Here is a 55,991-nt window from a genome sequence, read left to right as displayed (position 1 = left end):
GCTTGTTGTTCTTTTATAATTGTTCTGATTCAATTTTCAACTCAATTGATCGACACAAGCTTGTACCGAAAGCCACCAACTGTTCTATACAGCTTATAAGTTAATAGCTGTTTTTGGTTCAAATTGATCTGTCTTGAGTGAACCGAAAAAGCTTTCAAAGAAATCTTCCTTTCTTGTGGCATTCTAGAAAAACAAAGCTTTTAACTTCTCATGTAAGATTCTTTCTTAAAACAAAGCAATCCATGCACACTTAAAAGAGTAAATTCGCTAATTGTTAGAATTTATCTTTGTTTTTGAATGATACTTTCTGTGTCCAAATCTCTCGCTTACTGATAAAATTTCCTCGCATCTGTAAATTCCTTCTTTATTAAGAGACACTTTTAAAGATAGAATGTGTTAAAAATCAGTACCTTTGCTTGTAAACTGCCTACTATCTTATGTTATTCAGAATTGTGCAATCAGCCTCTTAAAATTTTAATGAGAAGGAAAGAAAATTGAATTAGGTCGGGTAGCCCTTATCTCGATTGCTCGTAATTTTGTTTAGAATTTTCAACAAAGAATACGCGACAGTTCACGATAGAATTGAGTAAAAACAGACGTAGTCGATTCAATAAGTATCTATAAGACAGAGAACTTCATCTTCTCCGCTAGTCTTTTACATACTTTCAAACACATACACCGGTTGACCGCAAAAGTTACAATTATATCTCATAGAATCAGTTGTAGTAAATTTTATGTTAACTCGTTGCATGTTTACGGATAGTCGATTATGAATCAATGTTTGCCACGAATTCACTTGTATGTACAACAGTAAAAAAGGGTTAGTTTGTGTATTTTGGCAGGTTTCAAAAGAAAGAGTGAAAATCGGTATTGACACAAATCGCGGTAAATTTTGTATTAAAAATTTGCCCTCTGCATCAAAATCGCTCTTTCAACTCCAAGCGCTTATCGACTCTACAATTATTTCAGACGTAGATTAACAACTCAATGATATCGCAGATGCTCACATATTCATTCTCTAAGAAAACAAGCTAACAGTGAACTTGAAACTCAGCTCCTTTTGTCGGTGGCTTCTTTGCTTTTGGTGACATTGGTTAAAGCTGAAATTAACACTGGACGCCAAGCATACAAAATGAGTTTCCCGTGGGGAATTTAATTGCCGTGATGTGATAACCTTTTAGTACCTCCCATAACAATTTTGGGAAGTTCCAATTATTGTAATGTATTCAACACAATCACTGGCGCTTAATAATACAACACAAGCCCTTGGCGGGTGGCATTTTGACTACAATGAGCAGGGAAGCTCTAAAGCACGCGCGGGTCCTTTTATCTATCAATTCACCCCTCACAGAGACCAATTTTTGTCGCGTGGAGACCCTAATAAACTCTGAACAGTTAATCAAGTGTAGTACACTTCAAACAATAGAGAACGGACAGGATTTTCAAAGCAAGTTTCCGGTACTTCACTCATTCAATTACTCCGCAACACGAAATTCACCTGCCAGCGCTTATTCAACGGAATGAAACAAAGGAAGAACTGGAATTATTTCAGCGACGTTTAGCTGTATCAAATCTTTGGAAGAAGTGATAGTTAAACACGAGATGTTAATTACAAAAAGGATTTAACCAGCTAAAGAAAAGAAGATAGATGTACATTAATTCTGAGGCATAAAAACGTAGGCGACAAAAGATAATTTCTGACATGTGTTTATTTATTTGACTTCAATGTACATGTTATGCCATTACTGATAATGTTAACAAAATTAGGTGTGAAAACATTGTTAAAAATTTCACTTATATTGCCTGGTTATAGCTACTACCCTTCGTATGAGTAGATATTATTTCTTCACGCGAAATCTTCGCTTTCGTCGCTATTAAAATTGTGCTTAAGTAATATAAAAAGGACAACAAAGGAAAAAATTTGGACGAAGTTTGAGCAATTGGTTTGAATTTCTATACAAGCGAATCTTTTGCAATTCAAGTCAACATTGACAGGGTTGGTAAACTCAGTTTTAGCCTGTCGCTCTCTAAGTTTCAATAATTACTGCTGATCTTGTTAAGATGAAGTGCAAATATTTAATTTTTTTACAAATTGCTACACACATGCTCCCTCGCGCGAGTTAAAATTACGAAGCAATCACCTAAAAAACCTTAAAGATTTTAAGCTTTCGCGGAATCGCGTTTAATAAAGTCTGGATAAGTTCATATGTTTCCTCTCCTTAATGTTCTTAGTGAGCTTCTTCAACGTGCTCTTTTAAATCAATCTTTTTTGAAAATCGCTTTCTACAGGTTCGACAGTGGTAAGGCAAGTTGTCAGAATGGGTATGCATATGAAACTTTAGATTAGACATCTTGTTGAAAGCGCGATTACACTGGTTGCATCGAAATGGCTTCTCTCCCGTGTGAATCATAATATGGTTTCGCAAATTTCCCTTTTGATGAAATCCTTTCCCGCAAATGTCGCAGATGAAGGCTTTCTTGTCGCTGTGTGTTCGGAGATGAGTCTTAAGTGTGGAAGAGCGGTTAAAACTCTTTCCACACTCATCGCATTTATGCGGTTTTTTCTCTGTGTGAATGATCTTGTGCCTGCACAAGGTGCTGGACAGACGGAAACCTTTTCCGCAAACGTTGCAAACAAATGGCCGACTCTGAGTATGATCTGGCATTTTTAAGTGAATGGACAAGGTGTATTTGGTCTTAAAAATTTTGCCACACTGATTGCATTTATGGATGGCCTTGTCTGAGCGACTCTTAGCGCCTGTATCATTTAGTTCATTTGCTTTATTCACATGGGAACTTTTTTTGAGCGCTGAACCCGACACCCGCTTGGCTTCGTCCGAGGACGAGTCAATGTTCTTGTTGAAGTCTTTGGCGAATGCGTTGGTTTTCTCCTCCAGTGCTTCATTTTCCCGAAGAATTCCTTGCCCGGCATAACAAGAGATTTCCTGAAGATTGCTTTTTTGAGCATTTTGGCCCGACATTTTCTTTCCATTATTAATGAAACCATTTGCAAACCTTAGAATCTTTCCAATATCATTCACTCGCCCATCAATTCGGACATCGGCTGGGTAAGATGATTTCTTTTTCTTTTGAAACGTACCGAAAAATTCAACTTCCTTTTCCTTCTTTATTTTTGCCGGTCTCTTGCTTCGCCTGACATCTGAATAATCCTCACTAGCGGCTTTCTCCTCCTCTGTGAATTAAAAATACAACATAAATGATACTTCAGTTAAAATCTTAAAATGAACACACGGCTACAACACGAAAGTGGCTGTCTGACGTGTTTACATAGAGACGCTTTTATTTTGAGACATTTCGAATTAAGGCACTCTAGCAAATACTTATAAAAGATTTTGATTCAAAAGGAAACAAAAAACTAACCGTACTGAACGGAAGAAAGTTTTCTCTCGCCGAAATAATTGCCGTCATCGAAATTTCTCTTTAGCAGAAAGGCTCTTGGCATCGTAGCAAGAATTTGTAGTGTGGATATTATCTGTCAAAGTTACGACACTACCAAACACGATTTTCCTAAGCAAGAAAATTTCCCGCGATTTAAGCGCCGATCCACAGCCAAGCTGCACTGTGTATAACTGAATGAGTTGCTTTTGTATTCTTTCATTTTATAGCAACTTTGTGAGCGCGTAATCTTTTAACAACTCTATGTCATGGGGACTGAAGATAGATCTGGCATTGTTTTGAGTTCGGATGATGCGGTTTCCAACCAATCAAAAACCGTCAGGTCTGGAAACCTGCAAACATATTGAATAATTTATAAACTGCACATATGAAAATAACTCTGCAACACCTGCCACTTGTGGGCTTTAATTTTTAGGCTCTTATCGGTAAATCCGCAAACAAATTCTCCTTGCGCATAATGGATCGTATTTTCACGCGCCAAAACCGCTAAAAGAAAAATTCCGATTGCCCACATTTTTCATGGGAAGAAGCAGTCGGTCTTAACTAGTTTCGGAAAAGACGATCACAGCAACCTATTGAGTCGCAATAAAAATGCAAATACTAAAGCATTTTCTCTTGGAAATATTTATTTCCCCCTCGCTAGGGTGTAATAAGTGCTGTTAAAAGCATTGGGCCCGCCTATTGGACGGACTAGCATAATAGGTCTAGCTAACTTTATTACAGTTCGCTGTTAGTGGCCTTTTGTGTGGAAATCTTTTCTTGTCATTTCAATGGCATTTACGAGCCGCCTTCGCGTCAGAAAATTCATCCCACCTTTTTCCATCGTAGAAGATGATATTTCTAAACGTCTTCTATCTATCTTCGACCCATTTTCCACGTTAATGTCGCTGCTTGGGAGAGTGGCTCTCGTATACATAGAAAGAGATATTTAGAGGAGCACGTCCACACTCCTTTTAATGAACACCACACACGACCCATGATATCGATTGAACATTTGTTTATTTTTCGCATAATGGTCGGTCGCCAGTTTGTCTCCAAATACTCAATAACCCTTCCACCATTGTTTTCGTTTCTGCATGCTTCTAAGACAAAAGAGATTTATGCGGTGTAAATCTAACATTGTTAGCGGTGAAATTCCTGCTGTGTCATTATTCCTTCTAACTAACTTGAAACTGCGAGTGGTAATAATACAGAATAACCTTATTTTCAGATTTTAAAGGTAACTTTCTCTATTCGATTAGGTTGGCTTGAATTTCTCTCCTATTTCTATTTTTCCGAAGCAAAACTGTGAACTTAAGTTAAAGTTAATTTTATGCAGTGTAATTAAACCTTGCAGTTCATTTTGAGTTTGAATCAAATTGAATATCGAAAGCTGCGGATGGTTGAAATAGGAAAATTGTTGACTTCAAAATTCTGTCTCAAATTATCTAGAGAACACAAGATTTCGATATTCAGTTTAAAAGTATCGTATTAGTACTTTGGGAAGAAACATTTATTGGCAGTAAAAGAGAAATATCAGATTTCAAAACGAAAAGGATATGTCAGATCCATATCGATAAGAAAATGCATTTCAAAACTAGACAAAAAGTATAAATTAGAATTTTCATTCCATAATCGAGAGGACCTACTTACGTGTTAATATAATTTCCGCGGTTTAAAACTGGAAATCTAACGCCTTGTGAATGCAAACTCTTTTATAAGGATTAATTAAATTTTAAAATTTGTCTTGAATCTTAAGGAGTTAAAATTCTCTGGGCTTACTACATATGTAATCACCCACAATATTTAAGGTTCTCGTCGCTCTCGTCTGCTCGAGTTTTTTTCTTTTGAAACAAAAACCGTGAATTCAATTCAGCAAAGACAAAAAAGCTGCCTTCTTGAGGCGTGTTTGACAAAGTTGAGTTAATTCAAACAATATTTCGTATTCCGTTTAGCTTCCAGTTAAATTCAATATCCCCGCTGAAGCTAGTCCGTAATAAAAACGTTTAAGAATGAGCCAGTAATTGAAAGACAACGCACCTAATAATGATTAACATTACCACTTCTCAAACCTTTATCATTTTCGCGCTTGACTGTGAATCATGTACGCCGTAAAATGTTTGAATAGAAAATCATTTCAAAGGCTTGTTAATTAGGACGTGTTAAGTATTCAGATGTCTGTCACCATTTCTCTTTCAGTCAGATATCACTTGATATTCATAGTTATCTTCTGAAACTCTATCTGTTGGTGCACGATAGGAAAACATTGCATAGACAAAAAAAATACGCTTATCTTGTAGTCTCGGTATATTTCCACCGTGTTTTTGAAAATTATTCTGACAAAAAACCAAACATGACAAGTTTAAAATTTTATCTGAAAAACACAGTTTCCGTTTGTCTAAGCTATAACTTGAGCATAAAACAGGTGTCTTTGACATCTCAGCATATATTACCGACAACAAAAATAAGCAAATTTTTAACTGATGGTCTTTTAACCGTGACTTTCGCCGAGCTCTCTCATGTTTAAGAAACATTTTGTGCGAGATTTCTGGAGAAATTCAAGGACTTAATGATTATAAGCTTAAAAATTTCATCAACAATTTCGGAAAAATGCTTTACGGAAAATGTTCTCCGGTAAACAAGCCTTGGCCTGTGCCGACCAAACTTGCATTTCCTTGGAACATGTAATTTTCCGGTTTGTAAGCAAACTTGTCATGACTCTTGCTCATTTTCGAGGACATAGTGCGCTTCTTCATCAAATGGTTAACATGTGTAGAGGCAAAACTGAGGACGTGAGAGTTTTTGTAAGAGATATTTTAATTTTTATGATGGGAAAAGCATTTAATGTAATAATACCTGTGACAGATGATTTGAAAACAGCCATTTTAAGGATATCCGATATATCTATTTATTTTATGATGAAAAGCCTCAGAATTACATTCAGATTTCGCGTAAAAAAGCGAATGAAACCCGACAAACGAGGCCGTAAATCACCATACACGTTTAAAGAAAAAAGTTCGCTTTGCATCTATCCAGCGTGAGATCCTTCTTGAAGACACATGGTGCGGATCCATAGAGTTGGCTGAAAATAATTCAAACGCTCACAGCACGTGTTTTCAAAGTCCTTTGTTTGAAGTTTCCTCTACTCTTTGACAGTTTTTTTTAAACTTAGAAAGTGCTTTTTAAAGACAAAGGCATGCTACTTGTTCCTCTAGTCTCACAACTTCTCATAATTGCCGTCGTGGAAACTAATTTTAGGAACCAGTTTTGCATTGCGTAAATTGTTTGAATAATGAATTATTCCTGTTCAAGGCACAGTTAACAATAAGTCAATCGAGTTCAGAGCTTTCAGTGATGCGAATCTTATTTAAATAATCAGGAGAAAAAAATTCGTTATATAGTTTCATCGAGGCCGGAGAGCCTTTTAATTTTACTACAAAATTAGTTAAAATGATGCTTGGGGCTGGTCTGTTCCTCTGTCAATGATTAATTTATTTCATGATACCCTGAGCACATGGAGATTTGCAAATGAGATTCTAAAATAAAAATTCATTCATTAATGTGCATCAATTTTCCTTTTTTTTTCTTATAAGTGTAGGTGGACATTCCTGATTGCTATAACTGTGGTCTTTGCTTTGCTCATGAAACTCGGAACTTTTGCCAACTTCACCCAAAACCTAAATTAAAGAAAAAATCGATTTCTAGTATCATAGAACTGTCGTGTTATCTGATAACGTGTGAGTAAACGATTGGAGACGCAATGCTTGGGCTAGTGTTCAAATAGACGTCCCATGTAAACAGAATGGTTTAGCAGTATGACAAAAGCCTTAAGGTTCTCACATTCTCTGCGGTTATTTTTATCTGAAGCACAAGCTCGTTAACGACAGCCAGACTTTCCTGTTTTATATCCCAACGAAACAGAACACACGATTAATGAGGCAATTCTAATGGGCTGATATAAACCTTAGGGCAGCAATTGCCAACCCACTTATAAAACAAACATGACTGATGATAATAATTATAACCACTCTGATGATAATGACCACGAGTGAAGTCGAATTAGGATTCTAATGCTTCGAAATGTAAAATTTTTGAGTGAAATTAAACGACTGTGAAATGGATGGCGAATTTTCAAGTTTTACTGTCACGAAATAAAAGCGATAGACGTCTACTCCAACATGACCACCTCGAGAAAAAAGTTTGGCAAGGCAAGCTTAATAAGTTTTGTAATTTCAATTATGCATTTATTTCGTTGCGCGGTTTCATTAAAGTGTTCGGTATCGAGAAAATGAAAAAAAGACCATCTCCCCCCAAGGATTTTTGATAAATGATGAAAATGAAAAGATGGAATTTCAGCCAATGCGCGCTTTTCATTTTCGATCGGTCTCCAGTCCTCCAACTACTGAAAAATGACGTGTTGTAGCCTAGACTCCAATTCTTCGAAGAATATGATCCATCATGGCGGTTGTCCACTTCCTTGGGAGAGACAATTTTTCATCTCGCGTCCAGGACAAGTTGTGGGAGATTTGAAGGGGAAATGAAATGGAAGGGAGTAAGTCAGATAAAGTAAGAACACCAGAAAAGAGTGCCTTTACCAAACTTCAATCTCCAGAAGGGAATAAGTCGGTAGGTTTGTAGTTATTTTTGTTTGAATTTTACGTCACTCAGAATTGAAGCTGAACGTAAATACGATATCCGTGGTTCTCTCGTGTAGAAAAGGGAAATTGCCAATTTGCAACGCAGATTTAAAATTATCGTTTCTGGTCTTCCATTATAGTCCTAAGTAAACTTATATACCGCTATTTTAAAAAACATTGGCCTTGTTTGCAGTAGCTATAATGCGCTAGTAATTCCTTCTAAATAGCTAGTATTTAAGAGGATTTTAAATATAAAAGCTAACTCTTGAATTTGAGAATTAAATATCGTAGTTGCATTTGGTTTTTCGTGTATGTTGTATCACAGTCACGGCTACTTTGTTCAGAAGGGTTGTCCTTTCCTCTAGCTGTTCACCAGGAACTTAAGTTCAAAAAAATCTTTCAATATTTATATTTAGCTTGTCGTTTCACCATGGTATTTTTGCTGTCAAAGTTATTGATATGGAGCTAAGAAATGACTTAATGATGTATGACATGCTCAAGTTTATCAAAAAATTTTGACAATCAAGTATTTGACTATTTTGCCACCAACTCAGAGGAATCTGCAAAAGAGTTGCTTGCTAATAACAGGAATCACATGTTACATTCCTTTGGACAGTTATTTTATTTTCCCACAATTAAACAGCAAGAGAGACACTGCTGTATATTGAAAATCAGAAAACATCCTTAGAAATTCAATCAGAAATGAAAACTGTGGAAAGCTATATGGAAAAGAAATTTCATCAAAAGGATTGGACCATCTGAAATTGGATTTGACAATAAACTTACAGAGGTCTTTAACCCTTTCAGTAATTCCCATATGTGACTGAGACAGAATTTCCCTATAGAATAGACATCACAAAATCAAGTAAACAAATGATGTAAAGAGTAAAGGATATTATCATGTAGGGAATTATTAGTTAATCCAATACCAAGTTCTCAGGACTAATATGTTCATGTACTGATACTGTAATTTCTGAACATGAAAAGTTTTGAGCTAATTAAAAATGCAAGGGACTGTGTAGAAAGGACAGGAATAAAACAATTTCAGTTAACAGTTTTGATTTTTTTTTGTTTATTAATTTTTATGTTTAGAAATCAGCAATAGCAGAGGTCAGCTCAACTGCAATTGTGAAGTACTCCGCCCAGGAAGTCTTACCTTACTATAACAAATTGCAGCAGGTAAAAAAAATAGTCTTTAGAATCATTACTTTAATGAATAGTGTCTAACAAACAGCCTACTCTTGTCACTCCACCAAAAAGTGCCTTTGTGGCAAATATTTACAGGAGCACCTTTAAAGTTATGAAATTTTTTGTTGTTGTTAATTGATTTTTAATAAACCGTATTCACAACTCATAGTTGTGAGAATTTGGTGTTAAGTCCAGATAACAACTTCTACCTGATAAGTTGGAGTATTCTCATTACCTGTATGGTTGTATAGGGAGAAGTTACATGTTAATCACTTCTGGGGTTAAAGGGTTAACTCTGATAATGATTTCTTTAGAGGTCGTCAAATATTATTCAAATTTGAACAGTAGTCCTATTTAAGAAAAGCCTCACCCAGACAAATGCTATAGATAACAGTTTCAGATTGCTGTTAGTCATCACACTTGATGGGAATGGAGAGTGTGAATTTGTAATTATATGTCTGAAGAAACTTCCACTGGCTGTAACTGATTGCAGAATTTTTACTGTTAGGATACAAACCTCAATGTTGCCCCTTCAAATTGGCTGCGAGATGGAAGGTTTTCTGATCTCAGTTTTCTCAAAAGGGACCCTGTTGAGTTTACAAGGTAATCAATCTTTTTCCAAAAGAAACTTATTTTATATATGAATTAATTTTACAATTAGGGACTTCTGTTGTTATTGCATTTTAATGAATGGTAATATCCACTAAAAGTACATATTTAAGTTTTAACTTTTCAATGTGCTTGTGCATGACTTTTTTTGATACTGTGAGAGATTTTTGAAAGTTTCTTTGAAAAATTAGGGTGACAAATGCAACTGTAAACCTTTTGACATGTTGAAACAAAATAGCTCTCAAGGTGAGGAGTGTTATGAGGTACCAGCATGTTGGCATGCAAAGTCACATAGATGATAATAGAATTTCCAGAATTGATGCTATGGGCCAGCATCTTATTTTTTAATAGAAGCACTGCTTAAAAATCTTTTTGTCATACAATGTTGTAGACAGAAAAAGCCCTTGATATTAGCTTGGTACTGATCCCCATCACAGATTCTCAAAAAGTATGGATTGTTTTTTTTTAAGAACTTACTAACAACTGTATAAAAATTTCTTTTGGAGCTTGCATCATGGCCAAGAATGTTTCCTTCAGTTTCATTTCAGACTTTCTTTATCCTCTGTCCTAACATTTGATTTTACTTTTGCATTTTGATCATATTTTATTTTTACAGTGCAACTGTGAAATACATTATCAAACATTGTCTAAAGAATGTGGGTGGTTTAGCTGGAAATGTATTTTAAAAGTAATAAATAACCAATGTGAAATTAGAATTTGTTCAATTAAAAATTAATATACTGGATATTTTGAATCACAGTTTTGGAATGGCACACAGCTTTGTAGATACTATTGGAGATGTTGATGTGATATCTGATGCTGAGGTAAAATTTTCTTTTCTTGAGACATTTGAAACTCGTCAGCTTTGTGACAATTCTCTCAGGTTGCAGGGTCAAGCAGGGTTAAGCAGGGTCAAACCCTAACCTTAACCTCAAGAGCAGGATGTTTTTATGATTTTGAATTGTTCTGCTGATACCATGTCCTTCATTTGCCTTTCCTCTGGGTCCCTTCTTTTCCACACATTTACCTTCTAATGGCGAAATGAATAATAACTTATGTATTCCTTTTGACATCACCATTCCATTATGGTTGACAACATTTTGAGCAATTTTCAATGGAGTATTGAAAGAAATCCAGGATTGCTTTGTTTCAGCTTTACTGCTCTCTGTGACTGTTCCCAAAAAACTTGTGCCACTCTCTTGACCAATTATATGCCAAACTAAAACCAATCAGATTTATTTCTCATATTTTCCTGCGCTTGTAACAGTTTGGTTGGTTTTACTTTGAGTTCTCATTGGCTCTTAAAGGTATTTTCCTTTCTTCAGATTGGCTGTTGTGATTACATTGGTTTTAGCTTTAAGACACTTAATCAATGAATGCTCTGACCAATATATACACAAACTGTCCAAATAAAATGAACTATTCATACCCAGTGAATCAAATGAGAAAGAAAACTCTGAAAACATGCTTTAACTTTGCCTTAGTGGGTGCATATCTTTAATTTCTCTTTAAATTTTTTTCTTTTGCTTTTATGAATATAGAACATCAAGAAATTACTTAAAATACCATACAGGTATGTGAATCATGATTTTCTTGGTATGATGTACCCCATCTTAATGACTCTTGATTTGGCTTTGAGAAATTACTGTTTAATCAGTCTGGTTAATCACATGCATTTTGTAATGTTTATTAATTTATTCAGTTGATACCAGCTGGATTCAGCCAAACACGAAAGGTCAATTTTTCATTCCATTCATTTGGGTGATTCTAAGAATAAGTCAAGTTCTATTTTGACTTCCAAAACAAGAGGAATGAGTTGAGTGTAGGTAGAGAGGTAACTGGATAATAAGTTAACAGTCTTAAACAAGAACGAAAACCATTCCCAATCAACACCTTTGTAATTTGATTGTCTTGGCTTTGGTTGCTGTTACATGTACCGGCCTACTATGTAAATGATCCTGCCAGATTTGGAACAGAAGGTTTTACCCGCATTCATGACTTCTGTTTACTAAGGTTTTTTTTTAAAAAATACATTTTGTCATTTAATTTTGTTGTTCATTTAGTGCCAAAGCTGAAGTAAGCTTAGCAGTCCATAGAGTGGGGCCAACTCTGCTGTTGGATTATCTTGATGTACCATCACTGATTTCATTTGCTTCTGAGGTTTGTTTATATTTAATTCTAAGTAGCTTCAGTCTGCATCAGCTAAAATCTTTAATGACACTTAACCCTTTCACTCCCAAGATCTCATTGGTATTTCTCCTTACTCTGCTATATAACTCCTATGATGTTAGTTCGGAGAATTTGGTATTGGATAAACATTCTTGATTCTCATCTCTTGTCTGCTTGATATTGCATTCATATTGTAAGGAGAGATTCTGTCTTGGTCATTGGTGGGAGTTAAAGGGTTAACAAGAATGTATCTGAATATATGTGACTATCTGCAATACCATCTTCTAATATCCTATATCTAAAGATAATTAAAATTTTGATCTAAGTCTTCTCTGTTAGGGATTGACGTAAGACTATTTTCAGGAACACTTTACAAATTAAATGAATTCATGAACCATTGAAATATTTATAACTCATTCGGATGTGAGCTGGGAATTGAAATTTTTATGCTAAGTTACTGTTACTTAATGCTTAATTTTGTCAAAGATCTCATACATTTCTTAATATTCCAATTTTCTAATCATGCTCCTCTACTTAGTTCTTTTGATTCAGTGCAAACTCTTGAGTTATTCTTAGATCTCTGCCACTTTATTTACCTATTTTCTTTTCCAATAAAATTTGATAGGGATGGTTCTTTTCATTTTTAACCCTTTAACTCCCATGAGTGACCAAGACAGAATTTCTCCTTACTATATCTATACAATATCACGCAGACAAGTGACGAGAATAAAGAAAAATATCAATTGTGGGATTACTAACTGATCTGATACCAAATTCTCCAAACTTAAACATAATGAGAGTCATTTGGCAGACAGTAAGGAGAATTACTTGTGAGATCTTGGTCTCCCAGAACCAGTCCTAGTTCCCTAGTTCACTCCTACATTTCATGACTTTTACAATAATAAAAGAGTGGTAAATTAGCCAGAGTTTTCAATGTAAGCCATTTACTGGTGATCTTCTGCTGTATTCAAGAGCTCTTACCACCATCTACCCCTTTTCCTGGCAGTCAACCCATCAATTACACCGTCTGCAACCATGAAAAAAGTTATTGAAACCCCTAATTGATATTTCTCTGTATTCCCATCACTTGTCTGCTTGATATTGTGTGGATATTGTGAGGAGAAATTCTGTCTTAGTCACTCATGGGAGTTAAAGGGCTATGCAATGATTAGAAGCACCCTGGGAATACCATAGCTAACTGAGTATGAAATTATACATTATCAATCCATTAATTTTGTTTGCTTACTTTTCTTGCAGGGACACAGTGACACTATTTTTCGTAGGTGGCTTTATGATTTCTACTGTGAACAAACTGGAATTCCAAAGGTACATGTATGTGTATGTTGTCAGAGTAAATAAGGCATGTGTCAAGAGCGTACATTGAGAAAAACAACAGTGTTAGGTATACATGACTGAAAAATGTTCAATATACAACTGATTTCCGTTAATGAGATTGCAAAAAAGTTTGAACATACTTCTTAGTGCAGCAATTTTGTGATAAATAGTATGTTTTGCAGTGCATCAGCTTCATTCGATCCTTTTTGTTGGTATTTGTCAGTTCAATTAGGGCATGATTATCTTTGTAGGTAAAGAAATTTGCTCTGTCTAGAAATATGTTCATGTGTGTTTGCATAAAAGCTGGCTGGTTTTTAAGAATATCAACATTTTATCAATTTTAACCTTATGCCAGGTTTATGGATCAATGGGATTTTGATATCTGTATGTTAGTATACTGTTTTTACATATAGTAAGTTAAACATACAACACCATAACATAATGCATTTATAGGATGCTAGCTTTGAACGCAAGAAGAAGAAAAAAGATCAGGCAAAACTCAGACACATATTTTCAAAGTTCCTTCATTACAGGTACAGTCTGTGTAACACAAGGCATTTCCCTTCGAATATAAAGTGTATGGGAAGATTATCTGAAAACCAACTTGACAATTAAGGGTTTTGTGTCATAAGAGCAACTGCTATCTGTATGTAGAGAAATGTGGGAGAATGCTCCCTTGGAGAATTTTGTAATTGAAGATTAGTTTAAATTGGATTTCCTTGATTGGTGGCAAAAAATTCCAGTGTTGGTATAAACATGTGATACTTTTGATTCATTCAGTTTAAAAATTTACTTTTATCAGTTGAAACATAAACAAATTGGAGCAGTGCTTACATTTTATAAAATTAAGGCTAAGGACATCTTCACCTAATGCAGAAGACTTTTTTGAAAGGAAAATTTTACGGTTAATGTTTCTAGAATTATTCAACAAACAGCAAAGAAGAAGTTTATTGTTTTTTATTTATCTATCTATCAGTTGAAAATTAGAGTTTTTCTGTCACATGATAACTCTTGAAATGAGACTGGACTGTTTGTGTTTCTTCACCTGTGGGAAAGTATGAGGTATTGAGTGATGAGACCCCAAGCAAACCTCTCCAAAAGTCCTCTCAAATCTTCCCACTGGCAGAGAAACATGGGTCCTGCAGTGTTGATAATGAGGGCCTGCTAGCAGGCTAGTGGAAATACTGTTTGCTTTTGAATTGATTTGTCAGGTGATCAGCAAATGTTAGATATTTGTTGACTCCTGGTCAGGACAGTTGGTACTTATAAGTGATTTTCCAAACTAAACAGGTTCAAACTGAAACAAGTTTTTTTTCTGGGACTGTTTGTTCGTGTGTGAATAAGGGCAATTAAAAGGACACATGCTATATGTTGTTAGCCCTTTAATTCCTAACATCTGATAATTACTGCTCCCCTCTAGGTGTTAGATCAAGGTGCATGTAACAACTTCTGCCTCAGCTGATAAATTTGAGTGGTCTCATTACTTGTTTTCTGGATAGTGTTTGGGTATTGTAGGAAGAGGTTACTTGTTAATCACTTTTGGAAGTGAAAGGGTTAATTGTCTCAGGATCAAACAAAAAAAAAAAAAGGAAAAAGGAGAAGGAAAGAGAGGAATGCTTATTTGGGCCAGGGTGTGTACTTATTTGGGCCGGGGTGTCTACTTTGAATTTTGAATGTAAGTTGTGGAGGAGATTTCAAAAAGAGTCCTTAAGAGTCACTACAGAGCAAACCCACTGCTCAAAAGCTTTGAAGTTGGATTATGATAGGCTGATACCCAGAGATCATTGCTATGTCAGTCGTGGTCACAAATTGTAGGGTCAGTGACTTGACACAGACTGATCTTTAAGGGGAGTGGAGGTTCTTTTAGAAGTCCTGATATTTATGGGTTCAAGAGTGTTCTTAGAAAAATCTCCAGAACATCCCAACCAAACATTATTGATTTTTTGGGGAGGGGAGTATCTTTTGCAGTTCCCTAATGATGGTTATTTGCGGTTGTTTAAACCATCTTCAAGGCAATGGTTTCTAAAGAAACTAAGATAAAAATGGTTTTTTTGTAAAAAATGGTGAAAAATGCTACCTAAATTATGTTATGGTAATATATTCTGGGTTAATCTGTGACCCTTTGTTACTAATTTCCTTCATTTTTACTGAAAAATAGACTGCAGATATGTTTAACAAAAGACAATTGAGAAAGACTCATTTCCCAGTTGAGGTTGGTAAAGATGTTGAAATTCTATTTGCCAACCAGTTTCCAATCTGCTACATTTACTGCCATCATGCTTGACTTCATCTGCTGTTGTACCAGCCTTGTACCAGTACTTGTACCAGTACTTGTACCAGTACTTGTACCAGTACTTGTACCAGTACTTGTACCAGTACTTGTACCAGTACTTGTACCAGTACTTGTACCAGTACTTGTACCAGTACTTGTACCAGTACTTGTTCTCCTTAGTCCTGTAAATGTTTGTTATTCACAGTAGCCTTCCAAGCCTTTCTTTTACCAGTCTGGCAAAAGCCACTTGTGATGTCATATCCCGTAAGAGCATGGAGCTCTTGTCTAGAAAAGCTCTTGTTCAAGCTCTTCTACGGGACAATGTATTAGAAGATAGCAGAGCATGTCATTTGCCCGATTGCGGAACCATATCCAGTCACATCTCAAATGATGATATGTAGAGTTACTATATCAGTGTCAGGTGACTGAACTACGATGCAACCATGATCAAACTTCTTGCGATCGGGAGTACTTGTCGGAGCTCATTGACTCCCCAAGCGACCAACAAACCTCTTGCGATTGGGGGCTCTTTTCAGGGCTAATTAACTCCCTAATCAACAAACACACTTCTTGAGATCAGGAGCTCTTATCAGGGCTCACTGACTCCCCTATCAACCAACAAACGTCTTGCAATCTGGAGGTCTTATCAGAGCACGTTGACTCCCTAACCGAACAAGTGACTTCTTGCGATCGGGAGCTCTTATCAAACCTCAATGACTCCCCAATCAACCAACAAACGTCTTGCAATTTGGAGCTCATATCAGAGCTGGTTGACTCCCTAATTGAAAATGTGACTTCTTGCGATCAGGAGCTCTTATCAGGGCTTGTTCACTCCTCGATCAACCAACAAACTTCTTGTGATCGAGAGCCTTTATTAGAGCTCGTTGACAACCCGATCAATCAAGAAACTTCTACCAATCAGGAGCTCTTATTAGAGCTCGTTGACTCCCCGATCAACCAACAAACTTCTTGCGATTGAGAGCTCTTATCAGAGCTCGTTGACTATCCAATCAACCAAGAAATTTCTATCAATCGGGAGCTCTTTTCAGAGCTCGTTGACTCCCCGATCATCCAATAAACATCTTGCGATCGAGAGCTCTTTTCAGAGCTTGTTGACTCCCCGATCAACCAAGAAACGTCTTGCGATCGGGAGCTCTTATCAGAGCTCGTTAACTCCCCGATCAACCAAGAAACTTCTTTTCCATGCATAGAATGCTATGCACTGCAACCTCTGCAAAGCTTCTATCAAAAATTACTCTAACTCCGTGGTTGAATGAATTTCTTTCAAGTGGTGTGAATGTTGAATTACAGCCATAAAGACCACCTTCTGTGAATATATCCTCCACACCACTTTCTTGAAATTTCTTGGATTTCTATCAATCGGGAGCTCTTTTCAGAGCTCGTTGACTCCCCGATCATCCAATAAACATCTTTTGATCGGGAGCTCTTTTCAGAGCTCGTTAACTCCCGGATCAACCAAGAAACTTCTATCAATCGGGAGCTCTTTTTCGAGCTCGTTGACTACCCGATCAAACAAGAAACGTCTTGTGATCGGGCGCTCCTATCAGAGCTCGTTGACTACCCGATCAACCAAGAAATTTCTTGCGATCGGGAGCTCTTATCAGAGCTCGTTGACTCCCCGATCAACCTAGAAACATCTTGTGATCGGGAGCTCTTATCAGAGCTCGTTGACTACCCGATCAACCAAGACACCTCTTGCGATTGGGAGCTTTGTTCAGAGCTTGTTATATCTCCGATGAATCAACTACCAACTTGACATCGGAAGCTCTTATCAGAGTGCATTGACTCCCCTATCAACCAACAAACGTCTTGCGATCGGGAGCTCTTATCAGAACTCGTTCACTCCCCGACCACCCACCAAACTTCTTGTGATCGGGAGCACTTATTAGAGCTAGTTGACTCCCCGATAAATTAACAAAATTCTTGCGATCGGGAGCTTTTATCAAAGCTCGTTGAGTCTCCGATAACCGACCAAACTTCTTGCGATCGGGAGCTCTTTTCAGAGCTCACTGACTCCCCGATCAAACAAGAAACATCTCGCGACCGGGAGCTCTTATCAGAGCTCGTTGACTACCCGATCAACCAAGAAACTTCTTGCAATCGTGAGCTCTTATCAGAGCTCATTGACTCTCCGATCGCCCTCCAAACGTCTTGCGATCGGGAGCTTTTATCAGAGCTCGTTGACTACCCGATCAACCAAAAAACATCTTGCGATCGGGAGCTCCCATTAGAGCTCGTTGACTACCCGACCAACCAAGAAACTTCTCGCGATCGGGAGCCCTTATTTGAGCTCGTTGACTCCCCGATCAACCTAGAAATATCTTGTGATCGGGAGCTCTTATCAGAGCTCGTTGACTACCCGATCAACCAAGACACCTCTTGCGATTGGGAGCTCTGTTCAGAGCTCGTTGTATCTCCGATGAATCAACTACCAACTTGACATCGGAAGCTCTTATCAGAGTGCATTGACTCCCTTATCAACCAACAAACGTCTTGCGATCGGGAGCTCTTATTAGAGCTAGTTGACTCCCCGATAAATTAACAAAGTTCTTGCGATCGGGAGTTTGTGCAAATTATAACGGTCTAAAACTCATCAGGGTATCTCCATTGAAATTCTTTTGCCTTTGTACATAAAGCAAGGTCAATGATGAGGTATTTTTCCATTGAACAATATCCGCCATTTATTCTTTTCACCATTTTTTTATTATTTCTCGTTTTTTTCTTGGTTTCCTCTGCAACCATTGCCATGGTAATCAACCGAAATTATCCCGCATTTAACTAACTGCCAAATCTACCTCACCCCTTCATTTTTATTTCATATATACATAAATATTGTTATTTCCTAAAGCGCCTCACTGCCCCTAATAGTTAGTCACTGACGCCAGAATTTTTTACCACGACTAACATAGCGATAATCGCAGGGTATCAGGCTATCATAATCTGATGTCTAACCTTTTGTGTAATGGGGTGCTATGAGGGTGGCTTTCTCTGGCTTCTCCTCCTCGACTCATATGATAAGTGTTTAATCAAAGGGCGAGCACATTTGACGAAAGGCAGTAAATTGAGGATTTTATGGTATAGTCATCATGATATCTTGACCTTTTCACTACCTGCAAAGTTGCATAGTTTGGTTTAGATTGTCTTATTATAATTTTATCTCTTCATTTAGCATTCAGAATGACAATCAAGATGCTTCAACAGATACCACCTTTAAAACATACCCTGATCCCAGCTCGTCGCCTCTTGGAGACTCCTGTGACGAAGGGGAAGGTGAGCCTTTCAGAGATCCAGTCTCAGGACCAACTGTTTTTGCAGAAAAGGGATCAGATCTGTTTGCACCAATAATTGTTGAGGCTGATTCACCAGAAGAACCTGTTCTACCCCAGGTAAAGGCAATTACATTTCCGATTGCAGTGTTATTGATATTCTGACTCCAAATTTTCAATCTTGAAAAAAATAAATTGTGTTTTTTGTAAGCCTTTTAAAAGTGTTTGTCCTTCAGCAAAGGGTTTGGGAGGGTTAGACTTATTACATCAAGCCTTTTAAGTTTGTGATAATTTCCTATTTTCTCATGAGCCTAATGGTTGATTCAGCTGTGATATTATAGTGAGAAATTAGAAGCTAATCACCCTCAGGGGTTAAAGGGTTAAGAGCTCTTACTCAAAAGTAGCCTGCTCCTTTCAGTCAGTTTGTGAGAGGGAGGGGGGCCAGTAAATATGTAAGGGGGCAAGTAAATATACAGGGGGGCAAGTAATATGCAGGGGAAGCAAGAACAAGCAGGCAAAGGGGGACCGACCTTCTCCCCCCCGATTTTCTCCATTCTGCCCCTCTGGCTGCGCAGAGTGCTAAGGATATCCAAAAAAACTAACTGATCGAAATGTTGAGCTTACTTTCTTTGGCGATAGGAGAGAACCTAGGCCACTTCTGTGGCCAGCGGTATAACGTGAATCACTGTGCACTGCTCTTGTGAGGCGATCCCTCAAAGGCAAACATCTAATTATAATTCAATTTTGCTAACTGAGTTGATAATGTAAATTTGGCCCCCGTAAAGTTTCAAAAGCCTACGTTTCGAACGTTAGCCCTTCGTTAGAGCAAATAGGCGAAGGGCTAACACTCGTAACGTCAGCTTTAAAAATTCTTTTCTATGGCTAACTTACGTTTTCAACTCAGTCAATAAAACTAAATTATCTTGTGATCCCCCCCTGCCACCGACCACCGACCACCCACGCAGCACTGCTGTGTATTTAAAAACTTGCCCTCTTTATCTCATTAATAGTTTTTGTGCAGGTATGAATTTCACTTGTCTTGCCATTAATGCATTGATATGAAAAAGGTTAAAAACGAAACCTTTGTTGTTCAGCTCCAACAGGACTCTTCATTCCAACACAATGTTCTGTGGCAATTTGAAGATATCCAGATGCTTGTAGGATCCAACTTGCCCATATTTGGAGGTGGTAAATACCCTGCAGTCAGCCTAAGACTTAGGTAAATGGAAAAATCGCTACTGTAAGTTTAAAACTAGAAAGTCATCAGATTTGAATGTGGTATTTCAGATGAGTAACTTTAAAGTCACTCAAATACAAAATTTATCGATATTCCTTACTGCTAAAAGCATCAAAGACTAATCGAGGCGGTGGCGAAGGGATTTTTGTTTAAAGGGAGGAAAGAAATTTACTAAGAGTAAAGATTTCCGAAACGATACACTCAGGGAACAACCATATGCGTTTACTACGAAAGAAAACTGAAAACAGCAGAAACTAAATTATGCCTAATAAACAATAACCAATAAGTTATTTGTTTAATCAAATAAGAAATTTTGATATAGTTATTCCTTATCCTTAGGGTATCGAGGAGTATTTGCTTAGTTTTTTACGGAATTTGGATTTACTAAGCGTTCTATTACAGCAATGAACAGCATTCCAGATCAATACGCCAATCTGTGGAAATTATATTTTTTTCATTTACGCACTTCTGGTAGCGTAAACGTTGAAGGATTCATTAGATGTGGTACAATTTTAGTTACCAGATGTTTTTCATGATGTGATAATCAGTTTTTTGGTCTTTGTATTATCAAAGCTGATTGTCAAGTTTTTTTTCTGATATTCAGAGAGTGTGGCAACCCCATCAACGTTCTAACAGGGTTGGATTACTGGCTGGATAACCTGATGTGTAATGTTCCAGAGGTAGCCATGTGTTACCATTTAGATGGCATTGTTCAAGTAAGTTATTTGAAGAACAGTGTTGTATAATGGGCCATATTTAGTCATAGCATGTCGGTGAAGGTGGAGAAATGATCGTATAGTGTTAATCGTACGTGCCTCTTACTTCTGGAACCTAAGTTCGGCTCCCTGGGGCTGGCCTTTGTGGCGAACGGGCTTTTATCAACGTCGTGTCACGAGCCGCGAAATCCGCGGGTTCCGTGGCAGTGAGAGGTCTGGGAAGGGTCTAGCACGTGCCATAACCCTCGCACAACACAGTGGGGTCAAGTGCCTACGTATGTGCGAACATTGAAACGATTGAGTATCAAAAAGTAGCGCGTCACGGTGGTGTAAACTCTCATACCTCTCTTGATAAAACTCGAAACGAAAATGATAAATCAATAGAACACTCTTTATAAGATAAACTTCGTGTTCGAAAATTCTCCAGTTTCCTTCTTTGGTCCCCCTCGCACACACGCAACTTGGCTCGCTGGCGCGAATCAGGCGGGCTTCGCCTCTCTTGCCGCAGCGATAATGACAGTCTGCTCGCAGGGTTGAGTTGGTTGTCAATTCTGAGCCACGCTCCAAGGATTTTTCTCAAAGGTTTTTTTCTGGACTCCTCTGGCTCTTATCCCTTCCCAAAAACCAACACTCAACCAGGGAGGAGTGAATGAAGAGTCACCGCTAAGAAGTGCTGTGGTTGAAATCCAATATTATTTTCATGATACTGCGTGAAGAATGCCCCTAAAATAGTATTTTGATGAGTATAAAACGTCCAGTTTTATTATTGCCATTGGATCTTTATGCACCAAAAACTCTAATGGAAATAATGTTGCCAAATTTTAGCATCATCAACAAAACAGTATTTTATTGGTTTCACTCTGCAGTACTACGATCTTTATAAAACAGAGGAGTTACCAGACTTGGAAGGGAGTAATTTTTCTCCAAAGGTAATGTCATCCAGTTCGCTCTCTTTACTCTCAACTCCTTTATATGTGCTACTACCAGAGAATCTGAACAGTGTCTTGAGGTATAGAGGTTGTTCAATACAGGAAGTATTCATTTCATCTCGGTCCTACAACATAATTGCGTCAATAACAAAATGCTCTAAGATGATTGGTTCTTGAGCTCTCAGTTGCCTAATGATAGGTGCGCTGGTTTCCGGGTCGAGAGATTTGGGGTCGAAACCTGGCTGGGTTAAGGTGTTGTGTACTGGGGAAAAGCACTATATTCAGACGGTACCTCTCTCCAGTCAGGAGTATGAATGGGTACTAGCAAATTGCGAGGGACGCCTAAAGTAATGCTGGGGGGTGACCTTGGACTAGCATCCCATCCAGGGGGGAGGGGTAATACTACTAGTTGCTTTATGCTTAGGAAACGGGATAAGTTCTGGCTGGGGGGGCCAATAGGCTTGAGTGTAGACTTAACCTGGCTGTTTCAAGTCCAATCTTTCTGATTCCATCAGTCCGATTACACACACTTGTAAGCGGACAGGCCAATTCGGACAGTTAAGCAGCCAATGAAAATTAAGTTCTTTAAGCCGTCGGGCAATAAAACTCAGCTCCCCAGCCGATGGTCACAAAAGCCGGTTCCTAATTTAGAGTTCGCATCTGTTTGATAGAGCTGTCCCCTGAATGAAGATATGTGTGGATGAAATATGGGAAGACTTAGGTTGGTGTCCGCTTGATTCAGCATTCATCAAGTTGCTTGAGCTTCGTGGAATTTTTTTTTTGGCGTGACAAGTCTTCTCTTCAGATCTTAAACAGCCACCCAACCTACCGAGTTCTTCTAAAGAGCACTCCACGGAATGTTTAGTTACACTCCCAGACACATTTGCTGGGATACTTACTGCATCCCCTCTCCCTCTCAATGTTAAAATTGAATGGAAGTGAGGCGGAGAAGAACACCAATGACGTTGTTCTGGAGAAGTGCCCCAAATAATTATGTCTGGGAGTGTAGCCGCTTTTGTTATATTTTTCAGTTGATTATGTCTTTGAAATCTTCTGTATCATAATCCTGTCTTCTCTCTATCCTTAGGTCGTGAAAGATGTAGCACAAAATATCCTTTCTTTCATGAAGGCAAACTGCACCCGTGAAGGACACACCTATTGGCTTTTTAAGGGTATAGTGGGTTTTAACTTTGCTTCAGTTAATCCTTTACACCAAATTACACATTTCGGAGAAAATGGACAAGTTCTACTTTTAGCCTATCTATTTTTAAATATGAGAAGACTCCGTTGTAATGAATCCATGGATCAAGAAGTTCGTGATCGTTTTTCTCACAGTGTAGTCACTTCCCATGCGGATCTACATCGGAAGTAACTCCATCTTGAAACAAACTATCAAAAGTTTGTGGTTAATTGTTTTTGTTTCGTCAATTCATACACATATCAATCGTTTCATACAAGTTCACAACCTTTTTTTTTGTATTTTTTACTGTATCCATTGCTTTATAGCGACTGGCAGTGACGTCATTAAGTTGTATGACTTGACATCAATTTGTCAGCAGGTATGGAATTTGTAAGGATTATTACCCTGTTATGACGAACATAGAAACAAACTATATCTTTATTTAGAGTTAGAAAACCAGTCAACCACAAAGGCTTATACTAAAGTCGACAGGATTGTTGCTCTGGATTATTGGTGTACCCCCTTTTCTCTCGTATACTTGAAACTCGTTTTCCTTCTCTTTGATTTTACATGCGTTTCATTCTATACTCTGTGGAGCCAAAGGTCGCTTTTTCTACAAACCTTTTGTTAGATTGTGTCACCCAGTGCATTGAGGAGGTATTGAAGTATTTGTTAGTTTTGCAAGCAATGATGTTTGAACACTTCTTAACTTCTCAACTATTTAATAAACTAATACATGTTTTATGGTGTTCTGACATGAACATGACTGTGTTTTTTCCTCCTTCCTCTGACTACACAGCGAACGGACGACAAGACAGAGAACTTGTTTACTGTGCCAGTGGCTATGCTGTTCTACCGGTCAGTATTACCTAATCATTTTCTTAGCGCCAAAACAGGGTTCTTGCGACAAGCACTATTCTGCTGGAAGGCGCGATTGTCAAATTTTACAGATTAGGCTTTTACATGGTTCGCGATCTAAAGGATTATGCCTGCGCAGAACTCTCTAGCTACCATCAACTATCAGAAGTTTTAATGTATAGCTACTACCGCCTATCATATTGGAATTTTCTCAAATATTGCAAAATTCAAGTTGTCGGTTTAATGATGAACAAGTATGTTCAAAGGTAGTTCAATATTCGGAGAGCGCAGTCAATTGCTCTCCTTTACACGGGGAACAGAGAACTTTAATGTGACTGTATTACCGGTTTATTTAACCGAACAACTGCCGCGCAACTCGATCTTGTTCATTGTCTAATAATACATACGGCTCGCGACCGCGAGACGAAAACTGCGAACGGTGGGCTTTTTTAGCTTTAGTAGCTACTAGCAATAGTTGTTCCTGGCTCTTCTTTCACTCTCGGCACGTCGCGCCTCGCACGGAACGCTTCGCTTTCTGACCTTACCTTATACGAAAATGTTCGTCAAGAGACGCGTAGAGCTCCCAATATCCTGTACAGACGTTTTTCAGTCCTGTCACGCAATGCATAATGGTAGAATGCGAGCAGGCCCTAATGGTTAACTGAAGGACGAGCGTTTCTCCAACCGCAGGAAGATTGGAAACGAGTCGGGGAGGGGTCCGTTGGGCGTCTAGGTCGCGTTTCTCAAGGCCTCACTCTATCCTGCGGGCTAACAAACGCTCGTGCTGAAGTGCCAGTAATAGGGCGTGCTCGAATGCTACGTTGTGGTGGATGGGGAGCTGGTAAGGGGGTGCGAAAGAACGCCTTGCGTGACAAGACCAAAACAACATCTGCGAATGGAACCACTCGAGTTACTGGTCCATAAGATTTTCTTCCTGAATATTGTTAAGGTGTAAGTTATTGATCGATGGACTTTTTTAATCGTCAGAGTTGCTAAAAATATGATGAATCAGTCACCATTGAGTTCTGGGTAAGTGAGATACAAGAACGCAATACTTGCTAGAACAGTAACCCACGTCTGATATCTTTGGACGACAGCAAGGGCCCTGAGCCGAGTGTATCAAATCGAGGCTTACTGAATTTCGTTTCCAGGGCCTCTCTTCTTCCTAATTGTGGAACGAGAGAAGGGCGGGAAGAACAGAGAGTCACGGAACGAGTTTGTCTTACTGGTAGACTTTCGCATTAAATGAATGGACACAAGGAAACAGTTTTTTCTTGGTTAAACTTGCTCTGGTCGGCTATTCTTGACTTTAAGTGAGTTCCCATTAGAGAGGATCTGTAGTCGGGATGATGGACAGCAATTCAGTGAACGAGTTTTTGATTTTATCATATCATATTTCGTGCATCAGACCCAATTCAAGCATGTAAACCGCAAGACGTTTACCAATACCCACCTCGCCCTCCTCCTTTACTTTCGTTTTAACCCGTGAACTCCCGAGATCTGATTGTTAATTCTCCTCTTTAGCTGTTACACTTTTCCTAGTAAGTTAGTGACGAGAATTTGGTGTTAGATCAAGATGAAAACTCTGACATGATAAGTCTGAGTATTCTCATTACCTGTTTGCTGGATAATGTATAGATATATCATAAGGAGAAGTTGTATGTTAATCACTACTGGGAGTCAAAGGGTTAAGGAAAACGATTTTGATCCTAATGTCTGTTGCTGGTGATAGTGAATAATACTCTGACTTCTTGGACGAAGGGAAGGCATCAGAATCAAGGGAAGAATTGCATGTCACTGTAGAGTTTGAGTTGTGAAATCTGATTTATTCCTTTGCCGTAATCACGTTGGCTCGGACGTCAGCATTCGTTGGTCGCTCGGAGTAAAGTTTGATCCCCAACTTGAAGACTCTGTTGAATATTTAAATTATTTCTTAGATTGGTTTCCATTTTTTGTCAATTTAGGGAACAATCAACGGTTCGCCAGCTGCTCAATAACTGTCTCCTTTTGTTGGACAATGAAACATATCCCGAGGTAATCTATTTTCACCCATCTTTATTCTGAGCCTGTGCAACTTTTCAAATCATCTTATTTTTCATGTGGTGTTTCTTTAACTGCATACAAAGATATTTACGTTACTCTGTGTCCTTCGTAAAAATAGAAGTTGAGTTTCCATTTAAATAAATTACAGGCGTTAAGAATGCTTCAGTCAGTTCAAATCATAAACATTTTCCTAACTCCTTAATGTGAGACGCTTATAGTAACTCGAAATCTTCGACACTCAATCGAAAAGCGCGCTAGCCAATACTGCCTTACGCATGATAGGTCTGTGATACGTTTGGCATGTGTGTTTTGCCAGATTTTCTCATCAGCAAGCTTTTTGTTATCCGACCTGTACTCCCCCGATGATGTGCACGCCCTGCCAGCCATAAACACAACCGATGACCCGGAAGGCGATGAAGAGGAAAATAACTCTGAGGCTAGCCCTTCTGATGAATGGTCTGGACAAAGTGACGGAGAAACTATTACGGCCCTGAAGGTAAGACTTTAATCAAGTCCTCCATAGGACGTTAAGGTTTCTTCCTTCGTTATTCGCATTCAGCATTAACGTAGTAAGGCAATGTTTTTGGGAAATATTCGCCTATTCCTCGCGTGAAGTTTCAAGTCCTTGCTATCGGCTCACTCTCTTCTCCTTAGCTGTCAACGTACAAGACATGACCACTTTGCCCAAAATAACCCGTTGCAATTTTTATTTCCCGCCAAATCTGAGTGAGTATTTTATGTTCTTCTATTTTACAGTCGCTCGACGTGACGAAACTATCGACTCCCATAACACAACAAGATGACTGGATTAAGGTACTAGCTGCATGGTAGTCCTACTGGCTGTTTTGTTACGGTATATTGAGCAAACTACGAAGTCGATGGCAAAGCGATCGGCAAGAAAAAACTTGAAAGGGTTTACGAGGAGAACGATAGCTCTGCTCGTGTATTTTCTAGCCGTTCTCTGCAAAGTAACAATTAGATATTTTCTTTAGTCGGAGCAGAGGCTTTAACAGCTTTTTTCCATAAGCAGCCGCCGATGGTTCATAGGTGGCTGTGCCCGGAAAAAGGCCGTAAGGCGTACTCCACACACGGGAGCCTGCGCCAAGGCTAAACAGACGGTGAGCCATATGAGCTTTCAGGGCTACGTTTCTTCCTCTGAAAACATAATGTAACGTGAGCTTTTCTGCCGAGACAACAAACCTTTTCCCAAGGTGGTTTGCGTACTGAGGAGGCGGGGACGGGAAGCGCTAAAGTGATAACAGCTGCTGGAATAAGACTTGACAATGAGCATCTCTAACATTTTACTTTCTAACTTCTGAGAAAGTTCCGTTTTCATTTCTGAAAAAGAGATTTTTTTCCAATCATACAGGTTTCTAAGCCATTACCTAGCAACGTGGAAGAAAGGTGTAAAGTGGCTCTGTCGCAGATCGTAAAGGTAAGCTTTCTTGCAGTCTTAGCTGTTCAGAGACTCATTTGTCCTTAACACTACATCGGGAAGAAGGGAGTGCCCTCAGGAATAGGAGCGCTGGAGTGTTCTATTTAAGTATTTCAATGTTTGAAAAGAATACGGCAAAAGAGCAGGCTATCAAAAGTGTATATTCAATCTCAAATAACCTGCTGTTCACGGGCAGATTTTGTTTGACTTGTTCAGATGTTATCGGAAGTTAAATGGCCAGAAATTGCTCAAAACTGGTGCTATCACTCGTATCTACTCACTTCGATGTTTGAGTTATTTTTCAGTTATTTTGTTTTATAAATTAAAAAAATAACTCTTTGTTAGCGTGTAGAGTTGCTCGCACCAATCAGATCGCCGCATAAGGGTATTATCTCGCACCAATCAGATTGCCGCATTTGGGTATGTATCTCACACCAATCAGATTGCCGCATTAGGGTGTATATCTCGCAACAATAATTTCGCAGCATTTGGATATCGTACACCAATCACAGCGTTTGGGTATTGTTTTCTTGTAAATTATGTCATGGAATCAGGGGGCTGTGCACAAAGAATGACTTCATCCAGAAATTTTGGGCTCAGTTGGTAAGCGTTATGATAATGGCCTTTGCAAGAGCCTCGTCGAGTGAAGTCGAGATTTATCGTGATATGAAAGGTTCGCACTTACTTTTCTTGTATCTTTTTTAAGTTAAGACGTGTTTTTCTGCTCCTTTTCTCACAGCGTACACGCCAAACAACTTACATTCCATCACATACCATGAAAACAACGTCCATAGTCTAATCAGAACATATCCAATCATTGCACTACATGAACATTAGACAATTTTTCACCTGCTTTAACTTTATTCTACCAATCAGATTCCATTTTGCCACATTAGACTTCGCTCCATCACATGCCATTTGCTTGTATACAACCAGCATTTTAACACTAAGTCTAACCACATTATTCAACCCCACTGAAAAAAATTCACAGGGAACTCAATGCTACTGATAGTGAATTTTCCATGCAATTCTTCCGCGTTTTGACTTTTTCTACGAATAAAATTGTCCCATCTCAACCCACTCAGCCAAAAAAAATAATTCTCGCATGCTACGCATGCCTACGTTATTGACTTGCAAAGGTACGTTATCATGGTCTCTCTCTCTCTATCGTTCCACGTAATAGGGCCTTTCGTGTGTCAAAAAGCATTTGTCAGAAAGCAGCCCTCAAGGGGATGTCCTTAATAGTACCACCGATGACAGCTCCTCTTCCGAAGGCGCCCCATCTCCATCCCAGTCTCCTAGAAGTGACGCGGTATCGAGCTCTAAATCCCCCCAAGCAGTTGTTCCTACTAGTTCAAAACACCTTTGTCTGCATAAGAGGGAGAAAACTCCTCTTGTCCTTAGAAGGCCGGTGCGCTGGCAAGCAAGGACGGCTGGCTTATTGTTTCACAAAGCGGCGTCTGTCTATCACTCGCTGGCCTGTACTTTTAATTCAAACGGCAAGTTTGGCCGCGGTCTGAAGAACTGTAAACTTGCATTTAAGTGTCTAGAGGCTTCTCAGATTTTTGGTGTGGAGCCAAAGAACAAGAAAGGTAACGAGCTACCTTACACTCCTAGATCGCTTTACGTCAGCAACAGTTTCTGAAGGTTGGCCAGACACTGCCTTTTATGAATCTAAAAGAAGAGCAAAGTAACTTTTTAAATTTCTATGTAGCTAGGAGCCCTTAGCTTTCGAGCAGGCCCTCATTATCAGCGCTTCCGCACCAGTGTTTCTTCGCCCGCTGAAAAGTGTGAGGCCTTAAGAAACGCGAGCCTGCGAGAGGTCTGCCAGCGGTTTTAGCACTTATGATGAGGGCAAGTGGTAAACCTCTCCTTGACTTGGCTCAAATTTTCCTGCGGGCAGAGAAACGCGCGTCCTGTAGAGCTTATATTCAGGGCCAGTTGATACGTTAGAATGAAAAAATGTAAGGTGAATGGGAGTTTTTGTTAGAGTTTACCCTGATGCTTGACAAAGCTCAGACATACAGTATTTGAATTTTTTAGCCGGACAATTGCAATTATTGACAGAATCACCAAAACGAGTGGACTGTTTGGCTAGTTCTGACTATTGGTAAGTGCCCTGGGGCTCCTGTGCAAATTGAGAGAATGCTGGTAACCAAAAAATGAAGAGTAAATAGAACGTAATTGTATGAGAGATGTTCATGTTTTTCTCTTGCGGAAATCAAAGAGCAGAGCCACTTAGCGATGGGTGCTACTGAGATTTTGCGGTCATGAAGAGATATATTGTGTTGCTAAGTACCTATTTCGATTAAAATTGTTGGTTTATTTCGGATCTCAACTTAACGCAGTGCTTAATTTGCACAAGACAGTTGCCTATGGCATAAGTCAGGGTCACATTGTTCAAGAAAGTTTCTTGTTACATATTTAGGCGACCAGTTGCTGATCTCGGTACAGTTTGTGTGCGGAGACTCCTATCTGATGTTGGCCAATTGTCAAGGGAATTTAGCTGTCCATCAGGAAGATTATCGTTTTAAATCCGAAGAAGATGTTTTCATCTGCGATGCGGCCGAGGAGTGCATTTCCGGTCAAGTTGAATATTCTACTAGTGTTAAGTTTGTGTCAGATGTGGAGAAAAATTTACTGAAGAGGCAAGTTTGCTAACCAATCAATGGATGTCTCAACCCTTTAACCTCTAAGAGTGATCAGCATCTAATTTCTCCCTTCAATATCACCCTTGGATCAAACATTAAAGACATGAGAGGATAGGAAATGATCACCAAACATAGAAGCTCTTGATTGTTCAACTAATTCTCCCTTTCAGTGAAAAAGAAAATGTTCCAAGAAGAGTAGGGAGAATACAGACATTGATGTTCAGGTGTAAAGGGTTATCATAACGGGCGGTTCATAAACCCTCACTTAGGATTCTCTTGCTTCTTTGTCTTCCTGAAAAGCCCTAGAACGTTTTTATTAGAGAATAATGTCCCACAAAAACTCGGGGATTCTAAACTTATTTCTGTGAGATTCGTACAAAACTGAAATCAGATCGTGGCATGGCATAAAACTTTTCAAACGCCCTTAGTCCATGAAGTTATGTTTGTGAGTTTGATAGGTCGTCAAACTCAGAGATTTGTTGCATTGTACTCGTTGGGTTCCGAAATTCAATTTGTTGTTTGATCATCCCTAGTGTTAGCTTATATGACGCCGCCCTTCAACTCGCAACGACAGACACCAAAGTGGAGCTGGTGGTAAACTTAACAAGACGACTGGGGAACGTTAAAAACGAGTTGGGCGTGTTTTATATGAACAAAGCTGCTTCCCTATTGGACAGCAGCTCAGAACCCTCCAATGAGGAACGAGAACTGTGGAAAAAAAGCTTCTCTAATTTCGACAGCGGTATTCGCACTTTTGATGTAACAGATGACAGGTTCGTTTTGAATATTATGTTGTTTAAAAAAACTCATATAAAGGCTTGTCTTCACTGGCGATGGAGTTGGAGTCGTAGGAGTGTTTCCAGGAGTGTTTCCAGGAGTGTTTCCAAAAACAAATGAGATTCATAAGCAGAGTTATGGGCTTGACGGGAGCGGGGTCGAAAGGATCAGAACGATTCCATAGTCTTCTCGTTCTTTTTTCATGTATTTGACGCCAATGAGCAAGTAAAAAAGTAACTTGTTAGAGGGTGGGTACTTGACTTCACTGTTGGCATGCTGGTCTCCCGTGAGGTAACCTGCAGTGGAGGAGCAATTTTTTGGGGTTTCCTTTTTGCGGAATCTCTTGCGTAACCGCTCGCTTCTCGCTCACTTCTGCTCTCCTGAAAAACGTTAAAAATTTAACAAACATACAAAACAATGAAAGAAATCGCCCGTTTTCCAGGGTACCCTAGGGTTGTAAAGTAAAGTTCTCATAAAATTTTATACTTTCTTCAGGACCGAGAAGCGAAAACCATACTGGATATGTTTTCGGCTAAGGAAGTGCTCCTAAAGAAGCATTCAACCTCTGTTTTTTTTAATCAGCGGCTCAAATGACATTAGTTTACAATAATCTTTCTTGTGTATGCTTTTTGTATCTTGCCATTTTGAGAAAATGAACTAATCCGTTTACTCCTTTATTGTTATTTCAACCGCTTTTCCTGTTCTTTTAATCTTCAGTGCAAACAAGGCGTTATTGCTGTCTAATTTAGGCCGTCTAATGCGGCTATGCGCCCAGGCCGTAGGAGGCGTGGAAACCAAGCTGACAGGAAGAAGGGGAGAGTTCACTCAGGAGGAGAGAGGATATTTTAACAAGGTTCGATATTGTCTTTATTCCTCGCCTTTTACGTTGGTCCGCCCAGTTCTTGAGCTGACATTCACCATGAGAGACGGTGTTTCATAAACCCGGCCAATTTCAACGTATTTTGTTACGTTTTTTGGATTAATGTCAGAATCTCAACAACTGCTCCGTCACCTACCCCTTCACAGACCCAACAGCAGTCAACGGATAGAAAGTTAGGGTCAACTTTGGGTTACGGGAGGGGTAGGTGCGCAGTTGAACTGATACTGACAGTGATCTTTTTTTATGTATTCAGTTACCTAATTCAACTTTAACATTGCGAAAACAGTTACCAAATTTGTCACGGTACGCTGTACTTTACATTAACAATACGATATACGAGCATTGTTGGCATTGCCAATACTACTTAAAGTAACACTGTTGGAGCGTTATAAAAGCAACACCAGTGATCACAACTACCAATCAGAAAAAAGGTTGACATCATCAATAATCAATGAAAACTTAAAGTAAAAGAAGGTAACCTGCGTCAAGCGCGGGAAAGCGCGAGTGACCAAGTTGAGATTGGTCTTAGTTTTGCATCTGATTGGTTGAGAGAGTAGCACGAACTCTTTGGACCGATCACGAAGCAAAGTGAAGCAAAACCCAAGTAATTCAAGGTCACTCTCGATACTCTGTTGAAAATTGCATGACATTTTCATTTACCTTCCAGCCTAATCGTATTAACCTTGTACAGTAGAGTATAGAACATGGGCAGTTTTTAATTGAATGTGGTGTAGAGGACATTTACGTGACAACTGCTCGATATTGTTTTCACCCTCACGAAGATCCGCGCTGTACTCAGGTTACGAAGTGCTCTCTAACTGACCTTAATTATGATTCTTGTTGCATTGTCACCTGTTGCTGCCCTAAGTCCTTAACTTTTTTTGTTCGGCTAATTCTAAAAGCACTGTTGATCCTTTGCGATGCGTTTTTTTTCCTCTCGCACCAGATATCGTGGATGTGATCTAAAGAGTTTGCCTTTTTTAACGTCAAACTGCAACCATGTACACAATCCTTACACTTTTTGCAACCTTAAAACCGATCATATCTCATTCTTTCTCTCCATAATTTTACCACGATTATTTGAACCAAATCGACTGCCCTATATAAAATTTCCCCTTTGTCTTTACAGGCTTTTGAGTTCTACAACAAGGCTCTTCGATGTTTGGCTGACAGGAAGAAAAGTCCAGAGGTCTGGGACACAGTCACGTGGGAGTTATCGGGCTCTTACTTTTCAATGGGGACCCTCCTACAAGATTTTGCACCCCTTTCCACTTATGCTCAAGAGCAGGTAACGGACCTTTATGACGGTACCAGTCAAGCGTCAGTTGACGCAGAAAAGGTCCGAAATCCAGTTTAGTGCAGTCCATGTGAGTCCAGAGCTCATTTAAAGTCTATGTGCCGGTTATTTGCACTTGCTTTAACCAAAACCGCAGTTTTACGCAAGCAGTGGGCCTTACGTATTCTTTGTAAGAGGGTTGTTTTAATTAAATAAATATCGCTCCACGGCTAGCTTTCGGCCTTTTAGAAACTGTTCACAAAAATAAATGTTCAGATAAAAGATTCAGCGAAATTCAAGATAATTTAGAACGCAGTTTTGTTATCAGTGATAAATTATGACTGGTCCATTAGAAGCTCTTCCTCGTGATCATCTCTCGCTGTTTCTCAAGAGAGATTAAAATTGTTTTCCTATTAGCGGCGATCTTTTCAGTTTGAGGACTTCTGTTTGTTATGTCCATTAGGTTGAACAGGAGGTAACTGAGCTGATGATGAAAGCACTCCGTCTGTGTGAACAAAGTGTCACTTTGAGTACGCCACACGTTAAACCCCGGTCTCTTTACCAGCTCTATCATCGGATAGCTTCAATTCACCATCGGCTGGCGTCTCTTTACCACAATTCTTATAGGAACCAGGTCAGATTGAGTAAAAAGTTACTCTGATTTTTGTCTGAGAAAGAGAAGGTTCTTAGCATGAATCTGGAGATGAATGATCCCGTCCCGTGGTGCATCATGAGTGTTTTGGGTCGTGAGCTTGTTTGTGTTTTTCCTTACGGTGATTAACTTGTTTAATGATAAATCGCTGACTGGGTGGCCGATTGAACGATGTTTTGGTCGCTCGATGAATTGAGAGGTTTGCCCATCGACCATACCAACGGATGGACAGACGGACTGATTGGCTGACTGATTTTCTGAATTACTGTTTGACTGGTTGGCTGATAGACTGGCTGACTGGTTGACTAACTTACTGATATACTGACTGAATGACTATTTGACTGACTTACTAACTGGATGGCTGGCTGGCTAGCTGGCCGGCTAGCTGGCCGGCTAGCTGGCCGACAGACTGGTTAACTGGTTTACTGACAGTTTGACAGACTGACAAACTGATTGTTTGACTGACTCAAACATTCGCCCTGAAGAAGGGCTAACGGTCGAAACGTCAACTTTGAAACCCTTTACGGTGACCAATTTACATTATCAATTCAGTCGATGAAACCAAGCATTATGTTATAATCCCCCACCGACGCAGCAACACAGTTTCTTTAGAACTTAACCCCTTTAAAGTTTGACCGACTGATTGTCTGACTGACGGTCCAGATAGACATGGAGAAGAGAGTCATACGCTCTTTTAATGAATTCAATTGCATTCAACTATATTCATTAAAGTTTTTCTTTTCAAGGCTGTTGATCACTCAAAGAAGAAAGCGCGCTCTCTAGCGGAGTTACACTACAGCAAGGCTGTGGCGTATTTCGATGCCACCCGGTACCCCTGTGAGAGGATTCGAATTCATTTGGAGCAGGTCGCCATGTGTGAATATCACGTGACCACTTACGGTGGGTCTGCGGCAGCCATTCGTAGTTTACAGTCAGCTTTGGAGCATTTGTGCCAGACTAGGACAGCTTTAGAATATTTGGGAACATTAAAGGTTTCCGAAGAGAGTGAATGCAAGACTGCAAAGGGTGATGAAGGTTCCGAGTCACATGTAGTCGTTTGGGATGAGATAAGGACCCTAGTTCCGATTTTGGAATCACGTCTTACAAGTGTTTTGAAAGAACTTGTGAAGGCTAACAGTACGCTGAAGAACAAAGGAAAGTCGAGTAGGGACTGGGGAGGACTGGAAATGGCCAAGCAGATGTACTCTGTTGCATTGCGGAGCAGCAGTAGCAGCGGGGTTGAGGATATTGTCAAAAAATGCCAGAGAATAGCTGAAACTCTAAAAAACCTCCAAGAAATTAAGAAGCAAACGCAGTGATGCCTCTGCTTCTAACAACTTTAGTACAAAAGACCCCCCCTGAAGAGGGAGTCTCGTAAGATGTTTATGTGAGAGCCCCTCTACAGTCAAAATCCAGCCTAATTTTCCCCCTTCCTTCTTTCCTTCCTTCCTTCCTGTAAAGGGATCTTACATTTGATTAAATAGGTAGTTGATGTGGGAGTCGTTTGGTTCGGACAGACGGTGTGTGCCTCAGTTTCAATGTAAACTGTAGATTGTTATAAATTATTACCTTAGGTAGTCGGTCATCTGTAAAGCGTGCTGAGATTATGTAGCTGCGTTGTCGAAGAATTTTTTTATTGTTAATATTATTGTAAATGAAACATTACAAGTATTCTTGTGAAAGCAAACTCGAAATGATAGCTCCAACCCCTTGCAGGTAAAATATTTTTATGGTAACAATAGCAACTTAACCAAAGCGCTATTGCATATATGTTCAGTCAATTAATGTCCTTTAATGTCCGCTCAACACTGTTGCTGAGGATGATGTAGCAGAGAATGTTACAAGGAAGCAAACATGGGATCATGGGATCTAAACAAAATTAAGTGAAAAGGGAAAGTCTTTGAAAACTAAGCGGTTCTGGTGAACAGGATAGTGGAGTGGATGGAATATTTGATATATCAAGGTAAAGATAATGCGTGTTTGCCTTTAAACAAACATGTTGTGGAATAATATTCGTCCTTTTTTCCGCTAGATGTCACTAAGGTCTCAGGAAATTTATTTAGACGCGTCGTACTCTCGCAGCTAAGGCAAGAGTAAGTTTTACCCTCAAGATTTTTCTTGCTTAATAAAGATCCAAGATGATTGGTTCACAATCCCTGGAAGCTTGGAAAGGAACCATATTAGTTGAAGACTACGAAGAGTGCCTGCTATTTAAATCTTGTTCAGAGGTAATTGTATTCACAGACAAATGCGCGTACGAAATCTCCTCCCTGAAGGTGTGGGCGGAGAAACCACCACTCCCCGCACGCAAAAATTTTGGAGAGTGTGACCTCTGAGAAAGAGGGTGCATTCGTCGAATTTCTAGGGGAAGATTCCTGGATGGAAAAGTCAGCCTTGAGGGTCTTGTTTTAGAAGTAAAAGTATTACTTTGAAAATTCTCGTCAGAATATGGGAACATCAAAAAACAACAAAAGAGACCGCCTAAAGAAAGACTGGCCGCAGACCGACTGGAAACCCCCTGCCACTCTAATTTCTGCGTTAAATTAAGTTAGTCAAGGTTAGATAGCGTAAAAGGAAAATTAGTCGCACAGGGAAGCCAAACCGCGGTTTTTCTCCCGCCTTTAATTCAGGCCACCCACCTCATCTTCTCTTGATTGTCACAGCGTTAGGTCAGTATTGTGCCCACCCCTTTGAATGCTAAGCGGTCTTCTGCCCTGATATCCTTTGCTGTTGCATGAAACCGTCTAATTTATTGTCTACGTGTCTTAAACTTCCCAAGTTATTGTTTTCTTTCGATGAACGGGATTCAAATGACTTTTTTCCGGATGACAGAGTTCGAATAAGCAGCCGTGAAAAACTGGAAACGATACTGCTGACGATGCTAATTTTTTCGCGCCAATGCCCGCGAATAGCAAGAGCATAGTATTCGACAAAATGCAACAAGTCGCTTTTTTTGAATAGCCAGTAGGTGCTTACGAGATCAAGGCCGACGATGATGGTATCACAAGCATTAATCTGAAAGGAGAAAAGCTAGAGGCAACCGAAGAAAACAAGAAACTGGACCCCAACAGTCGCTCCACTCGACACCTCCAGGAATGCATTGCTTGGATGAATGCATATTTCTCCAGTTCTCCTATGCAGAAAGTTAAGGTGCCGTCTCTGAACGTCCAAGAGTATGAAATTAGCAAGCCATTTTGCTGCAAAGTGTGGAAGATTCTTACGGATCGGGTGAAGCCAGGAGAGACAGTGACTTATGGAGAACTTGCCAATATGGCGGGCAATCCTAAGGGTGCAAGGGCTGTTGGAATGGCGATGAGGACCAATCCCATCCCTATTATCGTACCTTGCCACAGAGTTGTCAAAAGTGGAGGCGGTCTTGGAAATTATAGCTCATATAATGGCGTTGTCACTAAGAAATGGCTTCTTCAACACGAGAAGGCCATCATTTAACCTTTTAAACCCAAACACGAGTATATATTTATTCTCCGTTCTGTTCACTATACGTTTTCTACGGTTCTGACAAGGAGAATCATTCCTCCATTCTCATGAACTTAATGAATGATTCAGCACTATTATTGTAAGGAGAAATTAGATGCTGGTTACTTTAAGGGGACATGGGGTTTATAACCTTTAGATATTTGATTATGTAGGAATTCCCATATATAAGGGCAACTGAAAGGTGTAAAGGAATTCACAAACCTAAGGCCTGTCTCTTGAAGGTCTGGGTAAATTAGCAGGCCCCTAAGGTTCTACTTTCGTCAGAGATAGGGATTTCAAAAGTTTTGAAAATGATACAATAAATTATCAGCTAGAAAATCAAAAGGGACTGGTAAGGATGCTAGAACTTGTTTCTCTTTTCCTGAAATTTTTTATTTGAAAATATGGCTTCAGGCCTGTTAAGTTACCATGACTTTCAAGAAAGGGGCCCCTGGTTCATCTTCATGTTGTGTTAATGTATAATCACTATTTCATGAAAGCCAGAAGTAGACGAGTCTTCAGCAATTAAATATGTAAAATGTCTCTTAAGGCATGTTATGAATTGAGAATATGCGATAACATAGTTATATGTAACCTTCCAGTATGATATTATATACAATTTAAGTTTTGCATTTTTCACCATCTTCAAACTACAGCATGAATTATGCCCAAGATTTTGCTGGTTAGTATGTGGGCATGTTGTCAAGACAAGCTACCCTAGTGTTTAGGTAACAGCAATATACTTAATAAAGTTTATTATGATTGAAGGAAACTAAATGCACCAAAGTTAGACACAAAAACCCAAAAAACCAACAGGTGCAAAAAACAGGAGGCATGTACTCCAACCAAGGCAGTGGTGCCACCCTTGGGGTTTTAGGGTATCCTTTGAATAACATGATATACACAGGTTGAGAACAGTAAAGCTGTGAGTAAAACCTGATGTGAAAATGACAATACTTCAGAAAAAGGAAAAACTAAGTAAGTTTAAATGAAAATGAAACTTAACACAGGGAAGGCTAAATGTAGAATGCCTTGCCTTACTAACAACCCCAACTTACAAACTATGGACCAAAAACTCTCATTGTACCTTGCACACTCCTCTAGTCCTCTGATATGTGCTGGGAAAATATTAATTTATGCTAATTAGGATTAACACAAATTACATCGTTCACCTTCTTTGGCTAGGCTGTGTGAGGCTACCTGTTCCTTGAAATTAATCATTCTCACCCTGGCACTCTCATTTTTGTTTTTTTTTTGTTTTTTTTTTTGTTCTTGGTTTTCTTGTTTTTCTTTTTGGTAAATGAGTGGGCCACTGCCTGTGGATCAAGCTGCATATATATGAACTGTCAATGGTGCATGACATGAAAGGTGCCGATTCAACTCGGAGTGACTTTCAACCCCTTCACCTCCCACTGCACATGACAGTAACCATACACTTTGTGAAATACGTGTCTTCACATTTGATTTCTTTCTGAGATTTGGACTTTTTCAGAGAAAAAAGCATCACGGAAAGTCAAAACACGCAAAATTTTGACAGTGTGCACATGCTATTTGTAATTTGCCCCCATTATACAACTGCACTTGTGCTGCATGAAAAATGCACTCATTTTCAACCAATCAGAAGCACATGATTTCTTTTTCATGTGTATTATTAGAGATTTAATAATCACATCTAGTTTTGATAACCAAAGAACACTGCAGATTACCACAATCTTAAATAGACCTGCATAGAAATGGATCAGACTAACCTAATGCTGCAGATGCCACAGAATAAAGGAGTGATAGGCTTCCAGAGGTAGAGGACAAGCAAAAGGAACAGTTACACACATCACTGCCTCCTTAAAAGGGATGTTCTTGACACTGCCCTTAAACAGGAGGAGAAATAAAAAGGGACACCCACAGAGGTAGCAAATAATTCTTTTATTTCTAACAGAAAGGGTTTCATCACAGGCAGTGATTGATAAGAGAACTTTAATGTTAAGGGCAAAACACCCTGCAACTTGTAGAAGATTGAGAAATGAGTTAAGCAAGACAAGCATCTGTCACCATTAATCTATGGTCACTATTCTATAATTTCTTGAGAGAGAACAATCTACATTGAAAATAAGAGCTGAACACTAGATTTTAAGGGATTGCAATTGAGCAATATCAGACTCAAAATTGTGTTAGCTTAGAAGCATGCCCTCATTATTGGCAGTGCAAGACCTGCATTTCTTTGCCCATGTGAAGATTGGGAACAAGTCTGAGAGAGATGTACCAAGGGGTCTGGCACCAATAATCAGTGTCACACCCCTTGCAAACCTCTTCCCAGCTTACATTGCTCAAGAACTTGTATTTTTCCATAGGCAAAGAGACACTCACAAAGCACTAAGGATAAGGATCTGCTCTTAAGCTAATAATAATTTGGCACATAACCTTGAGTTACTTGTTATTTTGAAATTCAGCATTAAACTGAAGATGGGGTATTAAATCTCTACAAACTCAAGAATCCAGTCCAGTAACCTCTTGCCAAAGGTGTAGTAAGGTTACTAAATTCACAAACATTTAAATCAAGCATAGGCATAGTAAGCCATTGACACCGATGATACCCAGTTAGTATTCAGCCATACATGGACATCCTTCCTGCATCAAATGTTCATTTTTCATGTTAAGATTACTGGTCCTTAATGATGTAAGGCCATCCTCTTAACCCTTTGACCCCTAAGAGATTCCCAGAAGTTAATAACATCTAACTTCTCCTTACCATTCCAACAAGTTATCTTGTATACAGGTTATGAGAACAGAGAAGCTTATCAACCAGAGGGTGTTACTTTGGAATAAGACCAACTTCTCCTGTCTAATTTATAAGGAACAGTATGGCAGTCATAGGAAGAATTATTCATTAGATCTTGGAGTTAAAGGGTTCAAATATTTATCATCCTATCATCTAACCTCATGTTATTTTAACAAATTAACAAGGTGCAATATACTGACACATTAACTGATCGACACAATTCTTTTTCTTGCTAATTTTAATTTAACACATATTAAAGATTAAGACTTAAATTTAAACACAATTTGTTTTTTCTAATGTCCTAGCTTGTATTTAATATCAAAAGTATTAACCCTTTAACTCCAATTAGTGATTAAGACAGAATTTCTCCTTACAATATCTGTACAATATCAGGCAGACAAGTGATGAGAATAAAGAATAAGTCTTAATTAGCTAATCATTAGTTGATCCAATACCAAATTCTCAAAATTTGCATCTTTAGAACTGTACTTAAGACAGTTAAGATAAGTACTAGATAAAAATGGGATTTTGGGAGTGAAAGGGAACTTGAACTCAAGTTACCTTCATTAATTGTTTTGTTACTTTTCTTTGCCCAACAATTGACTCACTTTCAAGAAAGGGATGATGGTGATGAAAAACAAAACATTTTAAAGGGATGGCCTGATTTACATTCAAGTGTGCATTGTTCGTAAAAGCTGGGTATGTCCTTCGGGAGAAGATGATGCTTGAGGGCAAGTATAACATTCTTGTAATAACATTGTGATTAACTTCTCAGTTGTTCCAGGCAATTGGCAGGCATACCCTGTTCTCACTTAATTTCCTTTAGGCTGTTTTTCACTAAACCAAGTGCCTGAAACAGGTTCCTGGTTGAGAATTCTTCTGTATGGGTGTTTGACACTTCATAGGACATAAAAAAAGTTTGTAGCAGCGAAAAATGCCTGCCTTGAGTTACAACCTTTTAGTTTTCAACAGGTGTAGGTTGTGGCAAAATTACTTGCACAACATGACCTTTGGGAATTTTCGCCTCTCCTATTGTGGTCTTGTCAATCAACATTCGCCCTGCATAAAACCATCTCTGCTTGGATGGCTCAATCCCTTCCAGTTTTTGAAGCTTTCTCTTAATTTTAAGGACAGTGTCTGAAGTATATACAGTCATTTTAAGGTCCTTGCCAGTGGACAAGCGAAGTTTAATATACAGTTCTTCCCCTGTGGGCACTGAGTCATCATCTTCAACTTCTGCACTGGCCTCACCACTAACATCTTCATCTCTGATTAAATTTGTTGGCTTGCTCACACAATAAACTGGGAGGACATATCTGTTACCAAGTTCATCATATGCATCTTGCAATGATCCTTACAGATAACAAATTTAAAGTTAATGCATGGAGAACTAGGTAATCTTACTCACTTAAGCATCATACCCCAACCCACAACTTTCCTCAAATTTTGTTTAATGATAAAAGTATGAGGTTCTGAAAGCACTCTGGAATAACCTGACTTGTCATCAGTCTTCAAAAGTGCGAGACAGAGGAAGGGTCACACAGTGAATACCTTTTACTAACCAAATTTGAGGTCCAAACTGTAAGTAACAGACGGAGTTTTTCTGTTTTTTCATAAATCTGAGCGGGGTTCCATAACTTACAGTACAAACCGCGAAAAAACAGTTCGTAAGATATTTCTTATATGTCTGAGTTCAAATGGAGGGGAAATTTTTCAATTCAAACAAACATTTAAATTGAGTAGGTCAGTGAAATACAGCCTGCTAAACTGACCCATCATGACCCATCATGACCCATCATGACCCACATACTACCTGAGTGAGAAAATAAAGGGCAAAATGAGACAAGATGATCCTCTGCATTCCCAGCTCTCCCTAGATACTTCTAAACCTCTAATCCTGAACATCTGAATAGTGATTCTCCCTTTCTGTTGCTCAGTTTTCCTTCAAATCAATTACCAGAATTTGGTATTCCATATGGAATCCACCTTAAGCTGATTATCATGCCTACTCTCATTACCTGTTGGCTGAATTAATTGAAATGGGGGGGGGGGGGGATGGAAACAATGAGCACTGCTGAATCACCTTTCAAATTTAACCTTGTGTTTACCTGCAATTACCACTACCCAAAATTTAAGTTTGTCGTGTAATATCCTGTTTTCTTATTTTCCTACAATAATAATTGCTACAACAGATAAATAAAATTTGTATGCTAGACAGGCATTCAGTTTATGAAAAAAATTGACAAAAGTAATTAGAATAACATTAATTGTGGTCTTGAAAAAATTTTTAGTTAACATCTTGATTGCTGAGAGCTGTGACACTCACAATTCATGAGCAACACAACTACTCAGCTAATACATTCAAATGAGCATCTAAAGATACATAAATGTCTATTGATTGTTCAGGAAAGGAAATATTCAATTTTCTTTGACATGATAGGGAAGTGTATTTCTAATGCACCTCCCTTAGGCAAGAGCAGCTTTCGAACCAACCGGCTGGTCAGGTGAGAGCAATTTCCGCTTCACTCACACGAACTCGATATGTTCAGCTACAATACGATCAACATAAACTCCCGCATAAATTAGAGTACATCTTGGTGTTTATGTCGAGTGATGTCTCTTGATATTATATTCAAGGCTACAGCTTGTTTGAGTTTCCATTACCATTTAAGTAAACAACTCAGCAATAGAACAGAGAACTAAATATAGTCTTTTGGAAGCGCGATCAGTTATCGAAACATGTTGAAAGTTGGCAATTGGACCATCTGCCGTATATACACAGTCTTTCATGATTCGCGAGTGCATTTTTAAGAACAGGATGCGAACCTACTGTCTTGCATCTTAACAACAACAAAAATAAGTATTGCACACGAACTTCAAATCCGTTTTTTGACGTGGTAAATCGCTATGGGTATATTAGATCAGCCGATTAGAGACGTTTAAAGACTCATAGGAATACCGAAAAAATTTACAGAGAATTCTACTCGGACAAAAAAATTCATCGCTATGGTATTTCTTGCGTGACTTGAGCGATCGTTCGACATACATTTTTAGTTCCCTCGCCGTGCTCCAAATTAAGACAACTTCTCAGCGCTCACCTGTGGGAAGAGTAATGTTTGCTCCATCTACAATTGCTTGCGCCCAAGTATGATCGTCCGTTTCAGCAGCTGCTCTTAACGCATCCCAAATCTCCTTCCGCCCTTCAAAAGCAGGCGCAGTCTCCCAAACTCCTCTCTTTTACTACGGAGTTGGCCTTCTGTAAGAGGAATTTCAGAAGTCCATGGCGGTCTCTCTTTCTTCAGTGGTTGATTGCGACCCAAAGTAACTGCAAAAAATAAAACAGTATCGATCAACTCAAAGCACTTTAGTTTTTTTAGTCCCCGTTAATCGACAATAGAACTTGTCAAGACATTAAGCGAAGATAGAAACTAGTGCATTAACTACAGTACCTCCTGGCGTACTACCAAATTGATCGCTACCAGAGCTGACTCTTATGCTTGGATCTCGAGATGTTCCCATACAACCACCCATAGTTATGACTGATGAAGAGGGTTAACCAAAAAGAAATTACACTGCACCGCCAAAAAAGGGGTAACAGAGGTCGTTCTCCTCCATTACGTTGCAGATCTTTTCCCTCTGCTACCGTACGAAAAGTTCCTGCGAAATCAATTGATATTCGCTCGATACGTGACGTCAGAGGTAAACAGAAGTGGACATGCGCGCTTGTATTAACATTTTCTCATTTTCCCATTTGTTCAATTTATTGCATTTCAGTATTTCAGTAAGTAATTGCCGAGTGACCCCGGTTCACTTCAGCTCTTATGTAAATGGCACTGAAATTTTATCCGGACTCGCGCATCTTTCATTTTATCTTGAAGCTTTCCCCGATTTTTTCCAACCCCCGATCATTTTGCTGTTCTTGAATGTGTGTTTACCACAAATTTCAGCCATCAATCCCCCTGATCTCTTTACTTACAAAAATTTACATTCCCTGACCAAATTAATGCAAAGCTTAACACACATCCTTGCCAAATCTCAGTTGTGTATACCATACCATAGAAACTTAGAAAATGAGAAAATTGCTTTCTTCACTTACAATGGGATAAAAGTGGCCACAAAAGCTTTCTTCGGCCTTCAATGACATAGCGAGTGACCTTAAATTTTAAATCATTTTTCTGTCTTTGAATCAAAAATCTAATTTGTTTTTTCAAAATATAATTCTTTCCATTTTCCTCTTAATATGATACAAAAGAGACCCAGTATTCTGCTGTTACAGATGTCTTAGAAATGGTAAAAGCAAACCTATTCATGACTAAAAAACTCTAAAAGCCACTTATAGTTTGCCAAGTTTAAAAAAAGAGTGTGCTGAGAAAAAAGTTTAGCCCTGAGGATTTCTTTTATTGCACTATGCATGAATTATGAAAGACTACAAACAGCTGTTTTGTTTATCAATTCTGTCCTGGATGGGAACAAAATTTTTCTCATGTCTTCAGTAAACAGACAATAACTAGAGCCAAAATGTGACACCAGTCTTCAATGCAAGAACTCAACCCATTCGTGACTAAGTTAAAGCAAAAAAAAAAGAAAGTAGCAGGAAATACTGTAGGTGGTAAAACAAAGAGGCCCTTCACAGGTTCTTGAACTGAGACAAACCCAAATCTTGAATCATCATCATGAACCACATGAAAAAAAGAGAATTTGAATGGTTTGAGTTTGTTTGAAAGTAACAGTAAGTTTTGGAACCCCCTTAAAAATCTTGTTGAAGAGAAAAGCATAGTATGCAACAAACAGGTTTAAAGCTAGAATGTTTTCCTCTCAATCACAAATTTCACTGAATGTTGTTCAGTAACTATCAGAATTTTTCATTAGCAAAAATTTTCTTCACTGAGTTCAACAATATTGAAAGCAGTATTAAATACCACTAACCAAAGATACATTATGATTACTGATCAAGAGCAATGTATAATTTTATGACAATAATTTTTAATCTAAGCAAGAAATTATAACTTGTTCAAGGGCAGACTGGAAGAATAGACTGCTAAATGTAATAGAATTTCTTTTATTCAGGAGAATAGGTTTGATCATCTTTGTAAAAAATGTCACACTATACATGAGTTTAGAATTAATGACAAGAAACAAAAAGAATCACAGATGAACCTGAAAAGCAAAACCCAAACACAAGAGCCTGCCAGTAGGTTACCCTAAAACTCCTAAGATCTGATTGTTAATTCTCCCCTCTAGCTATTGCACATTTCCTTGTAAATTGGTCACAAGAATTTGGGGTACAATCAAGGTAACAACTTAAACCTAATAAGTTTGAGTTTTCTCACAACCTGTTTGCAAGATGATGTATGGATATCATAGGGAAAAGTTACGAGTGAATCACTTCTGGGAGTTAAAGGGCTAAACAGACATCCTAATAGGTTTTATAGGCAGCTGTAAACAACAGGTTTCAATTAAAGCTGTTATTACCAAGTGTAACCCTAATAGCTATCATGTACCTTTTACCATTCTATAGTGACAAAATGTAACATGTAGAGTTAATTGAAGAATGACAAATTTTCCAGCCTCTTAAAAATTAGTTACTTAAAAGTTTTATTTTCATTGCAAGATTTCTATTCTATTGCAATATTCCTTTTTTTTTTCAAATTATACACCTTGCTTGTTCCCAGAAATTACCACTGTTTTTAGTTTCTTGACTTGTAATTTGTGACATTCCTGAGAAAAACTGCAAACAGGGTTCACAGGTAAGTAAAATGTTTGGGTAAAAAATTTATTCAAAGATAATTGAAATGGAGAATGGAAAATTCCAGAGAACAGAAACACCTTAAATTTGATAATTACTAAAATAAATAGTTTAAATATTATCAAAACCAGTCAGGTAAAGCCAAGGAAATGCAGGATCCCCATAAAATATGACACTGACTGAGAAATTCAAAAAAAATATAATCATCTCTTGCACTTTTCAGCACAATTTTTGAAAATAACTTTCTTCATATTCTGTAGGAAATAATGATTCTCACTACACAACTGGGAAAACAAACCCCACATTGAATTTTAGCCTTCTGAGGCACCTAGCTCTGTGCAAATTACACTTCAAACTTCTCTATCCTCATTAACCTGAGGTGGTGTACACCAGGATAAACCTATGACAGGAAGTTGGTTGTCACAACTTTGAACTTTACTCCTCAGAATGACTAACCAAAGTAATGGGCCTACTGTTAGTAGCACTTAGCCTCTGAGCTGGCCCTTTTTATTAATACTCCAGGATGTGCATTTCCCTGCTCATGGGAGGATTTGAGACGAGTTGGGAGTAGGGAGAGAGGTTAGTCTGGGGTCTGGCAATCATTATCAGTGCTACCCCCTGCAGATCTCTATCAGGGGTTGCCTTACACTATCTTGCAGTCAAGGAATTGCTCAAGCTGAAGCACTTACAATGAGGGCTTAACTCATGTTTGACTATTATGTAAGAGTGGACGTGCTGGAACTGAATACAGAATTATGCGATGAATCATTCAAAGATTCAGCAGCAAAAGTGAAACGTCTGTTTGGTCCTGATTGTAGAGAAGTCTCATGAAGTCTGTCAGCTGAGTACTTGGACTGAAGTTCCAAAGATCCCACACTAAATGGACGTGGTTTCTTCTCCAAATGTGATGCAGTCTCTGACTTATTATTCAGTTCTTCACTTTCACTTTTTTTGGAGTCCAAAGAGGGTTTCACAGGTTTGGTTCTCAAGCCTGTAGAACTTAAGTAAGGTGACACAACAAACGAAATGAGATGTTCAAGTTTTCTGTAGTTTCTGCTAGTTTGGTCATCATGAACGCCCTAGTAGACAAATAGACTTATCGTTATGGAATGAAAAATATATTTAAAAAAATGTTGCATTTATAAGCTATAACCTTTTTCAAAATTCTTGAAAAAATTCCCCCTTGTCAATGTTGGTAGAAAATTGGGCATCATTGAAATAGAGGCAGGGTGATTGAAAGAAACATGATGAAAGTTAAATGAAATATATGATATTTTGACCTGCAGATGCAATACAAGTTAAGAGCTTATCTTCACAGAAGAGGTTAAAAAAAGAATTGAAAAAAGAAAAGCTTTGATGGGATTTGAACCCATGTTTCCCAGATACAAGAGTAGTAGATTTTATAAAATTAATTTTGAGTTGAATGTCACTTTGCATAACTTAAAACCCTTTTTACCTTAGCTGCAACAGCATATTGTCACAAGTCATGTTACTTATTGCCCTGTGACATTCTGTTTGATCATCATATCAGATATATCTGTCATGAAGGAAATCAGGACACTTGGCAAAACTATCATCAGCACAGAAGCATGTGCTAGTTATACTCATTGTCAGTTAATTTATATTGCTGAAGAAATAACACTTTGAAATTGGAAATATTTCCAGAAATTTGAGGGTAAAAGACCCTCCCCCTTACCGCATAAAATGTCTGTAACTTTTCAAAAGTATGATTTCTTATTCTAAACTGAAACAAAAGCTGACAAATTATCAGGTGCTCCACCTGTTAACCCTTAAACTCCCAAGTTCTGACTGTTAACTCTCCCCACTACTTTCTGCACGTTTCCCTGTAAATAAGTTACCAGCATTTGGTGTTAGATCAAGATAACAACTCTTACCCAAGAAGTTTGAGTACTGTCATTACATTCTTTCTGAATAATGTTTGGATTTCATAAGGAGAGGTTATATCAGAAGTTAATCACTTCTTGGAGTTAAGGGATTAACCCTCCAACATTAGAGAGACTGGCAGAAACCTCACAAAAAGACTGACTGCGACAAGAAATGGTGATGTCAACAAAAACATTGCTGAACATTATGAACTTAAGAACCACACTATTAACTGGGACTATGCCCAATGCCTAACCTACATCAGTATACAATATTAATACTAGCATTAATACTTTAATAATATTATATTTCAACTAATGAATCACATCACAGCTAACCTGATCAATCAGTTTACAATACATGACTGACAACAACTACTGTACACATTTAACTCTGATGAAGGTCGTTGGAACATCAGTCACCACTACCAACAACATTCCTTCTCAAAATCAAATGTAACCCCCTGGTTCAAACAATTTATAACACAATCATTGTTTGCTTGAGAAAATTTGGCTATAGTAGCCATAATAATAAAGTTAAAAAGGATCTGACAGTAATTACTACTGATATGACAGTAATTAATAATGATATGGCTGCCTTCTGTTGTTGTAATGTTCATGAATGTACCCTTGGGTATCATTGTGATTTTGATCAATGGCTATCGTTCTTCAAATAATTATTGAAAAGCAGCTTACGACAAATTATAATTTTATACAAACCGGGTATTTCTACTTTCCCTTCTATTTGCCCAAATATAGGTCTCTCACCTGCAAAATCAACAGCATCTGTGCGACTTTTGGCGGAACAGTCAAGTCCATAACAAACGCTTCTTCCAATTTAGTTTTCAACACTACAACGTCGCGAAAGTTTAATAGAGCAATAGACCTAGTAGACTGAGCTTCACGGGACTGTATGTCTAAGAAAATTGCTTGAAGTAACGGCAATATCGTACAGAAGAAGTAAGTCCAACTATCTGCCAGCTTATCCAACAGAACCTCGCCATTTTTGTCTTTGACGTCTTCGCGTAGAATGATCATTCCTTTAACAAGTGATTCTTTAAACCATTCACAAATCGTTGAGCCGCCGACTTCCTGTTTCACAGATTTAACCTTTTCCGTAAGACTGCTTAATTCTGATTTTGCTAACTTCTTTCGTTGAAATAGGGCAGTTACAGCATTTGATACAGTGTTCCAATCTTCATTCTTTCCGCCTGCAAAAGTAAACTTCTTATCGGTAATTTTCGGGCTTCTTGGTCGCTGCACTCCAACCATCGTTACTGAACCATCCTTTCTTAAGAATTCACCTAAATTTGACACCGGCGACCGCGCCATGAAGGTAAAATAGCGGTAACTTCATAAAATTTAGAAGTGATCAAGTGCTCCATGAAACGGGCTGAAAGCACAATTTGGGCACTAGTCTCTTTCGGACAACTCAGTCCGTTGAAGTTCTTAAGAGTGAGAACGATAAGGATTGTGTGACAAGCGTGACATGCTGGGACCAGGGATTTAGAAAACTGAAGGGAGTTGTTGGTTGTTGCTATGGTTACCGAAATTAAAAGCAAACATGATTAAACCTCAGAAACGACGATTCCATTTCATCGAAAGTGATTCGGACACAGACTGAATAATCCCTTGAACTGTTTAGCCGGACTTTGAACTTTTTTGCGCCTTAAAGATGTGAAGATATCATTGCATATTATTGTTTTGATCGTACGCGGTTGTTTTGACCGAACGCACGGTTTAAATAAATTATTTTTGCACTTGATGCGCGCGCTTTGCTTATGCTTAATTATGCTTAGTCATCTCGTATTTTTCCATGTATATTATTAACCCGTAATCACATGATTTTTCTTGTGCAATTTGGAATAAATAAGCACCTGTTAATTTTTCAAAGACCACAAATTGCACTCGCCCTACGAGCTCGTACAATTTTGTTAGTCTTTAAAAAAATTTACTCGTGCTTATTTATTCCAATGCACTCGAAATCATGTAATTACCTGTACAAATCGGGCTGGTGTTAACCAATCACGTTCGAGAATTTTGTTATAGTTTTGATCAATATATATATATATATATATATATATATATATATATATGTATGTATGTATGTATGTATTACATATATATATAATCTGTGGCAAAATTACGCACTTTTAAATGACATCGACTCAAAACGTATACCTCGAGTCGTTGCTTTTAAGGTCATAATTTGCATCCTCGAGAAACAGGCTTCGTGCACGCTTTTAGCCATATCTTTACCTGGCCATTGAAAAACAACACCGTGTTCTCGGAATGCGCGCGCTTGTTCGCCTGATTACGTGATTTTTATGCGCGGTACAGGATGCGCAGTGCACTACCGAGGATTCACCTTACTAATAGAGCGATCACCGTCTCCTCATAGATGCACACCCAAAGCTACAAGTTCTACTTCTTCGCAAAAATAAGCAACTAAATATAATGTTATTATTTCAGAAATTGATTTTGCAATAAGAAGCTTCAATAACTTTCCAAAGTGAGAATTAATTTCTTTTCCTTTCGAAATTAGGACTTCTTAAGAGTTCTAGACAGACAAAAAAAAAAAAGGTAATGTTCTTGATTTTGATGGAAAAGTGCAACACAAAATGTAATGTATCGAACTTGTAACATGTTAACCAGCTCTGAAATTAAGGAATGTAAGCTCTGAACATTACTCAGTCTGGAAGCTTGCCGAGGTGATTATGAGGAAACATCTTCTCGTCTGTGGTTATCACCAATAGTCGCGATACTGCCCTTGTAAACATGAGGTAATTACTGGCAAGTTCATCATTGAGCCAGGAAATTGCCACTACCACTCGCCATTCGTATGAATGAGCGTTGTGTCCAAAATCCAATACTACCGCATTTCTGTTACTGTTGTTTACATCACAAACTGGAATCCCCTTTTGTGTCATTAGACGAGACAAGTCTTCTCTGGGGAAGGATGAAGTGAAAAGAACAGCGACCTGATGTAGAAAGTCACTTTCTGTCCACCTTTTGACTTCGTCCTCTATGACATTTGCAATGAAATTAAAATCAGAGTTCTCAAACACTGAAACAGATGGTCCACAAACGTGATGGCCAAGATAGTTTGAGACATCGTATCTTTCAGCAAAAGAAACGAATAGTTCCTTTGTTTTTTGTTCAAAACGATCAAATTGAGGTTGGTTTAATCTCTGTGATAATCCGAGAAGGGACTTCTTTGCGAACGCTTGAACAAAGTTGTAAACCTCAAAGGTAGATCGCATTACCGTTTTCAAGCAAGGAGGGTGAAAAACGTTGAACTTTTTGCAGAGCTCCCGCGCTTTATTCTGAATTTCTGCTGCGCTGGACAGCCCTCCTGTTACATCCTGAGAAACAACGGCTTCATTCCTTTGCATGTAATCATAAGCAACCCAACAATAACAATCTCGATCTGTGATTTGGGCCAGAAGTTTCTCCAACAGTTTTATCGTGTCTGGAATTTCGGCTTCGAAGGTTTGCATTTCATCAACAAAGAAGTGAAACTCTGCTAGATCACCTACGGAACCATTTTGAGCGTCGCTCGGGGAATTTCTTCCGGTACTGCTTGAAAAATCACTTCCGGAATCCCTTTCAGTATTGCTCACTAGATCACCTTCGAGATCTCTTCTTTGGAGAAGCTCGGAAAACTCAGGAGGGGAACAAACAGTCACTCTACTGGAAATGTTGTCGTCCATATTGTCCTCGAAAAACTCTCTGTAAAGATTAGTCAGTGAAGAGGGTGCCACGATAATCACCTTTTCTTTTTTCTTTTTAGCGCATTCTAAAGCTTTGAACTGAAGCAGAATTGTTTTTCCACAGCCAGATGAACCGTTGAAGAACTGTTTCCGTGGTCCATTCCAGATGCGTAACTGCTCGAGGTTCAGAAACAAAAACTTTGCTGTTAGGATATTCTGCCCTGGTTGATCAGCACTTTTCACGACCAATTCCGACCCGTCCCCACCCTGCTTAGCATACTTTTCATGGCTCTTTCGGAGAAAACTCTGCTTGTCAATCTTCTCATGAACATCCGACAGCGTTTTGGAGCTGACATTGCAATTCTGGCCAACCAAAATGGCTATTAGCTTTTGAAGTTGTTGCTTTTCGTCGCTGACAAATTCCATTGAAACAAAGTTACTTTGCCACCAGCTTGTGAAACTGCTTTTCGAGAGAATATCAATTCCTCGAAGACTGATACACTGCTGATTTCCTCGACCAGGTTCGCTTACGTTTGGCATGGCAATTACCTTATAGACAGGAATAGAAATTTCCTCACTATGATCAACATGCAAAAGGGCCCGAATTATTTGCTCACTAGTTTGAAGCTGTTTTCGTGCTTTCCCTTGAAGTGACTTAGAAAACTTTCTTGTTGATTTCACTTCGATGAGAATGACACCAATGTGATGATGGACAATCGCGAAGTCGATTTCGGCGTCCTTAAAGTTTACTTTCCCCAGATTAGCCTGACGATCAAGCGGCACCTTTTGGCGAATAACATTTGTGATGAACTTCGCAACTTTTACTTTCGGTACAACGAACATCGGTTGGTTAGTTTCATTCCCAAACTTTTCCAAAACGTAGAACAATTCGAGTTCGGCGCTATCTCCGTCAATATTCACTTTCTCGATTTCAGAAAGGGGAATTGCTCCTGAAGCCTCTCCCGTTGGAGCGATGTATTCGAAAGGAAATGCCGGTGGACACATGACAGTTTCATGATCTATAGCGTTAACATAGTCTGGGTAAATTCTACTGAAGTGATCTTCACAAGCTTTCAATAAGTCAGGAGAATACTTGCCACCAGGCTCTTTGACTACCACGGGATGATCCATCGGTTTAAGTTTGGGAAGGCCTTACTTTATCCACATTAAGAGCAGAATGCTGGAAAAGAAATGAACGGTCAATTTCAGACACTTCCGTTTTCGCAGAAATTTCTGTTTCGATTTCGCCTGGGGACGTCCCCTTCTTCTTCCTGTTTTATGTCCTGTCGATGTTACGTTAGAAGGGGTGGGTTTGCATTTCCCTTACGCGATCCAGGGCAAATTCCAATCTCGAGCACAGGGTCATTTCGGCTCCTTGTCATTGTGGGATTCCGGTTTTAACTGCGCATGACTACATCGTTAAAAAATTCATGACGAGCTTTGTTCAAGAAAAAAATTCTCACCAGGGAAGCGTAAAATGATCCATAGGCTTGTCAAAGTAAAGTGAGAGGGCTCAATCAGCAAGTGAAAGCGAGATGTTTGGCTTCAAACGTGAAATTAATTAAAGTTAACAATGTAAACAGGCGCGAGGATCCGCGCGGCTTGCGCGTTAGGAGTGCTACGTAAATTTAGGACTCTTTTGCACAATTTTCTCCTTGGAAATAACTACGCATTCATGGCATGAATGGCAATTTTCATAATTGCAGAATGATTCAGTGACAAGAACGGCTTAGCTAAGCCGTAGTGTGTCATGGCATTTGACAAACTGATTTGAGGATAGCCTGGTTATGGTGCGTGACATTACTATCAAGTAACAGTTGTTGTACCCGGCATGTTTTGTCCGTGATCTACAGATTTATTGGTTTGTGACATAAAGAGAGATTATCTGTTCTGTCACGACAATACCAAAATTAAATTGTGTCAGCCAACTTGTATTTCACTCTGATCAGACCTTTGACTCTAAGTCAGCATGGAGGCCGGTGAGACGCTCGCTAAGGACCTTGTTTTCAAGAGAGATTTCGACTTCATTATGTTCTGGAGATACAAGAGTATCATTTAACGCTTGAAACGATTGGGTAGATATTTTGATAATACTTTTCTGGCGTCCATACAAAGGAGCTCTTTCAGTATAAAATATCCTTTTAGTAAGTCCCAATCATCAGGTAAGCGCGGGAACTTATCCCGCGAAAATTCTGTGCGAAGGTACGAGTGTGTTCGGCGGTATCTGCGAAAAGGGGCCATTGTTCTTTCCTTAAGGTAAGGTCTTAATTGTGTATTACTTCGCGAGGAAGAAATTCTACTCACTGGCCTGACCAATTTGGCTTTTAGGTAAGGTTATATGCCTGATAATTTCTGTCTAGAGCTATATAATGACGCGCGATAAATCTCGCTGCTTAATAACCTTTGAGCGGAAAATTATGATGCCCAAACTGTTTATTCAGCAAAGCAAGGTTTACCTTTACTTCTGTGCTTTCGAAGCAAGAGAAGGGATTATTTCTGTAGTGGTAAGATGACAGATGCTTAAAATCACATGGTGTACTTATCCAACTGTTGAAACCTAACATGAGCAGGATGAACTAATTATGGAATGAACTCTGACATCACAGCTCGAATATTCCTTCCCTATAAGATGACGTGCTCTTGGCAGGTTAGTGTGTTTTCTAACTAATCCTATTGTACTATTTCGCAGTTTCGAAAGCAGAATCCTAAAGGTGCTCTCGTTCTTTTGTTATTTCTTATCCACTCTCTCGGGTAATCAGTCTTTAATTACCTGACTTATCTCCGTGAGGTAAGAACCTTCATTTTTTAATTTTTTTTTCCCGGTTTTGTCACCCGGCTCAGCTAGTTCTGTCTCTCTTGGGTAGTCATTCGTATGTAGCTGTTGTTATCTGAAGGCAGAACCTTTCTTTTTTTTTTTTTCAACCTGGTTCTGTCTCTCTTGGGAGTCAGTCCTATTTGGGCTGTTGTTATCTGAAGGCAAAATCTTTCCTTTTTTTATTTGGTTCTGTCTCTCTTGGGGAGTTGCTTCATTTTAGACTGTGCGTTTTCATCTTATGACAAACTAATTTTGAGTATGAATCGCGACATTATTAAATTTACTTGTCTTGATTTTTTTTTCCTTTGCAGATTTAATTGAACGTTAACCACGAAAAATCGTGATGAAAAAGCAATGTTTTTTTTAATAAAAAAAAATAGTTTTCCTGCTGAGATGACTTACCAACCTTAACTTAATTACATATCATAAGTGCACGTTTCGTTGACTAGTAATTTTTCCGTCGATGTTGTGTTTGCCTTGGTGGTGTCTGTCCTCAAATCCCGTGATGTTTCAATTAAAAATAAATAACGAATTTAGGAATAAAATTACTTGCGAGTAGAATACCTCTTCTCGTAGCATGTTAAATTGCATTTACATTTCCAACTCTACTCACAACTTGCTTAAAAATCAACTTCAGACACGAGATGTAAAATCGGTCATAGATTGTAAAAGAGATTTGTGAGTAAAGAACTTTTCTACTTGTCTTTTTTTATTTTTTCGCAGCCTAATACGTGAGGTTAGCTGTGTTCGCAGCGGCGTGCCAGGAAACCCCAGCAGGAAAAAAAATTTAAGATTTTACTCCTTTAATGATCTCTTTAAAGTATATTACTTCCTTAGCATTTAGCCAATTATGTGGTGCCGGCGGAGGGTGCAAAAAAACTCCGTTATATATTTCTTTACAGGCCAATATTATCGGAGAAAAAAAAAAACAAACAAAATGAATTCTGCTGCGCTTTGTGATCCATGAGTGTTCTCAACGCGATAGGGCTTGCTGTTGTTTGTGTTGTTATTTTCCGGAGTGGATATACCATTACAACATTTTAGTTAGCGTTTAAAAATCGGAAATACATGGTTTTGGTAAAAAACTTCATCTTTTTCAACTCTTAACGACTGTCGAGTTGTGTGTATCAATAGAGTGGGTTAGCAAATTTGCCTTCTATGTTGCGCAAGGGGCAAGAGAAAGTGGTTGACCCCCCGCGAGTAAAGCTGATGCTCTAGGTCGGTGTCGATCCTTTATTATCCTTTGTAAACAAAATTTCGATCATGGAGTTAAATTATAAAATTTCTTTGGCTTACATTGTGCGCTTTAAAATAAACTTGAGTTGTTAGTTCCACGCGAGGGTTTAACCTTGAAAAATGCAAGCTTCGGGGTAAACGAGTTTAATAAGCTGGTTTTATACAGGGCTATTCAAGGCTATGCAGGGCTGTATACAGCTATACAGAGTAGAGTTGTTTTAGTTCAAACTCAGACTTAAACGCAGTGCTGCGTGGAAAGATTTGGTTTATTGTGCAATCCTAAATATCAACCTTTGCATTCAGAAAATGATAAGCAAGGACACGAATACCTACCACAAAGTCTTGCAATGAGAGATGGATGGTTAGATCGAGCGCCGAATGTTTTTGCTATTAGATTGGGTGGATGTCTATATTTTTGAATTGAGCGAACGTTAAGGCTGTTGGTTTGAGACAACATTGGGATTGGGTTGGACGTTGTGGCAACAATGATTTTTCTAGAAAAAGACGAGCCTACTGTGCCTTGCTTCACGTACCCGTTACAATTCGCGTGCGTTAAATAAAATAGCTGCTGCGGCGATTCAGTTTGTAGTGTTAGCCAAAGACTATGAAAAAAGGGAATTCACTGCACATTGCTTTGTAGTCAAAATCACAAAATCAGAAGAATATCAAGGGATGGTGCAATCATGACCTAGCTCACACCGTATCTAGAATCGCTTAAAGGGTCGTCTTGAATTACTCTTAGCCAATGAAATTACCGTATCCAAATTCTATTGTGCATTTTGCTGCACTCTAACAAATTTACTCATCTCATAACTTGGGAG

The 55,991-nt window shown here is 38.7% G+C and overlaps 6 protein-coding genes across 7 annotated transcripts; 2 read left to right on the top strand and 4 right to left on the bottom strand.

Moving 5' to 3' along the window:
- Nucleotides 1-1,643: 1,643 nt before the first annotated feature.
- On the bottom strand, nucleotides 1,644-5,573 carry LOC131786312 (fez family zinc finger protein 1). Of its 2 annotated transcripts, XM_059103352.2 has the most exons (3): nucleotides 5,437-5,573; nucleotides 4,231-4,499; nucleotides 1,644-3,193 (listed from the first exon to the last, which is right to left on the bottom strand). In XM_059103352.2, exons 2-3 carry the CDS (start codon nucleotides 4,331-4,333, stop codon nucleotides 2,229-2,231), a joined length of 1,068 nt encoding a protein of 355 aa, XP_058959335.2. In that variant the 5' UTR covers nucleotides 4,334-4,499; nucleotides 5,437-5,573; the 3' UTR covers nucleotides 1,644-2,228. The 2 variants fall into 2 exon arrangements, with proteins under 2 accessions (XP_058959335.2, XP_058959336.1); XM_059103353.2 differs by lacking the exons at nucleotides 4,231-4,499; nucleotides 5,437-5,573 and adding an exon at nucleotides 3,382-3,651.
- Nucleotides 5,574-7,848: 2,275 nt separating this feature from the next.
- Nucleotides 7,849-34,853, top strand: LOC131786292 (erythroid differentiation-related factor 1). Its single transcript, XM_059103329.2, has 27 exons — nucleotides 7,849-8,022; nucleotides 9,126-9,212; nucleotides 9,730-9,824; nucleotides 10,591-10,654; nucleotides 11,372-11,403; nucleotides 11,894-11,990; nucleotides 13,257-13,325; nucleotides 13,788-13,867; nucleotides 18,797-19,013; nucleotides 19,988-20,112; nucleotides 20,735-20,846; nucleotides 21,713-21,775; nucleotides 22,863-22,947; nucleotides 23,282-23,334; nucleotides 23,755-23,813; nucleotides 24,801-24,842; nucleotides 25,778-25,847; nucleotides 26,173-26,352; nucleotides 26,613-26,669; nucleotides 27,226-27,291; nucleotides 28,475-28,883; nucleotides 29,720-29,939; nucleotides 30,476-30,715; nucleotides 31,437-31,572; nucleotides 32,729-32,887; nucleotides 33,339-33,509; nucleotides 34,274-34,853. The coding sequence occupies exons 1-27, from the start codon at nucleotides 7,939-7,941 to the stop codon at nucleotides 34,844-34,846; spliced, it is 3,645 nt and encodes a 1,214-aa protein (XP_058959312.2). The 5' UTR covers nucleotides 7,849-7,938; the 3' UTR covers nucleotides 34,847-34,853.
- Nucleotides 34,854-36,461: 1,608 nt separating this feature from the next.
- LOC131786322 (methylated-DNA--protein-cysteine methyltransferase-like) lies at nucleotides 36,462-38,178 on the top strand. The gene is given in 1 exon segment (XM_059103366.2): nucleotides 36,462-38,178. A coding segment is annotated over 1 exon segment (516 nt). The 3' UTR covers nucleotides 36,978-38,178.
- Nucleotides 38,179-38,905: 727 nt separating this feature from the next.
- LOC131786329 (ubiquitin domain-containing protein 2) lies at nucleotides 38,906-43,446 on the bottom strand. Its single transcript, XM_059103371.2, is given in 4 exon segments — nucleotides 38,906-41,130; nucleotides 42,876-43,004; nucleotides 43,007-43,102; nucleotides 43,227-43,446. Coding segments are annotated over 4 exon segments (702 nt in total). The 5' UTR covers nucleotides 43,309-43,446; the 3' UTR covers nucleotides 38,906-40,735.
- Nucleotides 43,447-44,816: 1,370 nt separating this feature from the next.
- On the bottom strand, nucleotides 44,817-48,793 carry LOC131786290 (proline-rich protein 5). Its single transcript, XM_059103326.2, has 2 exons — nucleotides 48,175-48,793; nucleotides 44,817-46,602 (listed from the first exon to the last, which is right to left on the bottom strand). The coding sequence occupies exons 1-2, from the start codon at nucleotides 48,736-48,738 to the stop codon at nucleotides 46,240-46,242; spliced, it is 927 nt and encodes a 308-aa protein (XP_058959309.2). The 5' UTR covers nucleotides 48,739-48,793; the 3' UTR covers nucleotides 44,817-46,239.
- A 1,289-nt stretch (nucleotides 48,794-50,082) lies between these two features.
- Nucleotides 50,083-52,259, bottom strand: LOC131786265 (uncharacterized). Its single transcript, XM_059103295.2, has 2 exons — nucleotides 51,038-52,259; nucleotides 50,083-50,932 (listed from the first exon to the last, which is right to left on the bottom strand). Exons 1-2 carry the CDS (start codon nucleotides 52,248-52,250, stop codon nucleotides 50,097-50,099), a joined length of 2,049 nt encoding a protein of 682 aa, XP_058959278.2. The 5' UTR covers nucleotides 52,251-52,259; the 3' UTR covers nucleotides 50,083-50,096.
- Nucleotides 52,260-55,991: the final 3,732 nt, after the last annotated feature.

Source organism: Pocillopora verrucosa, chromosome 1, assembly GCF_036669915.1.
Source record: "Pocillopora verrucosa isolate sample1 chromosome 1, ASM3666991v2, whole genome shotgun sequence".
NCBI classification, from domain to species: Eukaryota; Metazoa; Cnidaria; class Anthozoa; order Scleractinia; family Pocilloporidae; genus Pocillopora; species Pocillopora verrucosa.
The sequence above is the reverse complement of the archived record's forward strand: the minus strand, read 5'-3'. Positions and strand labels throughout refer to the sequence as shown.

What these genes read in the sequence shown, in the direction of transcription:
- LOC131786312 (XM_059103352.2), bottom strand. Translation starts at nt 4,333, where the DNA reads ATGTATACGAGAGCCACTCTCCCAAGCAGCGACATTAACGTGGAAAAT. An exon ending in ATCTTCTACGATGGAAAAAG is followed by an intron (nt 3,194 to 4,230) that starts GTGGGATGAATT and finishes TTTAATTCACAG; the next exon opens with AGGAGGAGAAAGCCGCTAGT.
- LOC131786292 (XM_059103329.2), top strand. Translation starts at nt 7,939, where the DNA reads ATGGAAGGGAGTAAGTCAGATAAAGTAAGAACACCAGAAAAGAGTGCC. An exon ending in CTCCAGAAGGGAATAAGTCG is followed by an intron (nt 8,023 to 9,125) that starts GTAGGTTTGTAG and finishes TTTTATGTTTAG; the next exon opens with AAATCAGCAATAGCAGAGGT. An exon ending in ATGTGATATCTGATGCTGAG is followed by an intron (nt 10,655 to 11,371) that starts GTAAAATTTTCT and finishes TTATGAATATAG; the next exon opens with AACATCAAGAAATTACTTAA.
- LOC131786290 (XM_059103326.2), bottom strand. Translation starts at nt 48,738, where the DNA reads ATGGCGCGGTCGCCGGTGTCAAATTTAGGTGAATTCTTAAGAAAGGAT. An exon ending in AGATGCTGTTGATTTTGCAG is followed by an intron (nt 46,603 to 48,174) that starts GTGAGAGACCTA and finishes TTTGTCTACTAG; the next exon opens with GGCGTTCATGATGACCAAAC.
- LOC131786265 (XM_059103295.2), bottom strand. Translation starts at nt 52,250, where the DNA reads ATGGATCATCCCGTGGTAGTCAAAGAGCCTGGTGGCAAGTATTCTCCT. An exon ending in CCAAAGAAGAGATCTCGAAG is followed by an intron (nt 50,933 to 51,037) that starts GTGATCTAGTGA and finishes TAGGTGATCTAG; the next exon opens with CAGAGTTTCACTTCTTTGTT.